This window comes from Miscanthus floridulus, chromosome 16 (genome assembly GCF_019320115.1).
Source record: "Miscanthus floridulus cultivar M001 chromosome 16, ASM1932011v1, whole genome shotgun sequence".
Lineage (NCBI taxonomy): Eukaryota > Viridiplantae > Streptophyta > Magnoliopsida > Poales > Poaceae > Miscanthus > Miscanthus floridulus.
In genome coordinates, this window is record NC_089595.1 from 483,351 (window position 1) to 555,439 (window position 72,089).

At 49.0% G+C, this 72,089-nt stretch overlaps 2 protein-coding genes and 1 pseudogene across 2 annotated transcripts; 2 read left to right on the top strand and 1 right to left on the bottom strand.

The window, feature by feature from the left end:
* Positions 1-22,330: 22,330 nt before the first annotated feature.
* On the bottom strand, positions 22,331-26,204 carry LOC136512455 (glyoxylase I 4-like). The gene is made up of 3 exons (XM_066506413.1): positions 25,687-26,204; positions 25,458-25,563; positions 22,331-23,158 (listed from the first exon to the last, which is right to left on the bottom strand). The coding sequence occupies exons 1-3, from the start codon at positions 25,905-25,907 to the stop codon at positions 22,751-22,753; spliced, it is 735 nt and encodes a 244-aa protein (XP_066362510.1). The 5' UTR covers positions 25,908-26,204; the 3' UTR covers positions 22,331-22,750.
* Positions 26,205-30,533: 4,329 nt separating this feature from the next.
* On the top strand, positions 30,534-53,363 carry LOC136513563 (uncharacterized; annotated as a pseudogene).
* An 8,836-nt stretch (positions 53,364-62,199) lies between these two features.
* Positions 62,200-63,505, top strand: LOC136513569 (uncharacterized). Its single transcript, XM_066507544.1, has 6 exons — positions 62,200-62,293; positions 62,384-62,494; positions 62,601-62,685; positions 62,767-62,859; positions 62,941-63,049; positions 63,453-63,505. The coding sequence occupies exons 2-6, from the start codon at positions 62,424-62,426 to the stop codon at positions 63,503-63,505; spliced, it is 411 nt and encodes a 136-aa protein (XP_066363641.1). The 5' UTR covers positions 62,200-62,293; positions 62,384-62,423.
* Positions 63,506-72,089: the final 8,584 nt, after the last annotated feature.

Below are 72,089 nucleotides of genomic sequence, written 5' to 3' on the forward strand. Positions count from 1 at the left end.
CGCTGGGGAGCGCGCACGCCGGCGAGGGGGCCGGAGACGGCGCCGGGGCTTGCTGATCTCTCTCGCCGTCGAAGCTCCTCGCTCGGTATCTGCTGCGGCGGGACTGAGTGGAGAGGAGAGAGCAGTGAGGGGCGAAGAGAGAGAGAGAGAGAGCGAAGCCGAATGACGCTAGGTCAAGGGAGCCACGGCGGTCGCTGGGGTTTTGATCCTGCGATGCGCGCGGGCAGCCATCGGATGGAGACGGACGGCCACGAGCGAGTGGGCCAGCGCCGCAGCCCAGGCGGGAAAGGGCGCGAGGCCGGATTCTCGGCCCAGGCCCAGGTTGCGGCCTGGGGGCGGGGGTGCGCTGGCGCGCGCAGCTAGGCTGGGTCAGCAGGTGCGCGCGGCTGGGCCGCGGGGTGCTGGGCCGGGTGCGCTGGCGCGCGCGCGCGAGAACAGGCCATGGGCCGCATTTTGCTGGGCCGCGCGTGTGCTGGTCGGGCTGAAATGGCCAAATAAAATAGTACAGTCACAGTTTTTGTTTTTCTTATTTTCCAGAAAACAGTTTGATCAATTTGAATTGAATTTTATGATAATTTTCTGTACAAAATTTATCCAACGATATTTTTTTGTTCAGTAAATAATAAAGTTGCTTCTGGAAAATAGGAAAATGATTATTAAATGTTAAAGTTTCCGCTGCATATTTAAAGATGTAATTTTCATTATTAAATTCGAACCAACGGGAGAATTTAATTTTGAAAATGGATATATTTTAAATTAATTATAATATTGTTGTTATTCTGACCAACGTTGATTAATGACAATATTATAATGTTTTTGTCATACATTAATTCTATTTCTGCCCAACGGTGATATAGAATTAGTGTAGAAAATAATTGTATGTTTTAATTTTGACCAACGTTAAACTAAGGCATGCAATTATTGTTGTTATTTCTGTTCTCACACTATTTGAATTGTATTTTCAGGAGGATACAACTTGATGAGTTGTATCAAAGAGATCCCCACTCTAAAAGGTGATAACTATAATGAGTGGAAGAAAAAGATAGACCTGGCTTTCATCCTCGCTGAGGTGGACTGGGTTGTTACCACACCGTGCCCCAGAGAACCTGTGGCACCGGTGAGGGAGGCTAATGAGACTGATGCTGCATGGCAGAATAGAGAGCGGGATTTTGCTCCCGTAAAGATGTCCTATGACCTTGAGTATAGGAAATGGGTCACTGCCAACAAGAAGTGTTTGGCAGTGATAAAGAACACCATTGAGCCTGCTATTGTGGGCTCAATTCTAGACTGTGACACGGTCACAGAGTACCTAGATAGAATAAAGAGTCAGTTCACTGGCTCTTCAAAGACATATGCAACCCAGCTGATCAAGCAGCTGGTTACAGAAAGGTACTCTGGTGACGGCAGTGGCATTAGAGAGCACATACTGAGAATGAGCAATCTGGCATCTAAGCTTAAACCAATGGATTTGGCACTCAATGATGAGTTCCTTATTCATTTAATTTTTGCTTCTTTGCCCAAAGAATTTGACACATTTGTTGTTAATTATAACATACAGCCTGAAAAATAGGATTTAGAAAAGCTCATAGCCATGTGTGTGCAGGAGGAGGAAAGAATAAAAGTTTCACAAGGTGGTTCTGTCAACTACCTAAAAGATAAGAAAAAGAACTATAATAACAGCTCTTCCTCCAAATCATCTGGAAAAGGTCCCATGCAACAGTCTCAGAACCAGCAATTCCCAGTGGCTAAAGACCAGTGTCTCCACTGCAAGAAGACGGGACATTATAAAAAGAATTGTCCTAATTTCTTAAAGATGATTATGAAGAATAAAGGTGAGAACATTATTATGTTCGTAAATGAATCCTTATATATAAAGTTTTCAAAATCTACTTGGTGGATTGATTCAGGTGCAACTATTCATGTTGCTAATTCATTACAGGGATTCCGTTCGATGAGAACTTTGCAAAGAAGCGAAAGTTTCATTAAAGTCGCAAATGGAGTACAAGCAGATGTTGAGGCCGTTGGAGATCTTCCTCTAGAGCTTCCAGATGGCTTCATAATTTTTCTTAGAGATGTTCTTTATGTACCTTCTTTGTAAAGAAACCTGATTAGTGTATCAAAGTTGGACCATGATGGTTATGATTGCCATTTTGGAAATGGCAAATGTCGGATATTGTTTAATAATAAATGTGTTGGTCTTGCCTTCCGACAAGACGAGCTTTATTTGTTATCACTTCGTGAAAATGTGAATTCCGTATGTGATGTGAATGAAAATGTATCCTCATCGAACAATGGAAACAGAAAATGAAAGAGAGCTCACGATGCGTTGTCGAAATTATGGCACTGTCGTTTAGGCCATATTTCGAGGGGGAGAATAGAAAGACTAGTTAAGAATGATATTCTTCCTCCATTAGAGCTCTCAGAGTTAGAACAATGTAGAGATTGCATAAAAGGAAAGTATGTAAAGAAAATTAAGAAAGATGTCAAACGAAGCGCAGGAATTCTACAGATTATTCACACAGACATATGTGGTCCTTTTCCTGTGAAAAGTGTGGATGGTTATGATTCATTCATAACATTCACAGACGATTACTCTCGGTTTGGCTACATTTATCCAATTAAAGAAAGAACAGAAGCGTTGGATAAATTTAAAATATTTAAAGCAGAAGTTGAAAATCAGCATGATTTAAAGATTAAGATAGTCAGGTCTGACCGTGGAGGAGACTACTACGGTCGGCATACCCCATATGGACAAGTTCCTGGACCTTTTGCAAGGTTCTTACAGGAGAATGGTATAGTCGCCCAGTATTCAACACCGAGCGAACCTCAGCAGAATGGAGTAGCTGAAAGGCGTAACCATACCCTGATGGATATGGTGCGTAGTATGATAAGTTACTCCACTTTACCCATGAGTCTATGGATGGAGGCATTAAAAACCGCCATTCATATTCTCAATAGAGTACCAAGTAAGTCGGTGCCCAAAACACCATATGAGTTGTGGACAGGAAGAGTACCCTCACTTAACCACTTGTGTGTGTGGGGGAGCCCTGCTGAGGCTAAAGTTTTTAACCCAAACATTGGGAAGCTAGATCCCAAAATAGTGAGTTGCCATTTCATTGGCTACCCAGAAAAGTCAAAAGGTTTTCATTTCTACTGTCCTAACAGACATACAAAGTTTATGGAAACGAGACACGCTGTCTTCTTAGAGGATGAAATGATTAGGGGAAGCATGGTAGCTCGAGAAATTGACCTTGAAGAGAAACGGGTGTATGCACCCACTCCGATCATTCATGAGCCATTTTTCTCACTACCTGTTGTTGCTGCACCAACAGTACAAGACACTATGGTGCCAGCACCTGTTGTTATCCCGCCTGTGGCAACAATGAATGATGATGAGGAACCTGTGCCTCAGGATCCTATAGAACCTATTGCCACACATGAGGGGGAGCAACAACAGCCTCAAACAGAAAATGTGCCAATTGAGGAGGCCCCTAGAAGGTCTCAAAGAGTTAGAAAATCAGCTATTCCTACTGATTATGAAGTGTACAACACTGAAGAATTTCAAATGGAGGATGATCCTACCTCATTTGAAGAAGCCATGAAAAGTGATCATTCATCAAAGTGGCTTGAGGCCATGGAAGATGAGATGAAATCAATGAATGCAAATAAAGTTTGGGATTTGGAGATAATTCCTAAAGGAGCCAAAACAGTAGGCTGTAAATGGGTCTACAAAACAAAACTTGACTCTCAAGGGAATATAGAAAGATATAAAGCCTGACTTGTGGCAAAAGGCTTTACACAAAGAGAAGGGATTTATTACAATGAGACCTTTTCTCCAGTCTCATGTAAGGATTCCTTCAGAATCATAATGGCATTAGTGGCACATTACGATTTGGAATTACATCAGATGGATGTAAAGACGGCATTTCTCAACGGAGACTTAGAGGAAAATGTTTACATGGCACAACCGAAAGGTTTTGTCATGGAAGGAAAAGAACGTTTAGGATGCCGCCTAAAGAAATCTATTTATGGATTAAAACAAGCTTCAAGACAGTGGTACTTGAAGTTTGATCAGACAATAAAGAATTTTGGGTTTAAAGATAATGTTGAGGACAATTGTGTCTACGCAAAGTTTAAGAATGGAAAGTTTATCTTCCTTGTCCTGTATGTGGATGATATCTTACTTGCTAGTAGTGATGTCAGTCTACTACTGGAGACAAAGAAGTTTTTATCCTCAAAATTTGATATGAAAGATCTTGGTGAAGCTTCGTTCGTTCTAGGGATCGAGATTCACCGAGATAGAAGTAAAGGGGTATTAGGACTGTCACAAAAGGCATACACAGAAAAAGTCTTAAAGAAATTCAGTATGCACAAATGTAGTCCCTCACTTGCTCCCATAGTCAAGGGCGACAGATATGGGGATTTTCAATGCCCCAGGAACCAATATGAGATCGATCAAATGAAAGTGGTTCCATATGCTTCAGCTGTCGGAAGCTTGCAATATGCTCAAGTGTGTACGCGTCCTGACTTGGCATTTGTTACCGGGTTACTTGGCAGATTCCAGAGCAATCCTGGAATAGAACACTGGAAATTGGTAAAGAAAGTCTTGCGTTATTTGCAAGGAACGAAAGGCCTCATGATGACGTATAGAAGATCTGATTCACTCCATATAGTGGGATATTCAGATTCTGATTATGCGGGAGATAATAGAAAATCCACGTCTGGATATGTGTTTACTCTCGCAGGGGGAGCTATTTCATGGAAAAGCTCAAAGCAAACCGTCACTACATCGTCCACAATGTATGCCGAGTTTGTAGCATGTTATGAGGCAACGGGGTAGGTGAACTGGCTAAAGAAGTTCATACCCGGTTTGAAGGTGGTTGACGACATCAATAGACCACTGAAGTTATACTACGATAATAATCCAGCAGTACAGTATGCTCACAACAATAGGTCAAGTGGTGCTGCCAAACACATTGACATAAACTATTATGTTGTGAAGGATAAAGTCCGGGATCAAATGATAAGTCTTGAGCATATAAGTACCGAAAAGATGCTCGCGGATCCGCTTACAAAAGGCTTACCACCCAACGTGTTCAGAGAACATGTAGCCGGCATGGGTTTAAGGGAAAGCCTATGATTCCTGGACTCTAAAGGGCCCAAAAGTTAAAGTAACTATTTCAGATCAGAGACGTGCATTGTAGCTGTTAAATCTATCGGTGATTGACCGTGACGATGAGACATGCTCTATGCATCATCTGTGAAGAAATGAGTAAGGATAAAAGGATTGAAGTTTTATAGTTTAAAGATAAAAGTAATAGTGAGATCAAAGGGGAGAATGTTAGATTGATCTCCTAACCAATAAGCCCAATGGCTTATTGGGCCTTGGTCTCGTGCCCTGATCGGGGGCGCCCAACCCTACATGGTTGGTGGGCCCCCGTCGCACTGCGCTATATAAAGAGGTGGGGGCCGGCGGCTCAAAGCACGAGGTTCGCCGTGAGCCGCAAACCCCACCGACAAACCCTAGACCGATCTAAGAGGGCGCGCAGCCAGCGACGGGAAGCTCCGCTGACCCTCGCCGTCGTCACTGCTACGCCCCGTCTGCTCTGCATCGACGTCCGTGCAACCTCTACTCCAACCATCGCTGCCCGTGAGCAGACTTCACCGACGAAGCTGATGGAGGCCTCTGGATCCACTCCCTCTGGGATCTCAGGTTCGACACCTTCTCCTTTCTCTAGATAGCTTTCTAGGTCTACATCGTTACCGTTGTCTACTGCACTTGATGTCTACCCTCTAGACCGACTGCTAGATGATTCAAGGTTTATAACACTTGCCTCACATGAATGCTCTAGTCTCAAATGCACAGAACCCATTCATCAAGAAGAGGTGCATACACGATAACTTCATTTATGCACAAAGGGTAATTCAACTTCTGCATAAAAAAGAAACGACCCACACTTTTTTTTGTTAAGCTCGACATTTTGAAGGCCTTCGATTTTATAGGATAGAGCTTCCTCCTTGAGGTACTACAGGCTTTGGGGTTTAGCACTAAATGTAGAGAGTGGATAGCAGTTTTGTTGGGCATGACATCATCAAAAGTGCTCCTCAATTGTGGGGGTATGGCCCTCAAGACATGGGCCGCACCATCAGAGGTGGCCCAGCTCACAAGATCAAGGCGTGCACAGCGCTGCTCGACGTGCACCGTAAGACATTGTATAGTACTAAATAGGCTATTTTTCTTGTAACCCTGCTCCTCCAGACTATATAAGGAGAGATAGGGGTCCCCTAGCGGACAAGATCTATCTACATATAGATCAATACAATACACTAAAGATACAGGACGTAGGGTATTACGTCGATCAGACGGCCCGAACTTGTCTAAATCGCTGTCTCTGCGCCTTGTGTCACCATTCGGTTCCTGATCACGCGCACCTCCACCGATCAATCTACCATTGCGGGATACCCCTCGGTGGACTGCCGAGCATATTCTGTCGACAGTTGGCGCGCCAGGTAGGGGTGTGCGCTTGATCCTATGGCGAGCCAGATGGACCTCAAATCAACAACGTGTTCTCGTCGTCAATCTCGTGGAGATCCATGTTGGTCCACGATGACAATTCATCGCTGGCTACACCAGCCCCCGCGATAGCAGATCCGATCTCAGAACCACATCTGAGGTCGTCTTCACCAACAACTCACCACCCGCCAGGTGCTCGCCGTCAACGCCGACCAGATAACGCCATACATCGCCAACCAGACTTTCTGTCTAAAGCTAAGTCACGCTTTAATATTTTCCTAAATATTCTCCAATCTCCGTATATCGCCATGATGTTTTTCCAAACTGTTTTCTCCATGTTTGCTCTCCAAATAATTTTCCGAAACCCTGAACAGTCGCGTTGATGCTCGGACGCCTCTAGAGACGACCCTGTCTCCGGCTCCTCCCTACACGTGCTACGGGCTCCACGCTCTGCGTTATGGGTGGTCGGAAGTGGCTCCTTGGTCACGCCTGTTCCTCCTACACGTGCACGGGCTCCGCGCTCGACGTTATGGTTAACAAGCTAGCTAGGGCTGGAGACTCAGCTATACACTAACTGGTCGGGTGGTTTATATTAAATATAAATACATCTTTGCTCCAACTGATCACCAAGCTACGTACGCTATTTTTTCTCTTAAGTTCATATATTTTTACATCATGTACTACCCGTTCTACATGTTTGTACTGCAGGATCATCGTCCAGGTGATTGGACCACCTGGTGCTCGGACTTCTCCACCGATCAACTGGTTGGACCGCTAGGTTCATGGGCTTCGTCGATGACCAGTTGATCAGACTGTTCGCCGGTCGCTTCTACACAATGCTTACTTTGCCACCGACCAGTTGACCAGACCATTCACCACTCGTGCTTCATCGCCAGCTACGTCGGTTATTCCTCAGTGCCCGGATTCTTCGTGCTCGAGGACTAAGTGGGCACACTTCACCGTACGAACGTAGCCAGCTACATTGGGGACTCCTTGGTGCTCGAACATCGCCGCCTATGCCCGGGACACCTCGGTGCTCGGTCATCGCCAGCGATGCCGGGGACTCCTCGCTCCTCGGTGCTCGGTCATCGCCAGCGACGCCGAGGACTCCTCGCTCCTCGGTGCTCGATCATCGCCAGCGACGCTGGGGACTCCTCGCTCCTCGGTGCTCAGACATCGCCGCCTACGCCAGGGACTCCTCGCTCCTCGGTGCTCGGACATCACCGGTGACGCCGGGGACTCCTCGCTCCTCGGTGCTCGGACATCGCCAGCGACGCTGGGGACTCCTCACTCCTCGGTGCTGGGTCATCGCCAGCGATGCCGGGGACTCCTCACTCCTCGGTGCTCGGTCATCGCCAGTGACGCCGGGGACTCCTCGCTCCTCGGTGCTCGGACATCACCCACGACGCCAGGGACTCCTCGCTCCTCAGTGCTCGGTCATCGCCAGAGACGCCGGGGACTCCTCGCTCCTTGGTGCTCGGTCATCGCCGGCGATGCCGGGAACTCCTCGCTCCTCGTTGCTCGGACATCACCAATGACGCTAGCGACACCGGGGACTCCTCGCCCCTCAGTGCTCGGTAATCGCCAGCGACGCCGGGGACTCCTTGCTCCTCAGTGCTCGGTCCTCGCCAGCGACGCCAGGGACTCCTCGCTCCTCGGTGCTCGGACATCGCCACCTACGCCGGGGACTCCTCGCTCCTCGGTGCTCAGACATCGCCAGCGACACCGGGGACTCCTCGCTCCTTGGTGCTCGGTCATCGCCAGCGACACCGAGGACTCCTCGCTCCTTGGTGCTCGGACATCACCAACGATGCCGGGGACTCCTCGCTCCTCGGTGCTCGAGGACTAAGTGGGCACACTTCACCGCACGAACATCGCCGCCTACGTCGGGGACTCCTCGCTCCTCGGTGCTCGGTCATCGCCAGCGATGCCGGGGACTCCTCGCTCCTCGGTGCTCGGTCATTGCCAGCGACGCCGAGGACTCCTCGCTCCTCGGTGCTTGGTCATCGCCAGCGACGCTAGGGACTCCTCGCTCCTTGGTGCTCGGACATTGCCAGTGACGCCGGGGACTCCTTGCTCCCGGTGCTCGGTCAACACCAGTGATGCCGGGAACCCCTCGCTCCCGGTGCTCGGTCATCGCCAGCGACGCAGAAATCCTCGCTCCTTGGTGCTCGGTCATCGCCAGCGACGCCGGGGACTCCTCGCTCCTCGGTGCTCGGACATCATCAGCGACGCCGGGGACTCTTCGCTCCTTGGTGCTCGATCATTGCCAGTGACGCCGGGGACTCATCGCTCCTCGGTGCTTAGTCATCGCCAGCGATGCCGGGTACTACTCGCTCCTCGGTGCTCGGTCATCACCAACAACGCCAGGGACTCCTCGCTCCTCAGTGCTCGGTCATCGCCAGCGACGCTGGGGACTCCTCCCTCCTCAGTGCTTGGTCATCGCCAGCTACGTCGGGGATTCCTTGCTCCTCGGTGCTTGGTCATCGCTAGTGACGCCGGGAACTCCTTGCTCCTCGGTGCTCGGTCATCGCCAGTGACGTTGGGGACTCCTCGCTCCTCGGTGCTCAGTCATTGCCAGCGATGCTTGGGATTCCTCGCTCCTCGGTGCTCGGTCATCGCCAACGATTCTAGGGACTCCTCCCTCCTCGGTGCTCGGTCATCGCCAGCTACGCCAGGGACTCCTCGCTCCTCGGTGCTCGGTCATCACCATCGAAGCTAGGAACATCTCGCTCCTCGGTGCTCAGTCATCACCAGCGACGCCGAGGACTCCTCGCTCCTCGGTGCTCGGTCATCACCAGCGATGTCGGGGACTCCTCGCTCCACCGTGCTCGGTCATCGCCAGCGACGCCGGGGACTCCTCGGTCCTCGGTCGTCGCCAGCGATGCCGGGGACTCCTCGCTCCTCGGTCCTCGGACATCGCTCGTGACACCGGGGACTCCTCGCTCCTCGGTGCTCGGTCATTGCTAGCAACGTCGGGGACTCCTCGCTCCTCGGTGCTCGAACATCACCAGCGACGCCGGGGACTGCTCGCTCCTCGGTGCTCGGTCATCGCCAGCGACATCGGGGACTCCTCGCTCCTCGGTGCTCGGACATCGCCAGCGACGCCGAGGACTCCTCGCTCCTCGGTGCTCGGTCATCGCCAGCGACATCGGGGACTCCTCGGTGCTCGGTCATCGCCAGCGACGCCGGGGACTCCTCGCTCCTCGGTGCTCGGTCATCGCCGTCATGCCAGTGACGCCGAGGATTCCTCACTCCTCAGTGCTCGGTCATCGCCAGCGACACCGGGGACTCCTCGCTCCTCAGTGTTCGATCATCGCCAGCGACGCCGGGGACTCCTCGTTGCTCGGTCATCGCCAGCGACGCCGGGGACTCATCGCTCCTCAGTGCTCGGTCATCACCAGCGACGCTGGGGACTCCTCGCTCCTCGGTGCTCGGTCATCACCAGCGACGCCGAGGACTCCTCGCTCCTCCATGCTCAGTCATCGCCAGCGATGCCGGGGTCTCCTCGCTCCTCAGTGCTCGGTCATCGCCAGTGACGCCGAGGACTCCTCAGTGCTCCTTGGTGGTCGGATCTTGTTATGTCTTGTCGGTGTGCTATCAAGCTGCTCCATGCTGTTCGGATCAGGGTGCTGATCTTGGGCAGCACGTCTGGGGTCTTGATGCGTACATGTCGGATGACATCGGTAAAGCTTTTAGACTTCTTTTTTTTGACCCTGCTACAAGATTCATTCTTCATCTTCCAGCAGGCTCGGGGACTAAGTGGGCACACTTCACCTTGCGGTGAATGTGCTTGTTCTCATCTCGAGGCTATGCCCAGGGACTAGCTGTCTGCTCGGCTGGTCTTCTACTTTATGACCCTGGCACCATGTGACTACGTCACCTACTGTCAGGCTTGGAGACTAGCTGTGGGGGTATGGCCCCCAAGACATGGGCCGCACCATCAGAGGTGGCCTAGCTCACAAGATCAAGGCGTGCACGGCGTTGCTCGGCGTACACCGCAAGATATTGTATAGTATCAAATAGGCTACTTTTCTTGTAACCCTGCTCCTCCAGACTATATAAGGAGAGGCAGGGGTCCCCTAGCGGACAAGATCTATCTACATACAGATCAATATAATACACCAAAGACATAGGACATAGCGTATTACGTCGATCAGACGGCCCGAACCTGTCTAAATCGCTGTCTCTGCGCCTTATGTCACCATCCGGTTCCTGATCACGCGCACCTCCACCGATCAATCTACCATCGTGGGATACCCCTCGGTAGACTGCCGAGCATATTATGTCGACATCAATGGTCAACTGACCCATGGAATCGGACACGCAAGGGGTCTCAGGCAAGGAGATCCCCTCTCTCCACTACTGTTCATTCTAGCAGTTGACCCCTTACAATGTATTATTGAGATGGCAGTTGGTTGGGGCCATTCATGTGAAATTCGTAGAAATATAAATGGCTAATTGTAAGGTCGAGACTGCGACTAGAGGGGGTGAATGATCGTTTCTAAAATTAATCATGTCAGCTAACCGAAACAAATGCGGAATTAAAATAATTTAGTCTAGCCATGACTACACCCCTCTTTCAAAGTTCACAAGCACCTTATAAAGATCCTAGTTAGGCAACAAAGGTGCCGGGCTAGCAAGAGCTCACATATTCAATTCTAGGAGTAAGGTCACATAAATCTATGCCACTAGTATTTCAAGCAACGAGGGAGCTAAGTAAAAGCACAAAGCCAACTAAGCTCACTAGCAATGCTCAATAACAAGACAACCAATGTCAATTTAGAGAGCGCAAATACTTAGCTACACAAACTAAGCAATGTGACTAACAAGATAACACAAACTAAATTAGCCACGCAAGGAAGCTACTTCTATGCTACACTAGCAAGAAGGTAACTAGTGAGCTACACAAGCTAACTAATTACAAGAGCAACTACACAAGCACAATGTATATGAAATGTAAACACAAGCTTGTGTAACGAGGATGCAAACCAACGGAAATACAATGATGACACGATGATTTTTCTCCTGAGGATCACATGCTTGCCAACACGCTAGTCCCCGTTGTGTCAACCGCTCACTTGGTGGTTCGGTGGTTAATTGGCATCACCCGCCAAGCCCGCACGTCGGGCACCACAAGAACCTACCCCGAAAGTGAGGGTAGCTCAATGACATGCTCAACTAGAGTTGCTCTTCATGGCTCCCACGGGGCGAACACAATGCCCCTCACAAAGCTCTTCTCCGTAGCACCGCACAAGCTTCTTACGGGCTTCGATGGAGACCACCACCAAGCCGTCTAGGAGGTGGCAACCTCCAAGAGTAACAAGCACCACTAGCTTGCAACTCGATCATCTAGTGCCACTCGATGCAACCTCACGATGCAATCGCACTAGAATTGCTCACTCACTCAATCGGATGATTACTATCAAGCTAGAGTGAGTTAGAGAGCTCTCAAGCACCACCACATATGCCACCAAGGCTCTAGTGTGCTCAGCTTCTAACCTAAGGCCGAGACCCCTTCTATTTATAGCCCCCACGAAAATAGAGCCGTTGTACCCCTTCACTAGGCACAACTCAGGGTGACTGGACGCTCCAGTCGTATCGACCGGACGCACCCTGCCAGCGTCCGGTCAACGGATGCATGCCACGTGTCTCCTCCGTTCAACCTCAGTCGCTTGATCTCAATGGTCAAGTGATGATCGGACATAGCACAGTGCCAAGACCGGACACAGGACCCCAGCGTCCGATCACTTCCAGTAAGGTTCCAGTCGCGTCCGGATGCGTCAATTTGATCATGACCGGACACATGACCCCAGCGTCCGGTCACTTCTAGAGAACTCCTAGAGCCGCTCAACTGCGACCGAACGTGTCCAGTCGGTCATGATCGGACGCAGCATCAGCGTTCGGTCCTTCTCCTCTTCTTCTGCGTTGCCACGTCAGCGGGACCGGATGCACCCACCCAGCGTCCGGTCGAAGATCGATGCCTACGCCTTCACTACTGCCACTGACCAGACGTAGGACCCCAGTGTCCGGTCACTGCATGACCAGCGTCCAGTGCACTCTGTGAAACCCTGTCTCTTCTGTACAGGGTACCGGTGGCACCGTCGGACTGTCCGCACTCTACGGGTGGACACTCCACCGGTGAAGTTTCGAACCGTTTTGTTTACCGAGTTGATCCACATAAACTCCAACTTCTTCTCCTTTGAAAATATGTCAACATCACCAAGTGTACTCCACCATGTGTATGTGTGTTAGCTTTTCACAAACATTTTTCAAAGGATTAGCCACTCAACTTTCCACGCCACTCGATCCTAGCGATGATGCAAAGTTAGATCACTCGAGTGGCACTAGATGACCGATATGCAAATAAGTTTACCCCTCTTGATAGTACGACCATCTATCCTAAACCCGGTCATCAACTTCTCTACACACCTATGACTGGTGAAATGAAATGCCCTAGGTTATACCTTTGCCTTGCGCATTCCATTCCTTCTCCTCCAATGTTGATGCAACACATGCACCAACCAATCACCAAATGATATGATCCACTTCATATCATCACATGACCGTATTGGTTCATCGATCTTGACTTTACTTGATTTTCATCGTTGCCTTCGTCCATCGGCGCCAAGTCTTGCTTAAGCTTCACCGCCACGCGGTCCATCGCTCCAAAGCCTTCGACTTGCCCTTCACGCTTGCAAACGGTCCATCAAGCCAAGTCTTGTCTTGATTTTCTCCACCTTGATCACATGACTCAATGTCATGTCTCATGTGCAATGAGCTCCTTCATCATCACACGTGTGAGCTTTGCAACATCTCCGAGACATTTCCACCTTCATGGCATATGTTGCTCACACACATGTACCTGTGGACTAATCACCTGTGTATCTCAGATAAACACAATTAGTCCACCTAGGTTGTCACTCAATTACCAAAACCACACAGGGACCTTTCACTAATAAAAAAGATCGATCGATTGCGAAGAAGCTTTCTTTGGAGGGGCGAAACGCCAGATAAAGTGTATGGGGTCATTCAATCATCGACTGGCCAACGACTTGCTGGCCCAAGACAAAGGGAGGACTAGGGGTTCTAGACCTTGAACGATTTGCAAGGGCGCTAAGACTGCGTTGGTTATGGTTTCAGTGGAAGTTTAGAAACAGAGTGGATCGGACTAGATTTGCAAGTTGAGAATTTTGCCGATTCGGAAGGCGAAGGCAGAACCAAAATGCAGATTTTTCGCTTGGACACTACTACATAAAAAAATTCTAACCGCCAACAATTTGATTAAGCGCAACGGGCTGAATGATCCGATATGCAAATTATGTGGTACTGACCTGGAAAGTCCAACACGTCTTTACAAGGATTGTGTATTCTCAAAGCAAGTTTGGTCCTTTCTAAAGCAATGGCTGGGCCTAACAATGATAGACAAAGTACCAATGGTGGGTTCAATCCACAAATACTGGCGTAAGTGCCGAACTAGGATTGACAAAGACTAGATAAAGATATTTGACGGCATAATAATCTACTTGTGGTGGAATGTGTGAAAGGAGCGAAACAGAAGAACCTTTCAAAATACACTGTTGCAGCCAAGACAAGTGGCCTTTCTTTGCATGCAAGGAAGAAATAGAGCCGTACCAGTTAGCAACAACAAATGATGGGAGAAACCAACAGTAGTCATAGTGTCTTTTGCTTCTTCCGGCAGGCAAGGCTTTTTTCTACATCGTTTTCTGTTGAGAGACCTCTCTTTTTTCAGGTTTGGGGTCAGGGGGTCCTTAAGTACAGGGGACGGTCATGAGGTCGTGTTAGTGGAGTCTTTTCCCTTCTGTAATCCTGTGATTTTTCTTTTCCCATCGTATAATAAAATTATGGCAAAACTCTTGCTGCTTTTAAAAAAAAAAGAAAATACAAGAGCTTCAAGAAACAAAGAAGAAGACAAAAAAAATGAGAAAAATTACACAAAGGCTTCTAGCCATTGGCTAATGAGAGGCTGATAAGTTGTTTTTGAATCCTACTCAAACGGCCGTGTCATTTCCTTTGCAAGTTCATAGTCGATCGGTGTGGCATATAACCATTGTTCATGTCAGGTTTTGTCACTTTTTTTTGGTGGTACAGTACAGGTCCAGGTCCGTATGCGGTGTCAGCTGTCAAAGTGTCGTCATCTCAATCTCAGGGCATGAATTGGACGATGTACCGGCTGAGTCCAGAGACGCTCGTGAACCAAATGAGCACGGCGATCGAAGCGGTTCCTTTGGTCTTATTCTAGATTAAATTTTCGTCTGCTCTTAGAGCACATTATAGGAGTATTGTTTAGCCTGTGCAGTTGAGCAGTCATCTCGCCTGGATATATATGCAGATCCTTGCGTTGCGTGTTCTCTTTCCCTATATTCTTTTTCCTTCATATATATGCCCTGCTGGTCGGCTGGTCCTGCTGTTTTCTTTCCTGCTGATATAACCGGCCGGACGGACGTATCTTGTTGTTGCAATGCGACGGAAACTTGAGCCTTCAGGTGAGGTCTGTGTCGCTGTTCCCCGGCCGGCCCCGGCCCGTTGGGGGTTGCAAGCATCCAATACACTGTCTATCTACGACAGAGACAGATAAAAAATCACACGAGTGTTATTAGTGTTACTTCCCTGCACGTCTCTCTTCTCCGACTCCGGGTAATGCTGAATGGTCTCCTCTCATTCCGCATTTGGGCGCCCGCGGAATGCCGCGTCGGCGCCGCGTCCAGTTGAACGGAAGACAGCGACTACTAGCGGTAATGCAGCCTAATGCGCGCAAGCTAGCTAGACATCCGTCACGTCTCATGTCCTTTATATTTTCTGTGGCTGTGGGCTGTGGCACATCTTCTCCACGTAGTAAATATCTCTGCATCCTCGCAGTGTTAAGTTTATGACCGTCCGTATCCATGGAATCCTGCGTGTTTCAACTGTTTGCTGTCCGCATGTTATGATGATGAAGATGAAGAGAGCAACAGATGAAACAATGACTGGGATGCTCGATCATCATCACCTGCTCATGTGCCAGGAACTCACATGCAGGGAGCAAGCTGGTCAGGCCTTCAGCTTTGCCGTACGTGCGTATACTTACGTCCTTGTTGACGACAAATTATACTACTGACTGCTTGTTCTGAAAAGCTGAAACAACGCCAATGGGAGCAAGCAGCAGCAAACGCAACTGCCTTCCACAACTCTGATGATGAATTGATGATATAGTAAGAACATCGAAATTCGAAACGTAAGGATTGGGGTTGTCTTTGTGTTGTGTTATTTTGTTGTTAGGAAAAGATTACGGGTTTGTGTCACCCATCATGCATCATCACTTCATCATTTTATACATCTGCAATAGATATCTATCGTATCAGAGTCGTCCTAGTTTGGTCATCTGATGACTCATCTCCTCCTCACTAGATCTTGTGGATGGATTTTCGCATCGCCTTGGCTTCGACCTCTCCGACGTTGCATCATCATCCAGCTTGACCAGGCGCGCTTGCTTCCTTGCTTGTCAACCATGACCCCTGATGCCCTACGCCATTGAGTTTGAGTGCCCCCACCAACTTGCATTGCCGTCGTCAGTCATGCTGGATTACCGTCACCAAAAGCAGCAGCTAGCATGCCATCCGCACCACTGAATAAGTGAATAGTCACATATCATCACTAAGTGGCGATCGACGGCGGTCTTGGTCGATCATGCCAAAAAAAACCATCCATGCCTGTATCTGTATATAGGTAATTAAGTAGTGGCTCCAGCAGGCTACTACAGCATGCCTGCCAACGGTGCTCATTCTTTATATATCGATTTGCATTGGGTGGGCACCATGATATCGAACCATGCACAGAGCACCGACTTCCTGGACTAACCTATGCGAGGTCACCACCACTAGTTGAGTGTTCGGTATTCCATCATCGGATTGAGCTGCTTTTGTTACGAGATGCAGCTGTGCGGTTGCGTTATTAACAACACATGTACTAGTTTCTATAACATCAAATCACATGCTGATCTGGCATGCCTAACTTTGAGAATCATCCAGTAGATTGGAGGTTATAGCGCGCTGCGTGTTTTCTAATCTCCATCATCGGGTCCATATATCGCCATGTTATTTGGTCCGTGCTCCTTTGCGCTAGCTCCCAATTATTCCCAAAGAGCGACGGACGGACAAGGGATTTCAGTGTACATGTCCGTTGAGAGTACTGTTGTTCCAGCTGAACCACATCTGTTTTCTTATGTGAACACATAGCAAGAGAAGGCGACGCCGAAAAGGACCCATGCTATGGTACTGTAGCCGCTGCAGAGGCAGGCGCTGAATGGCTCACCTGCCGCGCTGTAGCCACATGCAGGGACAGGCGCAGAAGTTAGTCTTGCTGTGTTATCTAGTTACTGTTGCAGCATGTGCGCTGTACTAGGACTAGATGGATAGAGTTGTATAAATAGACTACCACGACAACTCATTAAAGATAGTTCAGATTTGCCATCTCCTATATAGGGCTTCGGCCAACGCTGGTGTCTTATACTGTGTGTGTATGCTCTGTTCTCCCTTTTCTTCAACCTCTAGCCATAGTGTGTGGGAACGGACAACGCTTGTTCGTGGTCGGCTTAGCTAGTGGGTGCTCGGCAACACTAGCGGGTGCTCGGCAAGACTGGTGAGTGGTTCACTCACCTGAGCCGGTGATCCTGTGGGCTAACAAGTAGTATCAGAGCCGTACAAGCGTCGTCGCCAGACTAACCGCTGGCGATGACAGACGGTTCGGAAATGGGCGACAGCAGTGGCACTGTTGTGGCTGCCCAACCACGATCAGAGGTCGTTGTTCGCACGGTGTGGGAGGTCAGCAGCACTAGTTGGCCGACGCTGACTCGCACCAACTATGAAGAGTGGTCGGTGACTATGAAGGTCAAGCTCAGAGCCCGACGGCTCTGGAATGCTGTTGACAAGGGCACCGACAATGAGGAAGATGACATGTCAGCATTGGAGGCTATCCTCGCTGCTGTATCGGCGGAGTACAGGGAGCCGTTGGGGGCGAAGAGCTCGGCTAAGGAGGCGTGGGAGGTTATTGCGGCGATGCGCATCGGTTCCGACCACGCAAAGAAGACGACGACCTAGCTTCTGAAGCAGAAGTACGCTAACCTCAAATTCAAAGATGGTGAAATGGTGGAGGACTTCTCCCTCCGCCTGCAGACGCTCATCTGCAAGCTAAAGAGCCATGGCATCACCATTGACGAAGACGAGGCGGTCTCCAAGTACCTTCACTCTGTGCCGTCAAAGTGCATCTAGATCGCTCTCTCCATAGAGACGATGCTAGACTTGTCCACCCTCACCATTGAGGATGTGACAGGCTGTCTGCGGGCGGTGGACGAGCGCCTGGAGCAGGTGAAAGCAACGAAGGACAGCAACAAACTGCTGCTAACAGAAGAGGAGTGGGCTGCTCGGAGAAACTCTAGGAAGGCAGCCTCCTCCAGCCACGGTGGCGATGGCAAGCGCCGCGGCAAGGCTTCTACGGAGAAGAAGAAGCAGGCTGACCTCAACGCCTGCCGGTGCTGCGGAAGATGGGCCATTGGGCACGGGAGTACCCAAAACACAAGCAGGAGAAGAAGGCTGAGGCTCATCTGGCGCCAGCTGATGATGATGATAAGGCCACTATCCTGATGGCGACGTTCTGTGCACTGCACGACGTCGAGGCCGGGGAGAAGGAAGAGGTGACGACGGTGGAAGGACCTAGGAAGGCCCTGAAGGCTGTCAACCTCGATGGACCACGCGCCCAAGTCCACCTCAGACGTGTGGGCGCCAACCAGGAGCAGCGGTGGTATCTGGACTCTGGTGCCATCAACCACATGATGGGCTCCAATGCATCCTTCTCCGAGCTCGATGACGATGTTACCAGTACGGTGAAGTTTGGTGACAGCTCAAGGGTGGCTATCCAAGGGCGCGACACCATCATCTTCAGGTGCCAGAACGAAGAGCACCGCGGGCTAACGGATGTATATTACATTCCGCAACTGCATTCCAAGCATCATCAGCTTTGGTCAGCTGGATGAGCGTGGTAGCGAGGTACTGATCAAGGACGGAGTCCTTAGGATAAGGGACCAGGGACCAGGATCAGGGACCAAGAGATCCCTGAACCGGTATACCTGCTCGACCTAAAGGTAGAGCAGCCGGTGTGCTTGGCGGCAAGGCACACCGAGGAACCATGGATGTGGCATGCCTGGTTCAAACATCTCAGCTTTGACACGCTTGGTCGGTTGGAGAAGATGGTCCGAGGGCTACCCCACATCAAGCACGGAGGCGAGCTATGTGACAGCTGCCTGGCCGAGAAGCAGAGGAGGCTACCATTCCCAAAGGTGGCCAAGTATCGTGCGAAGGATGCTCTCGAGCTTGTCCACGGCGACCTCTACGGGACGATCACGCCAGCTACAAACGGTGGTCAGCAATACTTCCTCCTGCTCATGGATGATTGCAGTCGCTACATGTGGCTGCAACTCCTGACGAGCAAGGACGAAGCGACGGCGGCGATCAAGAAGTTCAAGATGCACGCGGAGGCTGAGAGCGGCAAGAAGCTCCATGTGCTGAGGACTGATCGTGGTGGTGAATTCACTTCGGTGGAGTTCACTGCGTACTGCACGGATCAGGGTGTGATGCGACACCACACCACGCCATACTCGCCACAACAGAATGGCGTGGTGGACCGACGGAACCAGACGGTGGTTAGCATGGCCCGATCCATGATGAAGGCCAAAGGCATGCCGACAAGGTTCTGGGGGGAGGCGGTGACCACAATGGTGTTCATCCTCAACCACGCTCTGACCAAAGCCCTAACGGGCAAGACACCGTTCAAAGCTTGGTATGGGCGCAAGCCAAGCGTGTCCTTCCTCCGGACATTCGGCTGCATCGGCCACGTCAGGAAGACGAAGCCGAACCTCACCAAACTAGAGGACAGGAGCACACCGATGGTGTTCCTAGGCTACGTGGAGGGTACCAAGGCATACCGGCTCTATGACCCACGCGGAGATAATGTGCTTGTCTAGCGCGATGTCGTGTTTGACGAGAAGGCGGCTTGGGACTGGACCTGTCCGAGCATGGGGGAAGCTGGCGTCTTCACCAGCACCTTTGTCGTCGAGCACCTAGTCATCCACGGTGGTGGAGATGCTGGGGAAGAGGTGCCGAGCACTCTAGGAGGAGTGTCGAGCACTCCAGCGACAGAGCCGAGCACTCCTGGGGCAGTGCCAAGCACTTCGGAGGGATGCCGAGCACTCCGAGAGAAGTGCCAAGCACTCCGGAAGAAGTGCCGAGCACGCTAGGAGTAGCGCTGGGAAGTTCTGCAATGGTGGCGACCACTCTAGGACGGGTGTCGAGCACTCCCATGGCGAAGCCAAGAGGTCTTGCAGTGGTGCCGACCACTCCAAGACTAAGGCTGAGCATTCCTACAGTGGCACCGAACACTGCAGGAGTAGTGATGAGCTATCCAGAAGTAGTGCCGAGCACTGCAACCAGGGTGCCGAGCACTCCGGTAGAACAGGGAACTCCATCAACACTGATTGAGTTTGCCTCACCTCCCGATGACATCACTGAGGCCTTCCACGAAGGTGAGGAGGTGCGGTTCCGCAGGCTGGACGACATCGTCGGCGGCACAGGGACCTCAAGACTGGCTGGTCGGCTGCTCAATGACCAAGAGCTACTGCTCGTCAGTGCAGAGGAACCACCCATGTTCGCGCTGGCCGAGCACAATGGAAACTGGTGATGGGCGATGCTGGAGGAGATGAAGGCAATCGAGGAAAACGAGACATGGCAGCTCATCGATCCACCTCTAGGATACCGTCCGATCAACCTGAAGTGGGTGTACAAGGTCAAGCGGGACGTGCTCGGCATCATTGTCAAGCACAAGGCCCGCCTCGTCGCCCGAGCCTTTGTTCAGCGCGAGGGCATCGACTTCGAGGAAGTCTTTGCGCCAGTAGCGCGCATGGAGTCGGTCCATTTGCTACTAACCTTGGCAGCAGCAAAGGACTGGTGCGTCCATCACTTGGACGTTAAATCGGCCTTCCTCAACGGCGACCTGGCGAAGACGGTCTTCATCAGGCAACCTCCAGGTTTCGCCGTCAAGGGAGAGGAGCACAGGGTGCTCCGACTGCGCAAGGCGCTCTATGGGCTGCGGCATTCTCCATGAGCATGGAACGCCAAGCTTGACGCCACGCTGGATGAGCTTGGGTTTCAGTGGTGTGCAACCGAGCACGCGCTCTACACATGGCGACGGGGGAAGGAGGAGCTCGTTGTTGGCGTGTATGTGGATGACTTGATTGTCATCGATGCGCGCACGGAGGACATTAATGGCTTCAAGCGCAAGATGGCGTCTTGTTTTCGAATGAGCGATCTTGGCGCACTCTCCTACTACCTCGGCATCGAGGTGAGACAGGAGAAGGAGGAACTCACGCTCGGTCAGAGCGCGTATGTCTCCAAGCTGTTGGAGCGGAGCGGCATGGCTGAGTGCAAGCCATGCATGACTCTGATGGAGGAGTGGCTGAAGCTGACGAAGGCCAGCACCGCGGTGAAGGTGGATGCAACACTTTATCGAAGCATCGTCGACGGTCTGCGCTACCTAGTCCACACGAGGCTAGACATTGCGTTCACTGTGGGCTACATCAGTCGCTTCATGGAGGATCCTAGAGAGGATCATTGGGCTGCGGTGAAGCGGCTACTATGCTACGTCAAGGGGACGGTAGATCATGGGATCATCTTCCCAAAGACCGTCGAGAGTACGCTGCAGCTCACTGTGTTTAGTGATGTAGACATGGCGGGGGACATCGACGGACGACGGAGCACCTCTGGCGTGCTCGTCTTCCTCGGGTCGGCCCCAATTTCATGGTTGTCGCTGAAACAGAAGGTGGTGGCGCTATCTACGTGTGAGACAGAGTACGTAGCGAAGGCCACAACGGCGTGCCAAGTTATGTGGCTGCGCCGACTGCTGGGTGAGCTGACAAGCGTGGAAGTTCACCCACCAGTACTGATGGTGGACAACCATCCCGCCATCACCCTCACGAAGAATCTGGTTCTACACGACCGGAGCAAACACATCGACGTGAAGTTCCACTTCCTCAGAGACTGTGTCGATGGAGGACAGATCGTCATCGAGTTCGTCGAAACTGGTCGGCAACTCACGGACATCCTCACTAAGCCGCTCAGACGCCTTCGACTCACGGAGCCGAAGGAGATGATCAGCATGGATGGGGTACAAGGGATAGCAGTAGGATTAGGGGAAGAATTGTTAGAATAATCTACTGCTTCCTTGTGTGAACACACAGCAAGGGAAGGCGACGCCGAAAGGCCCCCTGCTGTGGTACTGTAGCCGTTGCAGAGGCAAGCGCCGAACGCGACTCACGAGAGCTCTGAGATCGATCAGTAGATTGTTAATATAGTAACAATCTACTTATTCTGTAGCCACTTTGATTTACGATAATTACTATATTAATTTACGAGATTATAGTAACTCCATACTAAGTGGTTTACAATAACGTTATGGTAAATATCTCCATGTGTTATACTAACCCAACTATCGTAAATATGTATTGATATTATCGTAAATTAATATATAAAATTATCATAAATGGAGGTGGCTATGGAATAACTTATTTTTGTAGCTGGCATAATAATTATGTTAAATTATCGTAAATTAACATAGTAATTATCGTAACTCAAAGTGGCTACGGAGTAGTAGTTATATATATATATATATATATATATATATATATATATATATATATATATATATATATATATATATTAATTCTCCACGGATTTGTCTACTTTCTGAAAAACAAATTGTGCGTGTACTTCCTGAAAAGAACTGTGCGCCCTTTACTTTCTGAAGAAAATCTTGAAAGAAACATAGACAAAACAGATCGAAGACAGCACTTACTAGATCGATGGAGACGGATCGCCGGAGAAGAAGATATACAAAGGATAAACGCACTAGTCTCGTCTTCCATTCCCACCTTGGTTTATTCTTTACTAAAAACGGGCAGTTTGCTTGCACATCCAGCTACACCCACCCACGCACGCACGCGCATATACAGACTACGCTTGGCCGTGACGACTCGATCCATCGTGCCAGCTGCTTCGTCGTCACTACGACGCCGCTGCGCACATGCATACACACACCTCGATGACCATCCAATGAGTCACCGTCGAGTGCGGTGACGGCATCGATCCCGCACGACACTGACCGATGGATCGGATCCTCTTGGGTAGTCATCAATCACGCGCACGAAATGTGCGACGACGACGACTCCTCGGCGACGCGGATGGCCTGGGCCGCCGTTGACGACGGCACGCCACACTGCGCGGCTGCCGCCGTGACCGGAGGGGAAGAAGAAGGCACCACGCTGCTCTTCTGCTGCTGCTGCTTGGCGACGACCGCCGCCGCGGCCACGGCCCGCTTGCATGCCCCCAGCTGGACGGCGCCGGGCGCGCGCTGCTGCTGCTGCAGGTCGGCGGCGAGCGGGATGACGGGGAGGTTGTCGCAGTTGCAGATCTCGATCATGAAGCCGTCCGGGTCGTGGAAGAAGATCTGGTCCACGTTGATGCCGCCTTCCTCCACGCAGCGCTGCACGTACGGGATGCCCATCTCCATGAGCCGACGCTCCACCGCCACCATGCTCTCGCACTGCATGCAAACATATAAATTAAAATACGTCAATTGAATTAATGTCATCACCATGAAACTAGTAACATAGGATGTAATTAACATCAGATTTTTACTGTCCGGTAATAATTAAGAAATTTTTACTACTCCGCCCTAGCTAGGTGATCCATCTGTGACTTGTGAGCGAGGATCGGTGCATGCTGACTCAGATACACTACACTACACAAAGCGCGAGTGATCTTTTATTCCGAGCGACACATCACCAGCAGCTACAGTGCCTAGCTGCTGTCGTCCGATGGAGCTGAAAAATATCTTGTTGACAGCCACCGGACGATGCGTGCTAGCTGCAGCGCCACCACAAACAATCCACCGTACGGATGCAACAACGTGATAAACACTACGGCACCACAGGTTTTAAATCCGACACATCCAAAAAACTAAGCCAGCCGTGATGCATGGCCAGATCGAAAATGACGTGTCACTTGCTTCTCTCGTCTTTTTCCGTGGTACTATATGTACAAACAAATACATGCAATTATATATAATGTTGAGATTTTTGGACCCTAGTACATTGCAGGCAGGTGTCTCTTTCTTGATTGCCAGGAGTGATACTTGACACATACAGCACCACCATGAGATATATAGCGCGCGGCCGTTTGGCAGCGCTAATCAGGACAGTTTTAGGCTGGGAGCTACGAGCTTATGATGGCTCACGATTCAATTTTTACCAGAACAGATCGCTCTATAATCACTCCCCACATGCTTCCAGTGGTGGCCCCGGCCGGCTCATCTAGAATTAATCACATACGTACACTCTATTCTATCAAAGAATTAGGAAGCTGCATGCAGCTAAGAATCGAAGAGTAAAGGTGCGGTGTGTACCTAACAGGCCTAAATATGTGTCCGTGCATGTGGTTTGTGAAAGAGAGATGAGGGAAAAGCATCCAACACCTGGTCCGCATCATATCGACATGACATGGTGACCTAATTAACAGAAGATTGGCTGCCTACCTAGAGGACGGACGTGCATGCATGCATGTGAAGCTCTAGACACTTCTAAAAAGGTGCTACTCTACTCCAACCAATCACAAACAAAAAGTTAAATTAAACAGAGAGCTTCTGTAGTTTCAATGCTTGCCATGCACTTGGATAGATTTGGACTATATATATATTGGGGGAACTGCTGGACGTGGCCAGCCAAATTTTCGCCCTGTTCGTTTGGGCTGGTTTGGCTGATAAGCCATGGCTGAAAGCACTGTTGACTGATTTGGTGCGAGAGAAAAATATTGTTCGTTGTTTGAAAAATACGACTTATAAGCAAACAAGCCTAAACAAATATGGCGTTTAAAGTTGATATTACACAAGTACTATATTAGGACTATATTATTATACTTGGTCTGTATTTCTGGGACCCCTTCTGGCTACTGCTATGATTTCATAATACATAGTTTGAGTAACTGGGAACTACATTTTCAGACTCGGTTCGGCAGCTCTTTTCTGCGGCTACAGCTGCCTCTCACACTCACAGGTTGCAATGCAAACATCAGCTGCTACTGCATGCTACGGCGAGCGCAGACTCGGTAGGCTTGGAAGGTGTTCACTGTCAGATTGATTTATCTTACGCAGCGGATCGGAAAGATATTTGCACTGTGTTGTAAAACTGTCACTACCATGCATATTTGCTAGAGAGCATGCACGTCACAGTCGACTCGTATAGCTATAAAGCGTGCTATACAAGCCGCCAAGCTAACTTCCAGCTTGATTAGATTACCTAGCTCATTACATCCAAAGATCGATTGATGCAGCAAGCTAACCTGGAAGACGTACACGTACGTACAGGCACTACTGCCAGTGCCAGCTAGACTCGACTGATCATTCATTGTCGTATAGTCATACGGAACCATGCATGATCTTAACCTAATTATTAACCAGCAGGAGCCCACATCGGCGAATCCTAGGGGATCACCGGGGATCAGACATCAGAGGAGGGAACAGGGAAGGCTACCGGGTGCGTGTAGTGCTAGTAAGGAAAGGAAACACCGATTTCAACTTCTCCTTCTCCCGGTGTCCAATCTCCACGTACTGCTATATATATATGCATCGACCAGTTGAACTGAAAAATTAAAGAACCTAATAACCTGCAGATGTTTGGAAAAGACGTACACTTCACTACTTATACCTAATTAAACACGGTATCCCCGCTATACCATGCATCTTAATTAGATCGCCAATATATCACTTGTTGCGTACCGTATGGTCTAGGTGTAGTACGTGTTTGGAAAATAAGCCGAGAGGTGTTGCAGTGGCAGTGACTATTGACCTGGAAGGAGATATGGTTGTCCTTGGGGTTGATCTCGCCTTTCTCCGGGAGGCTGCCGGGGTCCTCCGACTGCAGCAGGTGGATGCCGATCCCGTAGTTGAACAGCCTGATGATATCATATACATACATATACATATATAATAAATCATATGTAAGCAGCAGATCAAATCAGCTGTGTTGTAAGATACTAAGATTGATTGAAGGTACAGCAGATAGCGTATGCATGTACCAGGCGCCGTTGAAGTCGAAAGAGCCGGGGCGGCGGATGGGGACGAAGCCGAGCACGTCCGTGTAGAAGCGCAGCGACGCCTCCACCGACCGGCACACGATGCTGATGTGGTTCAGCGACGCCAGCGGCAGCACGCCGGGCGCCCTCACGCCCCCGCCGCCAACGCCGACGCCGCAGCCCGCCGCCGCCGCCGCCGCCGCCATCGTCGTGCTGCTCACCATCCTGTTGGTTCCTCTCACCGATCAAGCTGCTGCTGCTGCTGCTCACTACCCGAAGGCCAGAGCAGGGGTGTGGTGGGTGGGTAAGTAACCTTGAAGGGAGATGGCAAGCAGCTAGCTAACAGAGCGAGTGCTCTGCTTTTTCAGCTCCTGGACTCCCTGCTACACCTATTACTATCAGTTGATGAGATGGAGATGGCCGATGATGGGCTGTGCTTTTGTGTACGTACGTTCGTACGCTGCAACAACAACCTACCACTATACGAGCAGTGCCTGCCGTGCCGAGTGATGAGGACCTGGGCGTTCCACGGGTTTTATAGACGCCGCGCCTCGCTGTGACTCCCGCCCGCGGCGTCGCAGCGAGACACACGTGGATCCACGTCATCCCCATCGGGATCTTTCTACTTCTACGGAGATGAAGCTAGCCATCCCTAAGCTAGTAGTAGTAAAGCTACCACCGTTCACTTGCACCCCGCTTCATTTCACTCCCCGGCCAGTCCCTAATAACCCGCAGGTGTATATATTGGCGGCCAAATTCGAGCGTCACTCGTTAGGTTTGTACCTTGGCAGCTTGCACATGCTCAGCCGGATACTTGCGTCTGGACCATGCATCTACCTGCTGCTACGCGCGCGGTAGAGTTCCAGAGGCTTCCATGGAGGCTGGAGCGGCCGGTTGGCCACGGTTGCCGCGGCCAGAGGATCGGATCAAATCGCCCGACCCGACCGGTGGGCATGGTCGTTCATGGTTGAGGGCAGATTGAAGAGGAGGAGCAGTTTCCACGCCCGCATTCCTGTCCCTGATCCCTGATTACGGTGCATGCATGCACGTGGAAGAACTAGCCTTCCAAGCTGTGTGAATTAAAAGCATAGTTATTAGGACCGGACCAAAAATCGAACCGGTGAGACCGTCGGTTCACTGGTCCAACCGTTAAGAACCGGTTGAGCCGCCGATTCGATAGTTTTGGACCGGATGAATTGAACCGCCTACAAATACTTCAAACCGGTGTAATATAATGAAATATAACCGATAATTAGCAACATATATTTGATCATATATACAAATAATCTAATAAAGAACACAATTATTTAACCATTTTTCAGCTAATCTAGCTACAATTATATATAAAAAATATGCATGAAAAGATAATATATAGAGAACTTACGAATTGGTTCCAAAAAGACTTAAATAGTAATTTAAATACTCACGGTTATCAAAATAATCTCAAATGATGAAATAGAGTGTACTATTGGGAAGAGCTCATCAAAATAATCAAGATGGATATATTATGTATTTAATTAAGAGAGCTCAATTTTTTTGGAAATTAAAAATGCGGCGTCCAAAGTCAAGAAGTGCATGAAGCGTGGCAGGCAATGTACACACGCACACGTCACTCTTCAAACGTTCACAGCCCACACACGTCCTCCAAACGTTCACAGGCGCAGGCGGCAGTAGCAGCCAGGTTGGGCCCAGCGGTAGATATGCATACGGGCAGCAGGAGACAACAGCGCGCGCGCTACGAGACCAGAGCTCCAGACCGGGACGGTCCAGACAGAATCGGCCGGTTCACCGGTTCCTTAAAAACCGGCCGGTTCAACCGGTTTTTAGTGGTCTGATTGCATGAACGGTCTTTTAAGTGAACCGAGCCGGTGTAGTCTCTGGTTCGGTCTTTTACCGGTCCGACCGCTGGTCCGGTCCGGTCCAAATAACTAGGATTAAAAGCCGCACAAGACGTGTCGCCATCTTTTGAATTGTATTAGTTATTCAATTACATAATCAGCACATGTGCTGTCACACCCGAAAAATATTCTATTTTAGATTGTGAACAGAAGACAGTAAATCAAGTAAATGGTTTAATGATTTCTCAAAGATTTTCTAATCTTTAGTTAGTTTGTTAGCAATCATGTTAAATAAAAATGGTATTATGGATTTTTTTTTCTAATTAAATTTGTTAGGAGTGTTGCATTCATGGTCGTTAGATAATTTTATTTGAGTAAAAAATGAATTTTATAAATTTGTTTAGGCCACGAATAGATTTTCTCTATTTTAAAACAAAGTTTAAATGTTAAGTTTTCGAAAAAACAGCTTTAGAAATAGTTCACTTATTCTTAATGGTTCAAAACAGTTTTGAAATATTTCCTAAAAAATAGTTTTAAAGTATTCCAAATAGAGTTCGAAACAAAATTACGAAAATGTGATTGGAAAGGTTTGAAAATAAATTGGTTCAAATATATATTAAAATGAGTTTGAAAATAGTTGATCTGTTTTCACAATTTAAAAGTTTCAAATGTTTGAAAACTGTTTTGCAATAAGTGTTAGATATGTGTCAATGTGTGTATAGATTTGGTTACGCTACAACTTGAGTTGTATTAGTGGCTAGGATAGAGTTTGAGTCGTCAAACTCTATATCCTAGGCAGCCCCTATTGTAACTGTGAGATGACTTGGCAAATGATTTGGGTGGCGGCAAGGCAGCATCCACAGACACCGGTGTAGATGCTCTTTTATGGGGCAGGCACCGTTAATTTGTGACAAGAGCTCAGGACATCAACAAAGGAATGGGAATTAATAAAATTTATTAATGTATAGTCTTCTCCTTTCGGAAACTGTAAGCACAATGTGCAGTCAATATTGAAATGCTTGTGAACAATTAACCATTGTGTATTCGAGCGCATAATGGCTAGATTCTTGTTGGCTCTATATATAAATAGAGTGCGTATTCACTACGCCAGATTTTTTACTGTAGCAACGGGGGGGGTTTTTTTTTTACTGTAGGGGCGGCTAGGGTTGGGGGCGCCCCTACAGTGGGCGTCCTCGGGCCCTAGCAGCCCAGCCGCCCCTACAGATGGAACTGTAGGGACGGCTAGTAACCTGAGCCGCCCCTACAGTTGGGACTGATCTGTAGAGGCAGCTCAATCACCAGCTGCCCCTGCAGTGCCCATTTGTAGGGGCGGCTGCCACCAGCCGCCCCTGCTGTTCGACTGTAGGGACGGCTGAATCACCAGCCGTCTCTACTGATGGCGCACGAATAAATAGTAGCCACCTCTTCTTCCACCTTGGGACACACTCTTCTAAAAAAAAGGTTGGAAGGCCTTGGGCTCCTCCTAAAAATTGCTCTAGTAAGGGGGAGGTTTTGATCTCAAATCCTTTGGTGGAGAGGCTCTAAAAGGTAAGGAAATGCTTCTCCAAGTCTTTATTTGAAGTTTAATTCCTTGGTTAGTGAGTAATTTGATTTTTGGTTTTCTCTCTCTTCCATGGAGCTTGAGCTAGTTATGAGTGAAATTGGACCCTAATTTTCACTATACTAGGGTAAATTAGGTAGGGAAGTAAGATTGCACCCTTTGTTAGTACATCTTTGTTGATTTTAGTATAGTATTAGTGAAGTTTGATGTATGTGTCATGAAACCCTATATCTAGATCTAGATCTAGGATTTTGTTTTTTTTTCTTTTTCAAATTTTTCTTTATGTGACTAGGGTTTGCATGTAGGTGAATGTGTAAGATTTTAATTGTTGCTAATGTGTAAAATATCCTCTACCATGGCTACTAATTATCATTTAATATTTATTTTGATTCCTTTCTATAATGTGTGTTTTAATTAGTTATGGATAAATAAGCCATTAATTAATTATCCTCTACCATGAAATTGGAATGGAGTTTGCATGAAAGGTAGTGGATGAAATATTAAATGTTGCTAATTGTTTTCTTTGAAATTGTTTGTTTGAACCAATTAATTTATATTTTAAAATATTTATGCATTAATAGTCAATTAATTAACTATCCTCTACTACCATGGTGCGTGTCTCAGGTATATACAATTATTCTCGAGTAATATTCTTTCTTTGATTGTTTTGTTTCTATAAGATGGACTACAGGAACTCTTGGATGTATGGTTCGTTAAGACATGATGCTCTTTTCCGTGATGAGGTGGACAAATTCATCAAAGCCATAGAGAAGCATGCAGCGATGTTGAAAGAGAATAGTGACACAATTATTTGTCCCTGCAAAGATTGCAAGAACTTTATTGCATTTCGAGATGTGAGTACCATCAAAGAACATCTGATTAGGTGAGGATTTGTTCCGGACTACACAGTGTGGATTCATCATGGTGAAACAGTGGTTGTTGATGACAGCGACGATGATCTAGCTGATGAAGCTGAAACCCAAGCATACTTGTCCCGATTCATAGACGATCTTGAGCAACAAATGGATCGTGACTATGGCAATCAACGAGGTGGTGGCTTTGGCAATCAACAAGGTGGTGATGATGCTGGTGGTGCCAGCAATGATGGCGAAGCACGTGAGGGGGATGCAGATGACGATGACAACTTGGACGAAATGTTTGGGGCCTTTGGACCAGAAATATTAGAAAAGAGCAAGAGAGGTCTAGAAAATCTTGAGAGGGTGACAAAAGCATCGAAGAAGACTGTGTATGATGCTGAGAAGGGATGTCCGACATACTTCACACTGCTACGTTTTGTGCTTGAGCTACTCATCCTAAAGGCTAAGTACAGCTGGTCAGACTACAGTTTCGATGATCTATTGTGCCTCATGTCACGGTTGCTCCCACGGCCGAACACAGTTCCCGCCAACACATACCAAGCGAAGAAGGTTATAAGTCCACTCACATTGGGGGTTGAAAAAATCCATGCATGCCCCAACCACTGTATCCTTTTTTGGCGTGGCACATCGTTCGAGACTTTAGATACATGTCCTAGGTGTGGGGCTAGTCGGTACAAGAACAATGACCTTCAAAGTGGGGTGGAAGCCTCCACGGGAAAGAGGAAGAAGGGTGGGAAGAAGGTGGTGCAAGAATCTCAGCCCCTAGAGGAAACTCCATTAGGCAACGATGCAAATAAGAGAAGAATTCCTGCCCTAGTTATGTGGTACTTGCCAGTGACCGACCGCTTGAGGCGTATGTTCCTAAATCCTAAGGAAGCCTCACTGATGACATGGTGGGATGATGAGTGCAAGGTGGATGATGATACGATCGCACACCTAGCCAATTGTAGCCAGTGGCAAGCGTTCGATGCAAAGTACAAAGCATAATTCAGTGATGACCCACAGAATGTACGGTTTAGCTTGAGCACCGATGGAATGAATCCCTTCAATGAGAGGATGACCGACCACAGCACATGGCCAGTCATCTTGACCATGTACAACCTCCCAACGTATTTGTGTCAGAAGAGGAAGTACCTTCTCCTCACCATTCTTATCTCCGGCCCCAAACAACCAGGCATTGATATAGACGTGTTCTTGGAGCCTCTGATGCAAGAAATGGAGAGGCTATGGAGGTATGGGGAGCCGATGTACGATGCGTTCCGGCGGGAGGACTTCATATGCAAAGCAATAATATTTGTTAATACCAATGATTACCCTGCGCTGTTTGCCCTGTCTGGATAGTTCAAAGGCAAGACTAGATGCTTAGTCTGTTTGGATGGTACTAAATGGGTGTTCCTAGATGGATCCAGGAAGATAGTTTACATAAGGAACCAGCGCTTCTTAAAGACAGGTCACAAGTACCGCGGCAAATTGTACCTAAGATACTATGGCAACATCCCAGAGGATGAACCCCCTCCAGAGAGATGTCGTAATGGAGAACATGTGTTCAGAATGGTCCAAAACATACACGTCGTCTATGGAAAGAAGAATCCGGATGGAACGATCAGAGATAGAAGCACACCTCCCATCAAAGGCATACCATTCAAGAAGCAATCGATCTTCTTTCAGTACCTGCCTTATTGGCCAGACTTGGAGGTCCCCCATGCCATTGATGCGATGCATGTGCAGAAGAATGTCTTTGAGAGTCTCATGGCTACCTTGATGGACATGGGCAAGTCAAAGGATGGTCTCAGATCATGGAAAGACATGGTGCAGCTAAACGTGATGCGGGAGCTTTGGCCGGTACAGCAGGATAATGGCAAGTACAGTCTTCCTGTGGCTAACTTCAACCTAACCCTAGAGGAGAGGAGAGCTATATGCAATTTTCTTAGGGGGGTCAGAGTGCCGACTGGGTTTTCGGCAAACCCAAAGAAGCTAGTGTCGATGAAGGACCTATCATTAACATACTGCAAGGCTCACGATTGTCATGTGATGCTGACAGTGTTCCTACCAATTGCAATTAGGGCTATAAAGCCAGAGTTCCTAAAGATGGCCATCACCTGCATGTGCTACTTCTTTTCGAAGATCTCACAGAAGACGCAGGCAAGAGCTGAGTGACCTACATGAATTCATGGTGGAGACCCAGAACTAGCTAGAGATGTGTTTACCTCCTGCTTTTTTTTATATAATGGTACATCTCATGATTCACCTGGTTCATCAGATCGAGGCGCTGGGCCCTAGCTTCTTGCATGAAATGTGGTCCTACGAGCGGTTCATGTCGGTTCTAAGCCGATACGTGCATAACCGAACACACCCAGAGGGCTCCATGATAGAGGGTTACAATTCCAAAGAAGTCGTCGAGTGCTGCCAAGAGTGGCTAAAAGTACAGAGAGGGATTGGTAATCCTAATTCTCGTCATAAGGGAAGGCTAGCTGGGAAGGGCACAAGTGGTAGGAAAAGTGTTCCTCGACAATGATTATAGAGAGGTGAGTCGGGCGCATTACAATGTCTTGTAGAGTATGGCAGTGATGCTGTCGATACGGGACCCATGGGGTTTCACACGGAGAAGAGAGAAAAAGATCTAGTCCAACTAGGATTCCCTACATGTAATCCTATTAGAACTAGTTACACGTAATCCTACTAGGATCTCTACTTTGTAACCGACTAGGACTCCCGCCTCTCCTGGACTATATAAAGGAGGGCAGGGGTCCCTAGATCGAGACACACATAACTGACAGAACTCACAACCGCAACATACCTCGCAACACAACAAATAGCGCAGGGCGCAATATACTATCCACACCAGACTGGACGTAGGGCGCCGTGACTTTCCGGCGTGCCGAACCTGTATAAATCATTGTCTCCCTGCGTTTACCATCGAGTTCCTGCAAACGTCGATACCCCTCCGAACAAATCACCGTCCTGGGTACCCCGAGACGGGTTGCCGGTGGTAAAACATCGACAGCTGGCGCGCCAGGTAGGGGATCTCGGCGCTTCGCGTTCGAGAGCTCGGTGGACCTTAAGATCAAGACATGCCGCGGCTTTCATCAGCTCCCGTCGACAACTCGCCGCAACTCTAGTCGATCTTGTCAACAACTCGCCGTGTTCACACTCATCATCACCATCGTTCGAAGAAGAAAGTCAACCGGTCCTACTCCGATCAACACCAGATGTAGGGTTCTCGGCCTCAAACGACCACAGATAGATGTGGCACCCGCACGGGAACCTGTCAAGGAACGCAAGCACTGTAAGGCTACGAACAGCAAGCTTGCAACACGCAGAAACAAGGATTTCCTGCAAAAGTCAACCAAGTCACCGTACAAACCAAAAGGGATTAGCAAGCGTCAATTATGGAAATAGTTTTTGAGCCGCACTCGGATACGACCACCAAGAGTCCAAGACCGTATACAACCGCGTATACGTATACGTTTCAAATTACTTTGAAGCCACGAGCAAGAGAAGGAAGGAAGCATGCAAGCAAGAAAGCACCACACAGCAAACAAGTATTCTACCAAAGGAATTACATCACACGTCACCATCCATACGACATGCACATATACAGCTCATCTTCACGCGGATTCAAGTCCAACCTAGAAACAAGTCCTACTCCTACTCGAACAAGCAACAGAAGTTCGTACAAGTCCAGAGCCAATTCTATCCAAGACAAGTACCGAATCAGTGCAGAACAGAGGAATATCAGGTTACGACGTCGTACCAAAAGAACTCGACTACATCAAGCGCGGAAGTAGTCCAAGCCTGAAGCGAGCGATCCGTCCGATGACTCTGATCCAGAAACAAATTGTACTACTACATCAAGCTCCACCGTGTTGTTCGGCTACATACACACGACAACAACGCAGCCACGAACCAAGCTAAGTCATGTCTCATTTTTTATATATTCCGGATATTATTCGTATGCCTCTGTGGCCATATCATCTTCCCTTAACGGCTAGTTATTTTTCTCAGATAGTAAGCCTTAATTCATGAAGCTTGTTTTCTTGAATGGATGGTCACGTTAATGAACCTCTGAACCATACGGATGGTCACGTCAAAGAACCTCTAAACCATACGGGTGGTCACGTCAATGGACCTCTGAACCATACGCGAGATTCAAGTGCTTAAACGTAACAGGCTACTACCCAGAGAATTAACCGACCTAGCAAGAGAAGACACAAAGAATCATCATGCGAGCAAACATAGTGCTCTAAAGTCAAATCATCATGCGAGCAAACATAGTGCTCTAGGTCTTCTCTTAACGGTCGCCGAATTCCTCAGGTAGAACATGCCTTAATACGTGAAGCTTGTCTACTCACATGGACGGTCACGAACCGAGTGCCAGGCTCACATGGTCACGTCATGAACCTCTGAACCATACGCCAGAGATTCAAGTGCTTAAACGTAACAGGACACTACCTGAGGAATTTGCATGGCCTAGCAAGAGCAAGACGCAAAAAGTTTATATGCATTTCATAATGCCAGGGCCCGCCCCTGATTGATTTTTCAAATATGGGTCATGCTCCCCACTTTATATCCGGAATGTCATTTACAACATATTTTTATGTTTAACATGCAGGAGAGCTACATCCGTACCATGAGATCAGGAAAAACATGCTCCTAAGAGCTAGTCCAGGAACAACCTGGTTTGATAAAAAAAAAGAACCCCGACAAGGTGCGGCAAGAACCAAGACAAGATCATAAAGAACCCGAATTGATCAAAAAAGAACCCCGACAAGGTGCGGCAAGAACCAAGACAAGATCAGAAAGAACCCGGATTGATCAAAAAAGAACCCCGACAAGATGTGGCAAGAACCAAGACAAGATCAGAAAGAACCCGGATTGATCAAAAAAGAACCCCGACAAGGTGCGACAAGAACCAAGACAAGATCAGAAAGAACCCGGATTGAAGAAAAACAACCCAGATAAGTTGGGAACAGAAATCAAGACAAAAAAGAACTTGGATTGATCAGAAAACAACTCGGATGAGGTACATACAAGTTTAGAAAGAACCTAGACAAAGTGTAAACAACCTGAAAGAGGTACATCAAGAACCAGAGAAGTCTAGAAATGACCTGGATGAATAAAAACAACTCGGAAGAGCATCACGGCTCAATCAAATCAGAAAACAACCTGGATAAGGTACATACAAGTTCAGAAAGAACCTGGACGAAGTGCAAACAACCTGGAAGAGGTACATCAAGAACCAGAGAAGTCTAGAAATGACCTGGATGAATAAAAACAACTCGGAAGAGCGTCACAACTTAGTCAAACACTAAGCTTGGGGGCTCGGCATTCGCTTCAACTACGCCCGGGGGCTCGAATTCAAGGATGAAAGACCAAGAATACAAGTACTCAAGACTACAACAAAGACAACACATCAAGACCCTTCATCCGATTTCTATTCTAAGGAAAAGTACTCGGAGAAGGCTCGGGGGCTACGGGATACATAACCTCCCAAAATTTTTTGAAGACAAGAATCTAGACCCTCCAACTTTTGCAAGCAAAAGCAAGAGGCTCGGGGGCTACACTCAGTGAGTGCAATTTTTACAAAAAATTGCACCCACCGAAAAAGAACTCAGAGCAACCAAGAAGACTAAAGGGACCCTCTGGCTTCTTGTTCCAACAAGCAAGAGGCTCGGGGGCTACACTCACTGAGTGCACTTTTGTCCAAAAGTGCACATCAGCCGAAGAAAAGACAAAGAAGACCATCTCAAGGTTTCACTTCAAGAAGAACCTGGAACGGATTTACAACAACTCAACGAAGACCAAGAAGAACAAGAAGGCTTCTGAAGCTCATCCATGAGATGCTCGGGGGCTTGTCGATACGGGACCCATGGGGTTTCACACGGAGAAGAGAGAAGAAGATCTAGTCCAACTAGGATTCCCTACATGTAATCCTACTAGAACTAGTTACACGTAATCCTACTAGGATCTCTACTTTGTAACCGACTAGGACTCCCGCCTCTCCTAGACTATATAAAGGAGGGCAGGGGTCCCTAGATCGAGACACACATAATCGACAGAACTCACAACCGCAACATACCTCGCAACACAACAAATAGCGTAGGGCGCAATATACTATCCACACCAGACTGGACGTAGGGCACCGTGACTTTCCGGTGTGCCGAACCAGTATAAATCATTGTCTCCCTGCGTTTACCATCGAGTTCCTGCAAACGCCGATACCCCTCCGAACAAATCACCGTCTCGGGTACCCCGAGACGAGTTGTCGGTGGTAAAACATCGACAGATGCAACCGTACATTGATGAACACATGGCTATCATTATGGCCGAGAGGAATGGCCGTTCAGATGATTGGGTCATGAAACAGCATAAGCAATGCCTGACATCATGGTTGAAGGACCAGAACATACAGCTTAGAGAAACTATAGATTCTATTACCATCAGTCGGTTGGCGGCCGGGCCATCGAAATAAGTGACGTCTTGGAATGCTTATGATATCAATGGGTATACATACTATACCGACACAAAGGACATAAAATCTGTGAATCAGAACAGCGACGTTCGAATAGAGGCTCTCGACGGAGTGGGGCGAAAGGTCTTGTACTTTGGCATAATTGAAGATATATGGGAACTTGACTATGGAAGGGATATAAAGGTGGTCCTGTTTCGATGCCGCTGGATCAAGCAACATCTATTCAATGAGATCGGACAGAGAGTCGTCGACCTCCAGAATGTAGGCTACCAGGATGACCCTTGGGTGCTCGCTGAACGTGTCGCGCAAGTCTTCTATATGCCTGACCCGCAAAGTAACCTTCCCCCAAAGAAGAAGACAAAGCACATGGTGGCCTCCGGGAAACAACATATCATCGGAGTTGATGGCGTGGACGATGTTGAAGCTTACAATAAGTGCGATGAGATGCCGCTATTCATAGACTTTTGTAAGAAGATTGAGGCTGTGGAAAAGAACCTGCCCAAAGATGTATTGCCATGGAAACGAAAAGGTGTCAAGGGGAAAGTTGTCATGATGGGCTAGCTAGTTTATGTAAGTGTGTCAGTGTTTGTAAGACTACATTCATGTATGTATGTGAGACTACATTTATGTATGTGTGTGTGAGACTACATTCATGTATGTATGTGTGAGACTACATTCATGTATGTGAGACTACATTTATGTATGTGTGTTTGAAACTACATTTATGTGTGTGTGTTTGAGACTACATTCATGTATGTTTGTGTGAACAATGTGTACTAAGAATTTATTAAATTATGAAATTACCAAAATAAAAGTTGTAGATTTCCATGAGTTATTCAACTTTGCTATTCATTACTTTTTCAGTTGAAATAATTTGGGGGTCCAAATTATGGTTTCAACTTGTCTTTTTTCAAATTTCAAAATTTGAAAGGTTCAAATTTAGTCAAATGACAAGATAACCAAAATAAAAGTTGTAGATCTTGATGAGTTGAACAACTTTTGTATTCATCACTTTTACATCTAAAATCATTTAGGGTTTGAAAATTTAGTTTGAACTTGTCAAATTTTAAATTTCAAATTTTAAAATGTGTAAAACATTGTCACATCCAAGTTTGATCAAACTTAAATGCTGAAGCATGATTTTAGAAATTTTTCAAAAAAAAAACCATCATATTTGGAGTTAGTATGAGGGAGAACAACTAGTTACAAAGTTTACCCACAGATTAAAAAGAGAAATCACACTGTTCTAGATGATCCTTACATGATCATAGTGAACAGTGTGATTTTTTTTTAATCTATGGGTCAACTTTGTAACTAGTTTTTCTTCCTCATACTAACTCCAAATCTGATGATTTTTTTTCTAAAATTTTCTAAAATCATTCTCTATCAATTTATTTTGTTGGTTTTGTCAATATATACATATGAAAAGTTTGAGCAATTTAAATTTTGAATTTAAAAAAATGCAACTTCAGACAAGATTTTGGTACCCCAAATGATTTCAGCTGAAAAACTGATAAATACCAAAGTTGAATAACTCATCAAGATCTACAACTTTTGTATTGGTCATTTCTTCATATGACAAAGTGGTAATGACATTGTTCACAAATGTGACACATCTCTTATAAGGTTTTATAAACTATATGAGACATGTGTATGATTAGTGAACAATGTGTGCTAAGAATTTGTCAAATGAAGAAATGACCAAAATAAAAGTTGTAGATATTCATGAGTTGAACAACTTTGGTATTCATAACTTTTTATGTTGAAATCAATTTGGGTCTCAAATTTTGGTTCGAACTTGTCGTTTTTTCAAAATTTCAAATTTGAAAGGTTCAAATTTTGTCAAATGACAAGATGACTAAAATAAAAGTTGTAGATATTAATGAGTTGAACAACTTTTGTATTCAACACTTTTTATGTTGAAATCATTTTGGGTCTCAAATTTTGGTTTGAACTTGTTATTTTTTAAAATTTCAAATTTGAAAGGTTCAAATTTTGTCAAATGACAAGATGACCAAAATAAAAGTTGTAGATCTTCATGATCTCTACAACTTTGATGTTTATAAAATTTTCATTTGATATCATTTGTTGTCTCAAAATTATTTTAGTAGTTTTGATTTTAATTTTTTAAATTTTAATTTTTTCCCATTTTAAAGGTTCAATTTTGCAATTTTAAACTGTTGTAGTTGTATTAGTTATTGTATATGTAAATATATCTATAAAGAAATAATTATAAAATTTTGTACCGTATTATTTATTATTTACATGTGAATAATTAATTTTGATTTAGAATTTTGAAAAAAAAAATCAACTGTAGGGGCGGCTGATAACCTCAGCCGCCCCTACAACGGCTCTGAGGTATTTTGAAAAAAAAATTCAACTGTAGGAGCGGCTTATAACCTCAGCCGCCCCTACATCGTCTCTGTAGGAGCGGCTTATAACCTCAGCCGCCCCTACATCGGCTCTGAGGTATTTAAATGTGACCGTCGCTTTGGACGAAATCGCTTTGGGCGAAATCATACACTTACCGTCAGGCTGCCCGATTTCACCGCCGGCGCCGCTGCACCGCCACACCTGCACCGCCGTTGCCAGCCCCTCCCTGACCCCTCCACCGCCTCCTCCATTGTCTCTCCTGACCCCAACCGCCGCCCCTGCCCCATCCACCGCCGTTCCCCAGGCCGCGACGGCGGCTAGGGTTAGGGAGCGCTCCTCGGCGCGGCCCATCCGTCTGCTCCCATGGCGTGCGGGTAGGGTTCGCCGGTCCGCCGTACCCTGCTGCCGTCAAGAGAAGCGTCGCCGCCCCTGCCCTCTCCGCCGGCATGGTGCGTCGGCGTCTGGCGAGGCGACCGAAATCACTGGTGGGGAGGTGACGTCTCCCCCCCCCCCCCCCCCGCTGCACTAGTCCAACGGCCGCGTCCTCCTCCTCGTGGCTCCGATCCTCCGTCCCCCCTGAGCGGCGCGCGTGCCAGCGACAACCTGCCGTCAGCCGGCTGGAAGGGGGGACAGTACGTCTGCTCTTGCCGGGAGCCGTCCAGCAGGCAAGTTCCCCCCACTCTCTTCTTTCCGTTCCATTGTAAACGTGTATGCTTGCCCTTTTAGAATGTTGAAATTTTTTGATTGAATTTCATGCTTTCTGATGATTGCTCAGGTCATCTAAGAACTTCCATTTGTTAGCAGTTAACTTGTCTATATTTGATTTAGCAAATTGCTTTTGATGCTATTAAGATGTGCTCATATTTGTTTCTAGTAAGAAAAAAAAACCAATATTATATTATTCCAATAATACTGTGTGCTATTCATATCTGACACTCTGCTACATCGGTCCAAGCATTAGCGTAACATTTGCAGTAATGTCTTTTGCATTTCTTTGCCTTATGCTAATTAATTGGGGGTAGTTAGAATAGATACCAAATCACATCTACTGCATAACTGCAGCTACTTTCAGCTAATTGGGGTATAGTTGCCCACATTTGGTTCACAAAGAAACAATGTCAAATAACTATTCAGATATAGCGAAACACATTTGGTTCACAAAGAAACAATAGCGAATTATGGCAAATCAGGCTAAGCTAAGCATAAACACATCTAAGCAGTTAATATAAAACTTCCTTCCTGACATTTGCAACATGGAGTAGTAGAGTATACTACTGTCATGCTGATGCCTGAGCTAGCTGTGCAATGGAAAGAAATTTAATGGCGTTGGAAAATGTGACTTTTTTCCCTGCAGAAGCAAAAGGAGGCCTTGGCTGGCAAGCTCGCGCTGCGGCCCAGGCAAGTGGAGGTCTGGTTCCAGAACCGCAGGGCTAGGTACGTAGTACAGTATGCTCTTCCTTCCTGATGCTTTGCATATGTATACGTACATCGATCTGAAATATACATCTCAAATAATTTACCATCCATTGGTAAACGGCTGCCTAGCTACGTAGTATGTTTTACCTTTGGTAAACTATTGTATGCATGTCCCGTTGCTCAGTTATCATTAACTGTTTGGTACTGTTTCTTTTATCAGATTAGCTATTGCTAGTACTGGTAGCTGCAATACTTTTTTCGTTTTGACTAAGCATATGTGCAATCCTGGCAATACTATTAATCTTATGTAATCACCTGACAATACTATTAATTTTTTGTGACCTTCAACTTGTGACCATCAAGCCCCCTCTAGGCTGCTCAGTGTTTGTTGAATTGCTGGCCTACCAAGCAGACAAGGCAGAAGCTCTGATATTACACCGAACCAAGATCACATAGGCTAGAACTAGAGCTACCATGTTTATAAAAAATAATATGAATATTTATATTTTCAAATAGGTTTACTCCTGCATCAAATGTTTGATTACACCTGCATCAATAGTAATCAATGTTTTCCATCAAATGACATCAAGTTGGTTTATGCCCTTTGTACGACATATTAGCCGATCTGTTATACCATGTTTTACTATCTTGGGTATTTTTCTAAATCTGTTATCTTTAGTCGTGATTCTATTCTCAATATCTATTTATTGTATGGCCCCACCGACAAATATTAAAAATTTGATATACATTTATTCATTTTGTAATTGTTGAGCCAAAGCAGGAGTACCTCTCACGCATAAATTCCAAATTCACCCCGTCTGCAATCTTTCAAAACACATCAGTAATTTGACCAAGATCGGTGCAGCCGCCAAGGCACTAGGGGAGTCGGCTTCAACCTGATTACGTACGTGAATCAACAAGCGCGACTGCAGTGAGCCTGGTACACTGAAAAACATGGTTTAAACATTATTGCTGTGTCAGAGAGAGGTGCTACTGATTTGCTTCTTGTTTGTTACACTTTATAAGTGTATAGATAGGTGGATGCTTGTTTCAGACCATCTTTCAGATACCACTGAATTAATGTCAGTTAACTGAATGTCCAATATACACTTGTCAATCAGCTTCTCGGTCTCCAGTACTGCCTGTATTGCAGCATTATTAGCACTTGGACCACACCGAGTTTGCTTGACCTGTTTAGGGAAATTGTTTATGTGCCATTTGATTTTGGTTGCTGCGACAACATAGTTGGTCTTTGCTCATCCTTTAGATAGTTCTGAGTTTATATACATATATCAATCGGCCAATCACATGAACTTGTCACAAAGTACTGTTCATGATCTGGCAATCCCCAGTGATTATTTTTGCATAGGAGATATAAATTTACAGTTGCTGTAAATGATGCTATTAGATAGCACACTCATGCTTATTAATTAATTAATTAATTAATTAATTAATTAATTAATTAATAATATACACGCATCATACGTTTTGGTATTTTTCTCTTTTATTTCATTCAGATTACCAGTTATCATCCATATACGATGAGTATACTTTTCCCTGCTGGCTTTTAATTTGGATGCTTGCATTGCCTCCCCCTTGCTTGATCATACATATGTATATATGCATGGATGATGCATTGTACAACGAAAAGTTTGCACCGATCAGATGAGGAGCGGTGGAGACAGAGGGAACAATCGATCATATGTCTTGGCTTGGTCTGTGTTGTGATCAGCTGTAGAGAGAGAGAGAGAGAGAGAGAGAGAGAGAGAGAGAGAGAGAGAGAGGTGCTGCAACCGCAAAGCAGCGTCATCGCTTGAGCTGCTGCCGAGTTCGTCGCCTTCGCTGTTGTCGAGTTCGTGGCCTGCGCCGTTGATTAGCTCGTCTGCACTCTGCACTACATTCAATGTTTCGGTTCTAGATCCTAGTGTAGTACATGTTGCTGCTTCTGAAATCTTGTTTAGTATTGGAACTTTCGTCCGTACAAGATCCTAGTGCAGTACTCTTGTTGGTAGTTCTGAATCTAGTGTAGTACTCTTGTTCAGTTCTTCCCAATTTATTTCATGCCACTGAGTCTAAGCACTTCTGAATATTCTACCGCCAAGGTGCATCTGTGCTCTTCTGGTAGGCAGCTTTTGCCACTCTTTTTTTAGTGTGCTGTTTCCTGAATTACTTTTCTTTGTTGCTCCTTCATTACAATTTCAGTTTGAGCTGCATCTAGTGAGAGCTCAACCTGAATTACTTTTTCTTTTCTCCAGGAATGCCGATCAGTTTGTAATATGAAACTGCTATCTAGAGCTTGAGTGAATGCTGTCATTTTTAAGTGTGAAAGCCTTCCCTTTTCCACGAGATGTCATTCTGTATGGTGATCATTGTTCTGCTAAGTATGATAAAACCATGTTTATTTGCCAATTTTATTGTTCTCAAATGACTGCAAAGTTCACATGACACATTTGATCACAACACAATACAAGAATTAAATGATAAAGCTAGCATATGAAACAGTGATCACAACACAATACAAGCATCTCTGTCTCTTCACCAAGTGCACATATATATGATGCTGGGGCCGACCTTCCTGATGAGGATGTTGTTAGGGGCTCAAGACTACTACTACAAGTACTACTACTACTACAAGTACTACAAGTACTACTACTACTTCTACAAGTACTACTACTACTACTACTAGTACTACTACAAGTACTACTACTACTAGTACTACTATTAGTACTAGTACTACTATTAGTACTAGTACTACTATTAGTACTACTAGTACTACTACTTCTACCACTAGTACTACTACTTCTACTACTTATACTACTTTTTTTCTTGCATCTCTTAGAACAAGGCACGAAATGTCGCGAACATCAAAGAGTGCATCCCGATGCCCCGTGAATGATGAGCAGCCATCCCATGGAGAGCAAGAACTAGATGACCAGCTTACTCAGGAGCAGTTCGATAACGAGTTAGAAAAGGGTCTAGAAGTGATGCTTACTCAGGAGGACCTTGTCGATGATGAGGATCCGGTGGGGGGAGCCCAGGGAAGAGAAGGCGGAGAGGATGCCCAAGGCAAAGAAGGGGATGATGATGAGGATGACGACACCTCATCAGGGGGATATGTAAGTCCCGAGGATCCTATCGCACGAGAACCCAGACGGAGGCCAACGGAGGACAAGTTGGACAAGGATTTTGATCCGAACGACGAGGTACGGATAAAGCCTTAGTAGCTTGTAAATTTGGCTAATGCTATGGCTATATGTTACCTCTGCTAACACTTTTGACCTTCCGTATACACAGGTCGTCCCTACTCAACCTCTGAAAAGACGACGTCAGCCTCCGGCTCGTCTTGCCGGACAATACGTAGCGGGGCAAAGGAGATCAGAGAAAGGAGCCATAGATACTCACAATGAGTCCTCCGCTCCACAACCTCAGGACACAACCACGACTGAGACTGCCCAGCCAAAGAGGAAACGAGGGGGGATTAGAAAGCCAAACCAATATCACGACAAGGCATGCTATGTGATAACGGAGGTCGGGCCAAACGGGCAGATCCTTGAGTCATATACATACAGGGCGAAATTCCGTAATCACATCGGGTTTGTAGTTAGAGATAAGTTGAACCCAGCTATCCGTGGCTGTAATCTTGTACCTATGAGCCAAAAGGTAGACCTATGGGAGAAGCTGAAGCAGAACTTCAGGTTTCCAGAGGGAACGCACGAGTTGGTACAACAAAATGCTTTTAAGATAATGGGGCAGAGCTTCCGACGTTGGCGGTCGGATCTGAACAAGAACTTTATCCAACAGAAGTTAACTCCTTTCCACGAGTATGGCAACATAACTCCTAGTCAATGGGAGGAGCTCATGGCTAAGAAGACTTCAGAGGCATCATTGGCCCTTAGTGCCCGTAACAGCGAGCAGGCGAAGAAGAATCAACACTACCCTCGTCTAGGCCCCGGTGGCTACACTGGCAAGCAAGAGGTCTTTAGGAAGATGGACGCAGAGGCCGAAGCTACCGGGAATATGGAAGTGCCAAAGTTGAAGCCACGCCTCAAACAGTGGATATACGCAAGGAGTGTGGATTCATCCTGTCGGGGACCTAATACCAGGGTACCCCAGGAGGTGGAACCGATAACCGTCAAATATAAAAAACTTCTGGACGTATAAGGGCGCCATGTCATCCCTTGTTTGAGTGACAGGAGTTCGGTTCCGCCTCGCCCAACGCCTTTGGGACGGGCTCGGTCTCGCCCGAGGGCCAAGGGATAAACTCCGTCTCGCCCGACGCCTTGAGGACGGGCTCGGTCTAGCCCGAGGGCTGAGGGATGAGTTCCGTCTCGCCCGATCCCGGAGGGGTAGGGTCAGCCTCACCCGACGCCTTTGTAGGATAACCCTGCCTCGCCCCAAAGGCTCAAGGCTAATCTCCGTCTCGCCCGACGCCTATAGGGCGGGCTCGGTCTCGCCCGAAGGCTAAGGGATAGATTCCGCCTCGCCCGATCCCGGAGGGATAGGGTTAGTCTCGCCCAAGAGATAGGGATTGGCCTCCGTCTCACCCGACGGCCTAGAACGAGCCTCGCCCTAATCGATATCTATCCCTCATAACGATGGGTACAAGACGAGACAAGACGTTCGGGTCAACCATGGCTCCAACGACCATACCCTGCGCCCTGACAGGAAAAGAACTGCCAGGGAACGATAGGACTGATGCTTTAGACCCTTCCGGGTGCCGCAGAGCCCAAAAGGTATTACAGGTGCGTGCACCTCACTCTGTAGAGTTGTAGGCGCCGCCTTCAGCTCTGGGACACGGAACCCAACGAAGATATACGACAACCGCTACGCTCCAAGAACGGATTTGCTATCTCCATGAACGACGGATACTCTGTCACCGCGCTGTGGACCCGAGGGAGCGGGGGGCCCTCTTCCCGACCCCTCAGGTCCTCCCAGTCAGAGAGCCTTGGCCACGGCGCTACACCGGACCCCGACCCTGAATTCTCCCAACAAGAATCATGGGAACCAGAAGGTGTGTGGAGCAAGGCTGGGGGGAGGCTCCTAAGTCAAAACCACTGTACTACAACCCATACCCTGGGGGCAGCATGCTGTGACTAATCTGACATCCTACAGAGATATCGACAACATCGTAAGCACTTATCTTCCTTCGCACTCATCAGAATGGGGGACCTGATCAGGTAGACATGAGCCACAAGGCTAAGTAGAGTACGCATCCTGGAGCCCTCACCCTTGTAAAGCCAGCCCCTTCATCTATAAAAGGGGAGGTGCATCCTCCATCAAAGGGACAGGAAAAAAGAGGACCGAACAATAGAACGCACTCACACACATTCAAGCAGCTACGAAGCTCTTGACCACCTTTCAATCCTTCGATCAGAGACTTGGGACCAGTCCCTCTCTCGGCAGTTTGTATCCCTTACTACAGATCGTTACAGTGCTAATAACACAAGCAGCAACAAACTGGACGTAGGGACGTTCCGCCCGAACCAGTATAAATCCTGTGTCCTTTAGCGCACCATCCGAGCCTAACGCGCATTACTATAAATTTACTTGCCGGTGCTTGTACGAAACACCGACAGTTGGCGCGCCAGGTAGGGGCTTTGCGCGTTCCAAATTAGGTCTCGGATGGCCACCCACGCAATCACCTGGGCCCCGGGCGCACCCGTGCGTTTCGGCGACCTGGATTTCATCATCACACTAGGAGGAGAGCTGGCGCTGACTCACTCAGCCGCCCCATCTCCCCCTTCGATCAACCTCAGCCGTCTCAGGCTTAGGGGCCCACCGGGCAACTCCTGGGGAGTCCCGTCGCCCAAAGAGGCCTCTCACAACGCCACCATGTGTCCGGAAGGGTCCGTATGGAGCGCCCCGACAGCATTTCCGTTCGGTCTCCGCAACGTTGCGGCAACCGCTGGCCTCCTTCTGGCGCTACGTGTGGTTCAACCACCCACGGACATCGAGTTCGTGGGGGCGATTGAGCGGGATACGGAGACCCTCTACGAGCTTCTCAACGAGGAACCTGTATCGCTCTCTAGCTCAGATTCCAGTAAGGGGAGCCACCACCCTTCCCGGGAATGCTACGTGACGCAGACCCCCGAGGGTCACGTCAAAAGCGTCTCCAAGGAAGAGGCCACCCCTACAAACAACCCTGACAGCAGATCCGGGGAAGAAGGGACAGCCCCATCTCGCCTGAGGATGGAGCAGCTAAGGGCTCGTCAGCAAGAGATCGATAAGGCCGGGCAAGGGCTCGCACGGGAATACACGGACATCAATCGCGAGATTGAACGCCGCAAAGACGGGGGGTGCGCGCGCGCCACAGCCCGCACCGTACATCAAAGGATCCTCACCGACGATGGGGCCTTTCCTCACTTTGTTCGAGCCAGCCAGAACATCGCCGCAGCAACCGCCTTGCTGCATGGCCTCCCGGAGGCCACGACGTCCGAGGATCGACGCGCTTATCGGGAGATTCGCACGTTGCTCGAACGTGCAGCCGCGCAGCAGGCGGAAAGTTCGTTGTCTCGACGACGCGAACCCGACACCAGCCAGCGCGCACCCTCAGTGCGTCCCACCAAGGACGCATCCGTACACCAAACACCACCAGCCGGCGGGCAGCCCTCCGTCGTCCCCGTACATCAACGCCTTGGTCGTGGCCGCGACGTACGCAGCATCATCAACGCCCGGAGACGTGCCCACGACGACGAGGGAGAAGCAGCGCGTCGCGGCTATCATCCCCGACGTGGCGGGCGCTACGACAGCAACGAGGACCGAAGCCCGAGCCCCGTCCTGCCAGGCCCTCAGGCCTTTGGCCGGCACATCCTCAACGCTGCGTTCCCTCTAAGGTATCGACCACCTACGAACATTCCTAAATATTCCGGCGAAACAAATCCCGGGCTTTGGCTCGAAGACTATCGGCTTGCATGTCAGGCCGGTGGTGCGAGTGATGATGACTTCATTATTCGCAATCTCCCGCTGTTCTTGGCCGACTCGGCACGAGCATGGCTGGAGCACCTACCGTCCAATGCTATTCAGAGCTAGGCGGATCTGACTGAGATCTTCGTGGGTAATTTCCAGGGCACGTACAAACGCCCTGGAAACCCATGGGACCTCAAGAACTGCCGTTAGAAGGCCGATGAAACCCTCCGCGGGTACATCCGGCGCTTTTCCCGACAGTGCAATGAGCTCCCGAACGTCGCCGACGCTGACGTAATAGGAGCCTTTCTGTCCGGGACGACCTGCGAATCCCTGGTCCACAAGCTGGGACACAGGGGCCCACGAACTACCAAGGAACTCCTGGACATCGCCACCAGTCACGCCTCTGGAGAGGAGGCGGTCGGAGCCATCTTTGATCGCTCCGACGGAAAGACAAGGCGGGATGAGGACGCCAGCGAAGGCGCCTCCAACCGTCCCGCCAAAGGGAAAAATAAGAAGCAACGGCGCGACAACTCACTCGCGGCCACTGCCGACCGCAAAGGTGGCCGGAAGCCCACGGAGGGCCCTCCGAACCACTTCGAGAAAATGCTCGAGGGGCCATGCCCAAACCACGCCTTCCCGGCCAAGCACCTATATAAGGAATGCGGCCTTATGCGCAAATACTTGGCTGGGGGCCTGAATAAGGAGGAGCAGGGGAAGGAGCCTGTTCCCACCACTAATGACACGGAGGAGAAGGACGACACCTTCCCAACTCCAACCGGTGCCCTCATGATCTTCGGAGGATCAACGGCCTATGACTCCAGGCGCCACCAGAAGGTCGCACGTCGAGAGGTCTATACCGCTGGACCGGCTGTGCCAGCTTATCTCCGGTGGTCGGAATCCGCCATAACCTTCGACCGGACCGACCATCCGGATGCCATCCCACACCCAGGAAGGTATCCGCTTGTCGTCGACCCGATCGTCGGTCCAAAGTGGCTCACCAAGGTACTGATGGATGGAGGCAGCGGCCTCAACATCATGTACGCCAAGACGCTCGACGAGATGGGCGTCGACCGAACGCACCTCCGTCCCATTCGAGCACCTTTCCATGGCGTCGTACCTGGAAGGCAAGCCGTGCCACTGGGGCAGATTGACCTGCCCGTCACTTTTGGGGATCGATCCAATTACCGAACCGAGACCCTCACCTTCGATGTAGTGGGGTTCCCAGGGACTTTCCACGCCATTCTGGGGCGACCATGTTACGCGAAGTTCATGGCCGTACCCAATTACACATATCTGAAGCTGAAGATGCCGGGCCCCCGTGGGATCATCACCATCGGCACCTCCTTCCAGCGCGCTTACGAGTGCGAGGTCGAATGCTGCGGACACGCATCCGCGGTCATCGCATCCGAAGAGCTCGTCACCCTCAGGGAGGAGGTCAGTGAGGGGACACCCGACGCAAAGAAGTCGTCCGGATCGTTCGAATCGGCAGAGGGTTCCAGGGACGTCCTCTTGGATCCCAGTAGCTCCGAGGGCAAAAAAGTCCGAATCGGGACCGCGCTCTCCTCTGCATAGGAAAGCGCGCTCGTCGACTTCCTCCGCGCCAACAAGGACATCTTTGCGTGGAAACCCTCGGATATGCCGGGCATCCCGAGGGAGGTCGCCGAGCATACTCTCCAAATCCTTCCTGGCTCCAAGCCGGTGAAACAACGCCTGCGCCGCTTCGACGAGGAGAAACGCAGGGCCATCGGCGAGGAGATAGCCAAACTACTGGCCGCAGGATTCATTAAGGAAGTGTACCACCCAGAGTGGTTAGCAAATCCTGTTCTTGTTCGGAAAAAGAGCGGGAAATGGAGAATGTGTGTTGATTATACTGGCCTCAACAAAGCGTGTCCAAAGGATCCATTTCCTTTGCCACGAATAGACCAAATAGTCGATTCCACCTCGGGGTGCGAAACCCTCTGTTTCCTAGACGCATACTCAGGCTACCATCAGATCGCGATGAAAGAGTCTGACCAGCTCGCGACATCTTTTATCACGCCCTTCGGATCATTTTGCTACGTTTCAATGCCATTTGGTTTGAAGAACGCTGGGGCAACGTACCAGCGCTGTATGCTTAGTTGCTTCGGAGATCTCATCGGGCGAACCGTTGAGGCCTATGTCGACGACATCGTAGTCAAATCCAAGCGGGCTGACCACCTTGTCGCCGACCTTGAACGCACCTTTGCAAAACTCCGGGCGAACGGCATCAAGCTCAATCCCGAAAAATGTGTTTTCGGGGTCCCGAGGGGCATGCTGCTCAGCTTTATCGTCTCCGAGCGTGGCATCGAAGCCAACCCAGAGAAGATATCAGCCATCACGAGGATGGGCCCGATCCAAAACATAAAGGGGGTTCAGCGGATCACCGGGTGCCTTGCCGCCCTCAGTCGATTCATTTCATGCCTCGGCGAACGAGGACTCCCCCTTTATCGACTCCTGAAGAAAAATGACCGCTTCGAGTGGACAGCCGAGGCTCAGGAAGCACTTGACATGGTTAAACAATTTTTAACTAAGCCGCCGGTCCTAGTTCCTCCATGCGATGGAGAATCTCTCCTACTATATATCTCGGCCACCACCCAAGTGGTTAGCTCCGCCTTAATAGTAGAGCGAGAAGAAGAGGGGCACGCCTTCAAGGTGCAGCGCCCTGTATATTTCATCAGCGAGGTGTTATCCGACTCCAAAACCCGCTACTCCCAGATCCAGAAACTCCTCTACACCGTCCTCATCACCAAAAGGAAGCTACGCCACTACTTCGAGTCACACCCCGTGACAGTAGTGACGTCGTTCCCCCTCGGCGAGGTCGTTCGTAGCCATGACGCTACGGGAAGAACCGCAAAGTGGGCACTCGAGCTGATGGATCAGGGCATCTCTTATGTCCCCCGAACGGCGATCAAATCTCAGGCACTGGCTGACTTCATCGCGGAGTGGACCGAGGTCCAGATGCCACCAGCAGCTGTCGATCAAGAGTACTGGATAATGTACTTTGACGGATCGCTGATGAAGAAGGGCGCCGGAGTAGGACTAGTCTTTGTATCCCCCCTCGGGGTCCACATGAGGTACATGGTTCGGCTTCATTTTCCCTCATCAAACAATACTGCAGAATATGAAGCGCTCATCAACGGCCTACAAATCGCCATCGAGCTGGACATCCGACGCCTTGACGTCAGGGGCGACTCTCAGCTGGTCGTCAACCAGGTCATGAAAGAGTCAGGCTGCCTCGATACCAAGATGGAGGCATACTATCAAGAGGTCCGACGTCTGGAGGACAAATTCGACGGCCTCGAACTCAATCATATCCCCAGGTGCCTCAACGAAGCGGCCGATACACTCACAAAAGCAGCATCCAGCCGAGAGCCAGTTCCAACAGGCATCTTCGCCAGTGACCAACACAAACCCTCGGTATGCTACGCGGGGTCGGAACAAGCCGACGATGGCCCTTCTAGTCCGACCCCCAAGGCCGATCCGCCAACTGTTCCTCCCGACCCCGAGGTCATGGAGCTTGAAGAAGACCCAGCAATGGAGTCCGATCCTCCCAATGACTGGAGAACGCTTTACATCGACTATCTCCTCCACGACGTACTACCAACCGACAAGACAGAAGCCCGACGGCTCGCGCGACGCGCCAAATCCTTCGTTCTTGTAGAGGGCGAACTCTACAAGCGAAGTCGCATCGAAATTCTGCAACTTTGTATCCCTGACGAACAGGGAAAACTCCTACTGAGCGACATCCACGGAGGGGCATGCGGACACCATGCCACACCAAGAACCTTGGTTGGGAAGGCATTCCGACATGGTTTCTATTGGCCCACCGCAGTAGCCGATGCCGAGCAAATTGTACGCACCTGCGAAGGGTGCCAATACTATGCTCGGCAAACGCACCTCCCGGCCCAGGCTCTCCAGATGATCCCCATCACGTGGCCCTTCGCGGTCTGGGGGCTTGACCTGGTTTGGCCACTTAAAAAAGCGCTCGGAGGCTTTACCCACCTGCTTGTCGCCATAGACAAGTTCACAAAATGGATTGAAGCTCGGCCAATATCCACAATCAAATCCGAGCAAGCTGTTTTGTTCTTTCTCGACATCATCCATCGCTTTGGAGTACCGAACTCCATCATCACAGACAACGGCACGCAGTTCACCGGTAGGAAATTCGTTCGTTTCTGTGATGAACAACACATCCGAATCGATTGGGCAGCCGTCGCGCACCCCCGGACGAACGGACAGGTCGAGCGCGCAAACGGCATGCTCCTTCAAGGCCTCAAACCCAGAATTTTCAACCGGTTGAACAAGTTCAGCGCGTGTTGGCTCGCTGAGCTCCCGGCTGTGCTCTGGAGCCTAAGGACGACTCCTAGCCGGGCCACCGGCTACACACCCTTTTTCATGATCTACGGCTCCGAGGCCGTTCTCCCGACGGACCTCGACTATGGAGCGCCAAGAATCAGAGCATATGACGAACAGGGAGCCGAGGCATCTCACCAAGACGCCATGGACCAGCTGGATGAGGCACGCGACATCGCCCTCCTCCGTTCAGCCAAGTACCAGCAAGCGTTACGGCGGTACCACAGCCGACGGGTGCGGGGTCGAGCCTTCAACGTCGGAGACCTCGTCCTCCACCTTGTGCAGAGCAACAAGGATTGCCACAAACTCTCCCCGCCCTGGGAAGGGCCCTACATCGTCGCGGAAATACTTCGCCCAGGCGCCTACCGGTTGAAAACCATCAAAGGCGAGAACCCCGATCCTTAATGACTACCGACCCCTGCAAATCATGAGGGGTCAGACCTCACTCGGGGGCTGACATGTGATCGTAACATATGTCATGTGTAATACAAGTATTACACTTGTAAAAAATCCCTCTGTTATACTTGCAAACATTTTCTAAGTTTTCCATTCGCCTCGTAAATGAGTTTCGAGGGCTAAGATCTTGGGAACCAATTCTGAATACAACTGGTAGGACTGCAAGGCACCCACGCCCCAGCGGCTGCAACCTCTTTGCTCACCAGTTCAATCAGAATTAGTTCGCCCACGTTCCTAGTTTCCTATGACTTAGACCATGAGAAGAGTTGGAAAGCGTTAAAATGACTTGCCATAAGCAAAGGATGCAATTTTGTTCATTTTTTGCACAAATTCACCACTTACAAAGCGATGTCATTACAAAAAAGGAACAATATACTCCGAGGACTATTTACCCGGGGGCTTCCCCACAACATTATTTCATTACAGTCTCGGCTCAGCTCTACCACAAGTGTTACTGCGGTCGCCGCGCCACGCACTCCATCGGTGACATCTTCGCTGGATCCTCGAAGGCGCCACCATCTACGACGACTCCGCCGGAACGTCTGGGGACTACGCCATCATCGTCAGCCGCGACCCCGGCAATGACGCCTCCGCCGGAACGTCCGGGGACTACGCCATCGTCGTCAGCCACGACCCCGGCAACGACGCCTCCGCCGGAACGTCCGGGGACTACGCCATCGTCGTCAGCCGCGACCCCGGCAGCGACGCCACCGCCATGACGTCTGGAGACTACGCCATCATCCCCAGCCATAACCCTGATAACGGCATATGGGCAGGAAATGCCTCCCGCCAAGGGAGGGGCACAGCGAACGACGGCGCAGTCAACGACGTACGACGCCCACCGACGCCTCCTTTCCTTCGGCAGCAGCGACTCCTCAGCAAGGGCCGCGTGCACCATCTCATCTACGTTGGATAACCTCCGGCTCGACATCACGCACCAGAATCACGAGCAAGTTTGTAAGTTCTCTATCTCTCTCTGGCATTACTCTGCCTCACTCAGGAACCACCGCGACGCACGGACGCGTTTGGCGGAAAGGAAGAAGAAGGAGAGATAGCGGCTCGGAGGCAGAAGGGGAGGTGGGCTGAGAACTCCTCTCCCCCTCCCTATTTAAAGAGGAGGCGCAGTAACTAAGGAAAGGCGAAAGGTCGGACGAAAAACCCTCTCCCTTCCCCTTTTTAAATACGCAATCAATGCTGATTGATATCTGAGGGGACGCACCAGAGGTGACGGGACGATCCCCGGTCTACGAAGCGTCCCTCTTTGGTCAAACTGAACACTGCCTGGGTATGGCCCACCACTGACCCGCTCCGGACGCGGCGATTAAGGCACCCGCATAGGCAGACAAATTTTTCGCCTTCCCATGCAGGACCACGGACGACCCGATGACGGGACCCTTCAGTTCTCCTAGGTCGACCGTTCGGCCCAAAAGACACGACGAACGAATGACCAAAGAAAGATAAGCCTCTCATCTTTCACATTTTATGCGTTAGAATTTGTTCGCAAGATTCCGACCCCGTCGAATAGCAGGGACGCGAACATCACTCGGGGGCTGTCGAGGATGACTACCAATCTAGACGTCCTCTTCACCCGACCCCTCCGTACGCTTGAAACTAAGGGCGCGACATATAGGCACAAAGCTTTGAGTAAAACTGGACGAACTAGCAAACCCTACGCCCCGATAGCTACAATGTTTCTATTCACCAGAAAAATCATGCTCAAACGCCTCTCGCGTCTCTAGTTTCGACGTCCGCCTTTCTCAAAGAAGGGATCGAAGGGGTCCGCCTACAGCTGTCAGGTTGCCCAAGTTAATCGAACAGCTCGGATCGTCACCGAGACACAAAACAAAGAATGGCAATTCTTACGCAGGTTTTTCCAACCTCGTCACAAACGTCAGGACCCGAACCCATCTGGTAGGAGCTTTTCCGCCACTCATACCACCAAGGTAACATCACCACCTTTATTTTCAATTAAATCTTGCATTCAAAACATTTCATATGCAAAAAATTGCATCCCAATGATTCGTGTCGCACCACGAAACGACTGTCGCCTTATCCGATATAGGCAACCACAGGCTGAGGTTCGAAGGTCGGCCCGCGAAGGGCTCGAGGCCGCCTCATGCCGAACAGAGCCAGGGAGAGATAACCGAGACGAGCCCCAGCGGCCCTGCCCGACCCCGCTCAGAAGCGAACCGGGACGTCTCGACCTTCTCTCGTTCGATTCTAACCTCGAGCCAAACCCACAGAATCTCCATCGAGGAGAGGCCATCGGGCCCCCTGAGCTTATCGAACGACTCAGGCATCTGCCGGGAGGCGGGTTAAGAAGTTGTGGAGTGCCACCAGAGGGCTCTGCCGACCCCATCAGCAAATGATGGACCCAGATTCCGCACGAACGTACCCGTTAGCGAGCTCGTTGAGCGCGGCACTCAAGCCGTCGAGGCAAGTGTCGTTCACTCAGCCCCTCCGATTGCGAAAACCGAGGACGGGGTAACACGCAAATAACGCCCGACCCCTATCAGACCCTAACAAGGCTCGGGGGCTCGGGCCAAACAATGCAGGGACAAAGGCCCCACCTTGCCGAGCCCATAGAGTTCCCAGTTGGGATTTCTGTTGGAAGACAGGGCGGGGATTATTGCGATGGCATCCATTATCACCAGAACCACGATTCCGGTCTCCAGTAACACCCGACCCCAGCAGGTGCGGGGGTCGGACCTTACTCGGGGGCTGTTAAGGTACGGCCACCTCCTTTCCTTCTTTCGGAACAATCTCCTCGCATTATAATCAGTGGCATAATTCAGGGGAACATATTGGTAAGACCGTAAAAAATGAAATCGCAAAAATCAAACAAAACGAAATTAAGATGCAAAAGCACGAAAGGCGTCCAGACTCGAAAAGTACCGACACTTGTTCACATATTACATATAAGCTATTCTCAAAATTGTTCGATTAATTACTCCCGCGAAGGGAGAACCATTTCTTTCAGACTGTCTGCCAGGTTCTTCGCAAGGGGAGCGACCATCTGCTCCATTTCCTCCAGCTCTTCATCCTCGTAGGTGGACGGAAAGCCTTCGCTCATCACTTTCAGGTTTATTTCCTTCTCATAGTGGGCGTGGGCGACGGTGAAGGCCTGGGTAATCCCGGCGTGAAAGGCACTCTCCTCAAGCTGGCCCACCCGAGCCGTGATACCTCCGACACGAGCCGCGAGCGGGCTGGTCTCCACCGGCTCCGTCACACTCAGGGCATTAAGGACCACCCCGACCGTAGCTTGTAGAAGATCGTGCTCATCGCTCTCAGCCTGAAGGGCTCTGCGCGTGTAGGCAGCCTCTTTCTCCAGCTTGGTGGCGGCGTTCTCATCACTCGACTTTCCTTTCACCGCGTCATCAAGCTCCGCCCGGAGAGAGCGGACCACCTCGACGTCCTCGTCCACCTTCTGCTGGAGGGCTGTGGCCCTACTCTCGGCCTTCCGCCGGAGGTCCCGCTCCATCTCCAGCTCCTTTAGGACTTCGCCGGCCTTCTCATTGGCCGCGGCATTCCTCTGCAGCAGCTCGTCTCGCTCTTTTTTGAGTCTGGCAATCTCCTCTCCATCCAGCTTAGACCTCGCCGATAGGTCCTCGAACATTCCGTGCGCCTCCTCCGCATCCTGACGTGCCTGGGCCTCCCGCTCTCGGACAGTAGCAAGCTGGGCGGCCAAGTCTGCTCGCAGCCGGGCCTCCTCGGAAAGGCGATCCCTCTCCGCCTTCTGTTCGCGGAGGAATTGGGATTTATCCCGGCTACGAGCAACAAGAATCTGAGGAGGAAGAAGACTGATATCAGGAATACGAGAACACAAAAACACATGAAGAAAGAAGAAAGTCCAGAAAATACCTGAGTGGTAGGGATAACGATCTCACGGAGGGCTCCTCTGGCCTGGTCCAGGGCGTTCAGCATGGTCGAGATCCCGATGTCAAGACCCTCCCGCTCCATGCTCTCGAAATGATCATCGAGCGAGAAAAGAGCCGACGTCGGGTCCTGAGCATCCATCCACTGGAGCGGTGGCTCTCCCCGCGCAGGGGAGCGGTTTCCTCCCGACAAAGGGGCTGATGGCGGCTCCCTCCTGACCCTGTGCGGCACCACCGCCGCACTCGAGGACCCTCCGACTGGACCCTCCTCCGTTTGGGCCGCTTCGAGCACCACGGGTGGATCCACATGGGTGCCTGGCGACGCGGATTGCACCACGCCCTCGGGTGCCACCACGACCGCGTCCGGCTGATCCTGGCTTGGCGCAGTCACGACCACCGTCACCGGCGATATGCGGTCCTCGGCCGGCTGTTCCACGCCCGCCACGGAAGAGACCGCTCGCTCAGTAACCTCTGCGGGTGTGGGAGCCACCTTGGACGCCGTCGGTTCGGCCAACGCGGCCCCGACATCGGCACCACTCCTGCCCGAAACAGGGGTGGCTCCAGGCGACGCCGTCTATCCCACTTGAAGGGCGAGACTCTTCTTGGGCGCCAGCCCCAGGGGGTGACCCGTCCGCAAGAACCTACGCAAAGGTAATAACCATTAAGTCAAAATAAAAATGGAAAAAGGATGAAAATAGAGGAATCAACAGCTTACGTTGACGTCCTCGGCCGGCGGAAGCGTTTTGGGGATGGATCCCCAGACCCCTGCCCTGACTCATCTGGGTGGGACCGTTTCATGCCTGCCCCCTGCTCCAGGGCAGGGGGGTTCATCTCGTCGGGCGTGGCCCCGGGGTCGCTCCTCTCCATCGTCTCGTCGGGCGCGGCACCGGAGCCGTCCCCCTCCATCGTCTCACGGGGTGCAGCACCGGAGCTGCTCCCCTCCATCGTCGCCTCGGGGATGGCAGCGACAGGTTCGCCCTCCCCCATCCACCGGTCCTCGGCCGGCACGCCGTGCGAAGAGGCGGACTCGCCGGCCTCCACTGACCTCATCGATTCACTTCCCTCCGCGTGAAAAGCGAAGGGCCCCTGCACGGGTGGGTGGCCACTTGTCAGCGTCTCCTCATCCTCCAGGACGGCCCAATCCACGTCGACGGCTACCTCGTCGTCGCCGTCGTCATCATCATCATCATCGTCATCCTCACTGCTCATGTCCTCTCCCCGATCCCATGCCTCCTGCTTCAGTCGTTTCGCCTTCTTCATCTCCTCCTTTGCCTTCTTGTCCCGCTCGGCCGCGAGTCGATTCGCCGCCGCCACAGCCCTGTCCTTCGGCAGTGGAGCTGGGCTATCCTTGAAGACTAGCCCCCTCGGCTAAGCCCCAACATCACAAAAGCAAGTATTAAAAAAGGGAGATTCAGGAGAAAGAAAAGAGTGCGGGGGAAGAGGGCTTACGAATTCGAAGAACCCAGGCTCCGGGCGCATTGGAGGATGCCCGGGCACCGGATACACGATGTCGAGGACCATGCCGGTAGAATCCTTCGTCGGCTCCGTCGCCTCCTTGACACGCTGCGCCACTTCCGAATAAGGGAGCGCCTCATCAACGAGCACCGTCCCCTCGAACGATATCCCTGGCATCATCCGATGTAGGGGAAGCACACGCGCCATCAGTGGCGCCACCCTCCTCGCGTGGTAGGCACCGATAATCCCCGACCCCTTTACACCCCGACCCTTCAGGGCATGGAGGGCGGAGAGAAGGTCGGAGATGTGCTTCTTGTCTTTAGTCTGGACGCCCCAGCCCCACGATGCCGGAGCATCCACAATAAGACGTCCGGTGTACTTCGGTAGGGTGGCACTCACATCATCCCTAACATAAAACCACTGCGAATGCCATCCCTTGTTGGATGTAGCCAGACGCATGTACGGGTAACCCTTCGACCGGGTATGGCGCAGGTGAATGCTGGCACACCCCATCGGCGCGTCCACTTCTTTCCCCCCAATCTTCCTCTTCGACAGACTAACGCTAAAGAAATACCGCCACAGATCAAAATGGGGATCGATCCCCAGGAAACCCTCGCACAGGGCAACAAACGCTGCCATATGCTGTATCCCATTGGGAGTTAGATGCTGCAGCTCTACCTCATAGTAATCTAATAGCCCCCGAAGAAATCTATGCGCGGGTACCCCGAATCCCCGCTCATGGAAGAGGGCAAAAGAGACGACATACCCTTCAGGCGGCACCGGCTCACCCTCGTCGCCAGGAAGCAACCACTCCTGGACGGCAGATTGTGGGCGAAGAAGGCCACGGCGGACGAGGCCCTCCAGACGCCGGGAAGTGATGCTTGATCTGCCCCACAACTCCATTGAAGTAGTAGGGGGGAAGGGCAGGTGCGAGCTTAAACGGTGGCTGGAACACGAACGTAGGCCGGTCGACGGTGGCGATGCGGGCGTGAGAGGCTGGGAAGATTGGCGGCGGATGTCTCAGAACGCAAAGGAAGGGGAGCGAAATACGGGACCCTGGGGGCGAACCCTGCGGTTTTATAGGTGGCGATGGACACGAGAAGGGCAACCGTCCACCTCGATCTCCGGGCCTGCCACGCGCACCACCGCGTCACATCGCGGGACACGCGCCCGCAGTCCCTATCCTCTCACCCCAAAAAATCTCGACGGACGGTTCGCCTTCCCCAAACAAATCCGAACTCTCTACCCACCGGGGAAGCGCAAGCCACAAAGGCCTGTTCTTTTCTCTTTGGCCCACCTAGGGCCCAGAAACTCGCCGGCCGGCCCAACTAAGAAGGAATCCGCGAACGATCCGCCATCAAGGGCAGAAGCACCAGTTAGGACAGCTCCGAATCGGTCCCTAGCGAACGGGACGCCACGACCCACTCGGAAAAACACCCAGTTGATGTAAAACTAAGTCCTTCAGCCTTACCCGCGAAGGGGCCGGTACAAACCCCCGGGCGACTCAACTCGAGTCACCCGGGGGCTCGGGGGCTACACCCATCGGGTGCGCTCACGCGCACCCTCCGGCAAATTAAGCTTCAACGAAATCAAAAAACACCCTCCAGGCGGTTCTACCCGAATCACCTAGAGTCTCGGGGGCTACTGTCGGGGACCTAATACCAGGGTACCCCAGGTGGTGGAACCGATAACCGTCAAATATAAAAAACTTCTGGACGCATAAGGGCGCCATGTCATCCCTTGTTCGAGTGACAGGAGTTCGGTTCTGCCTCGCCCAACGCCTTTGGGACGGGCTCGGTCTCGCCCGAGGGCCAAGGGATAAACTCTGTCTCGCCCGACGCCTTGAGGACGAGCTCGGTCTCGCCCGAGGGCTGAGGGATGAGTTCCGTCTCGCCCGATCCCGGAGGGGTGGGGTCAGCCTCACCCGACGCCTTTGTAGGATAACCCTGCCTCGCCCCAAAGGCTCAAGGCTAATCTCCGTCTCGCCCGACGCCTATAGGGCGGGCTCGGTCTCGCCCGAAGGCTAAGGGATAGATTCCGCCTCGCCCGATCCCGGAGGGATAGGGTTAGTCTTGCCCAAGAGATAGGGATTGGCCTCCGTCTCACCCGACGGCCCAGAACGAGCCTCGCCCTGATCGATATCTATCCCTCATAACGATGGGTATAGGACGAGACAAGACGTTCGGGTCAACCATGGCTCCAACGACCATACCCTGCACCCTGATAGGAAAAGAACTGCCAGGGAACGACAGGACTGATGCTTTAGACCCTTCCGGGTGCCGCAGAGCCCAAAAGGTATTACAGGTGCGTGCACCTCACTCTGTAGAGTTGTAGGCGCCGCCTTCAGCTCTGGGACACGGAACCCAACGAAGATATACGACAACCGCTACGCTCCAAGAACGGATTTGCTATCTCCACGAACGACGGATACTCCGTCACCGCGCTGTGGACCCGAGGGAGCGGGGGGCCCTCTTCCCGACCCCTCAGGTCCTCCCAGTCAGAGAGCCTTGGCCACGGCGCTACACCGGACCCCGACCCCGAATTCTCCCAACAAGAATCATGGGAACCAGAAGGCGTGTGGAGCAAGGCTGGGGGGAGGCTCCTAAGTCAAAACCACTGTACTACAACCCATACCCTGGGGGCAGCATGCTGTGACTAATCTGACATCCTACAGAGATATCGACAACATCGTAAGCACTTATCTTCCTTCGCACTCATCAGAATGGGGGACCTGATCAGGTAGACATGAGCCACAAGGCTAAGTAGAGTACGCATCCTGGAGCCCTCACCCTTGTAAAGCCAGCCCCTTCATCTATAAAAGGGGAGGCGCATCCTCCATCAAAGGGACGGGAAAAAAGAGGACCGAACAATAGAACGCACTCACACACATTCAAGCAGCTATGAAGCTCTTGACCACCTTTCAATCCTTCGATCAGAGACTTGGGACCAGTCCCTCTCTTGGCAGTTTGTATCCCTTACTATAGATCATTGCGGTGCTAATAACACAAGCAGCAACAAACTGGACGTAGGGACGTTCCGCCCGAACAAGTATAAATCCTGTGTCCTTTAGCGCACCATCCGAGCCTAACGCGCATTACTATAAATTTACTTGCCGGTGCTTGTACGAAACACCGACACATCCGGTAGTAGCCTCAAGTGTGCTAAGCCGGAGATCGGAGAGGTAGTATCAAAGATACTGAAACTTGCTGAAGACAAGGAGAAGGGCGCATTCAACCCTTCTAGAGAGAGGGACGAACTTACCGTTGCCTTGGGAAACCCCGAGCACACAGGACGCACTAGGGGGCTAGGGAAGAGGATGTCCTGTAAGCACGGATTCGTAGAGGAGAGGCACATGTACAAGAAACATGGCAGAGACCATGCGTCTAATCTTGAGCGCCAAGTGAAGGCTCTAGGTGAAAAGATGTTGGTGGAGAAAGGACTATCTATGACGGAGCCACAGACACCAATGGGGCTGCCCGGACAACTGGCGGTAGTTGGCAGCCCTCCGGATGTTCCCAGCAGTCAAGGTTCCAATGCAACCGGAACCCCCGTCGATCGCATACGGGCGCCAACCAGTTGCAAATTGGTGGTTCCAATGGGCAGGCAAAATGTGATCATTGAGGTGGCAACAGGCGTGGCACATCCTCCGGGCAGCACGTGGCACAATAGGGACATCCCGTAGGACTACACTAGGGTCGAGGTGCATACCGTGAAGCCCAAGTTCATGACTTGGAAGATAGAACACCCTACTCCCGAGGGGCTCGTGTTACTCGGAGACGTCATGAACCAGTTCATCCTCTGGCACAGACGGGACATTGTATTGACCGAGTTTCGCCAACTTCGACTGAAGTTCATCCTCTGGAGCAACCCGTCGAGGACGGGGAGGTATACTCACCGGCCCATGACCATGACCACCACACGCTAGAGACTTCTCCACCTCGTACCGAGCAAGGGCATGATGACATGCCACATCCTTCTCCACCTCGTATCGAGCATGGGCATGATGACATGCCACGTCCTTCTCCAGCTCGTACCGAGCAAAGGCACGATGAGATGCAACATCCTTCTCAACAAGCGCAACCGATACATGAACAACAAGTGTCTCATGAACAACAATTGCATCGTGAACAGCAGATACGTGAAGAACAAGTGGCCCCTAGAGCAGGTGATGCACAAGTTGACAAGGACGTGCCCGAATGGGAAGCTCAAAACAAAATCCCAATCAAGATAAGGTCATCGTATGTGGGAATTAATGACGTCTCATCGGTGCACAAGTGGATGGCCCATGACCAGTTCAAGGCTAAGAACCAAGTAAAAGAATTCAGAGCACCAGCTTCTGAGGAGGGCACCACTAGCAAACTGCACAAAGGGTTTAACAAGTATCCAACTGTTGATAACCTCAAATGGTCAAATGATTGCCTGGATAAATATGAAAAAGGCAAGAACTTCCTACCAAACCGAGTCATAGAGTGCTTGCCATGTGGAATGAGAAAGTTCCACGATTGGTACTTGCGTGCTCAGATAACAGAACTAGAAATCTTACAAGCATGGATCCCTGCCGGCACATTTGGAGCCCCAGGTGGGCAAATTGCCGTTGAGTTTAAGGATATCCAGGCATGCTTCCACCTTGGACGAATGGAAATGAATCTAATTCGCATATGGTGCCTGTAAGTCCTTGCCCTCTCGATATGATACGAATGTAATCTTTTAATTTTGTTGTAACTAACCCACGCCGTGATTTGTAGAATGCAAGCGGACTTTGTGAAAAAGAGGCCAGCTCTAAAACACGGATATATAGACCCTTCACCTATAGCATCAACAAATTTTAATTACCCTAAAGAGTGGAAACTAGATTGCAAAGAACTAAGAGCTGGAAAGACACTTAAGGAGAAAGAGGACATTGGGAACAAGAAAATATTGGAAGAGTCCCTCAAGGTTGCGGCATACATTGCCCTATGCTTTAAAAATCTTCAACAACACGATAATATATGGATACCATACCACTTCAAGTAAGTTTGACTGTATACTTAGCTTTGTTCAATATACTTTGTTCGATGCAAAAGAGCTTATGTGTTCCTTCTATGACTAAATTCATGCAGCGATCACTGGATTTGCATAGGCGTCTGGCTCTCACATAGCATGGCATGGGTCTTTGATTCAGCGGATTTCCCAGTCGAGACATACAAAGACTTCATAGCGATTGTCAAGACGTATACATATTGACAATCCTTATTTTAGCTACTATGTTTGTATACATACTTGTAAGGTTTAATGTGGGATACTAACAAGTTGCATTTGCTAAAACCATTGGAACAGGGCATTCAGGCACTATGTCCAGGAACATAAGGGGAGGCATCATCCAAAAAGGAAGGAAAAGTTGTATGTCAAAACTCTATGTGCGGTAAGTGTCATTTACTTTGGTACTCCATATATTACGTGTCTGTCAATAGCATTACTTAACATCTCCATATGCAAAACACAGTGCCCCAAGCAGAAGCCTGGGAGTCTACATTGTGGATACTACACATGTATTATGATGAGTACCATCGGTGGCTACAATAGAAACCCCAATCTCGTAAGTTTGAACCTCTTCGCTGGTAGTATGAAAAGTTCGCATATGTTGTGATATAGTAAACCTAAACTTGTTCTCTTGTAGTTGGAGAAAGATAAAGACACGAGAAGGAACCCATACAAGGATGACAAGCTCTTAGAGATGGTCGGCGACCTTTGCAACTTTATAATGGACCAGATTGTGTATCATAAAGGCACTTACCATCATCTCCTTTCTGACTTAGGTAGTAATCCTCTATACCAACACCTTCGGGAGACTAATAGGCTAGCCCTAGGCCGTTGATGACAATGTGGACTTGTGGTATGGTTTGGATCAGACTTTGGAACGGTTTGGACTTTGTTTTGCATGTGGACTTGTGGATTTCTTAATGGACTATGTTATAATGATGGACTTCATAATGGACTATGTTGTAATGATAGACTTTTGTGAATTATGATTTGTGATGATGTTCTAAATAATGGTCTTGTGTTTGTGGATGTATATATATATATTTGTGGTGGTCAGATTCGAATTTGAATTATTTATTTATTTTTTGCTAGAAAATCCACTGTAGGGGCGGTTCTTGATTGAACTGCCCTTACAAATACACACAGCAGGGGCGGCTGGTGATACAGTCGCCCTTACAGAAGTCCACTATAGGGGCGGCTGATATTACCAGCCATCCTTACAGAGGGAACTGTAGGGGCGGCTAAAAACACCAGCCGCCTCTACAAAGGGAACTGCAGGGGTGGTCAGGAAACCGTCCCTATAGAGGCACCCTCTGTAGGAACACCCTAGGAAGGGCGGCTGGCGCAGCCGCCCCTATAGAGGCTCTAGAGCCACCCCTACAGTTAACTTTTGTAGTAGTGATTGGAACATTTTAGCTCTCTTGCCAAATTCTACTGGTGACTATACACATTAGAGCTCAAGAACACACTCCACTCACATATGCACACGTGAAGTTACGATTTGGTCAGACTATGAGTGATCTAGTGCATTTACATTGGGAGTTTGCATCTAGTGGCACTAGAGAATCGTTATTGTTGCAGATCTTTAGTTACTCTTGATGGTTGCCACCATCTAAACGGCTTGGAGGCAACAAGACTGTTGAGCACCGCTTGATGATTGTGCGGGGGATCCAGTGGAGAAGATTTGCGAGGGGCTCTTATGCTCGTCCCCATGGGAGATCATGAAGAGCAATAACTCTTGTTGAATTGAGGCTTGTTGGAGTGTCAAGTTGATCGACCTGTTCATAGGGGAGCGCTCACATCGTGGCCAAGCTTGAGGGCTTGTTAGGCTTGCAGAGGAGTGGCGATCCATGGACTCACCTCAATAGGGATGCAGGTTGCTCGCAAGCAACCGAATTTCGGGAGAAAAATTACCGTGTCAACTTGTCACCCAATTTGTATTACTACACTTGCTCTTTGCTTGTGCAATCTTTTGCTTGTGTAGTTCCTAGAGGAGTCGATAGTTGAGTAGCTTATCACGTGTATTTGTTTGCCTTGTGTAGCTTGACTAGTTGATTAGAGTAATTCGAGTAGCTTGAGTGTTGTAGCTTGTAGTGGTTCTTTTGCTATTCACAACCCATAATATAATATAATATAATACAATGAATTTCTATTCACAATCTTTCCATATTCACAAAGCCACTTCTCCCAGCTCATTTTTTATTTCAAGCTACGCGCTGTCACCAAGGCACTCGAGAGTTGGAGAACAAAGCACATTAGTACTTGGTAGTATCCAGTTGCAACTAGTTGTAGCTAGCGCGTGCGGTCATCTATGAGCTCGACGTCACTCATGAGTCCAGGCAGCTATCACCAGGCAAAATTGATCTTCGACGCAATCTCAACATCAATATCCTTGGCCTGGCATCTCTTGCCAAATCCATGGCTAGGTAGCGAGACAGAATGCAATACCTACAAGAAGGCGATGCCAACATGAGTTTTTTTCACCATCAAGCTTGTCACCACAAACGAAAGAACTACCTACCCATGATCCAGCACGAGGGGCAGACGTTCAGTGTGGAAGAAGCCAAGGCGGACCTTGTGTTCTCTACTTGTCGGCGCGAAAATGCGTTGACACACGGCAAACCGGAAGGATCTGCTCGATGGAGCCAGAGATCCGCTTGGCTTCAATGCAGAGATAACCGATCCTACGTATTCCTCCTGAGGTGTGCCAGTCAATTTAACCCTGTAATTGACAAGGAGAGAAAGTTTATCAGTAATTTAAGGTGGAACATGCCGGTCTGTGCCCAGACAGTTCCAAGTGTGCTGCTTCAGGAGCAGCCAGACGTGAAAAATGACCAAATAGCCAATACGCACAGAAAATCGACTGTTACGGACTGTAAAGCTTGTGGGTTAGGTACAGTACACGTAGATGTAAATGAGATCATCAGCTAGACATATATTACCAATATAAAGCATTGAGCCAATGAATCTAACGAGAAAGGTTATAGCATGTGAAGAAATCGACTATCTGATACGAATGGACCTACAAACGCTCTGAATCTAATATATTACCACCAACCATGAGGTTCGACCGGATCGATGGCATCTATGATGATAGTAACAAACTAAAACCGAAGAATCCATAAAAACATCCACACTTCGACAGGCTTTCCGAAAGACATGCTATACGTGAAGGCTCGATGAATCGGCTGAAATAGCCGATTCAGGTGAAGAGAACTACAGCGTGTGAACAATCGACTATTTCACATGGACAAACCTATGGACTCATCAGACCTAACCTGCTATCTCTAACAGTGGGGTTCGATCGGATCAATGCAGCCATGATAAAGACGATAAATCAAACCTTTTAAAGTAAACAGATCTATTCACGCTTAACAGAATCATGTAAACACGCTGTAGGCGTTAACGCATAGGCGATCGGCTATTTAGCTGATGCAGGCATAGCAAACAGTTAAAATCACGCCTAATCAAGAATAGATCTACTAATCAACATCCTCCAATCTACAGTGCTATCAGTGGAGATCGACCAGATCGTTACAACCATAATAGTGAACCATAGACAAGATTTAACTAACCAGCAAACCTCTTCAAGATCATTCATGCCTTAACCACATACTATGCACGATCAAGATCGAAGTAAAACAACCGATGAAACATAAACCGTCGCTCAAGGTAAATGATATCATGTTGTAATAAAGCAAACAACGGACTAAAAAGATATGAAGCCAATCTAAATCGATCTCGACCGGGCGAGTTGATGTTGCTGCAAACTAATAACAATGAAAACATCAGCACGATCGGTAACTTAATGAATCTACCCGAAGGACGCCACCCTTAGATAGAGCCGATAACTTGACCTTAATCTAGTTCTAGCAGTGGAGGTCGACCGGATCAATGCAGCCATACTTGAACTAGACAAGAGTCGATAACTAGCTTATACTAAAGTTCACAATGGAGGTCGACCGGATCGATGCAGCCGTACAAACCAAAGTATAAACCATGATGGTACTTACAAACAAACTAGAGGTCGGCCGGACCGATGCAGCCCTGCTTGCTGAAGAACTCGCCGAGATATACTCTACTCCTACTCCTAAGGATTGACCGGAGCCAAAAAAGTAAATAACTTGTATTTGATTGATTGGATGTCCTTTAACAATAGCCGGGGTCCGATATTTATACCCGGAGCTTAAACATGAATCCTACTCAAGTACGATTCATTACAATCTTTGGTATAAAAGAGAACATTCCTAACTTAGATAACTTGGACCCTAATCTTTCCCTTTTTGCAATGTTTTCCTAAACGGTAAACGGTCTTTACACGGTCGCCCTTCATTTAGTGTTTAGACTGTTTACACGGTGTTTAAACAAAGTTAAACAGTCTAAACGGTTTTGTACTTTAAAAAAATACATATAATTATATATGTGCATGTAAAAAATCAAGTATTCTAGCATTTATACATATTTATCCGAGTAAACATCAATTATTTTGGTATGTATATATATTTATGCATGTGAAAAGAACCAAATATAGATATTTATGCATGTAACATATCAAGTGTACACATTTATAAATATAATAAACTTAAGTATACAAATTTATCCATACAAAACTAAACTAGATTTACCTCGTGTTCGCCTAAACGGCCGTTTAAACAGCTGTTTAGCCCATTTAATGTTGTTTATCTCTGTTCCGTTTAGGCCGTTTTTCCTGTTTTTTGATCGTTTAAACGGTCAACCGTTTAATTTCCGTTTACCCCCTAAACAAAATAGTTTACCACCGTTTACCGTTTACTGGCCGTTTAATCCGTTTAGGCGAACACTGCCTTTTTGTAGAGTCTGATATGTATTTTCTGACGCCAATCGTAGCCCATTATCGTTATCTGCTTACGTCATTTAAAGAGAGCCAATTCCAGTGCCTTCTCTGAATCAGCTGATATCGATCTTCATGCAATCGAGTCCTTGGTCGACACAATTTTGGAAGCTTCGAGTTCCCGCGTTCTTCTCCCCGAATTTTGATCTCTACTACAACAACATCCTTGGAAAAGTGCTTCACTCACCTTCACTGTTTTGATCTCGAACATCTATGCCTTCCGAGGCTAGACCTGTGCCACCAAATTCGGCCATTCTTAGAGGTTGAGATTGCTATGATCGTCAAGGAGTCACCTTCTGGCTATGCACAGGGCGCTGATGGGTTCAACGGCATGTTCTTCAAGACAGCATGGGAGATCATCATGTGGGATGTCATCAACATCTTCAACTCCTTGTGGGTGTTGGACTCGTGGAGTTTTTTCGTGCTCAATGATGCAGTCATGGTATCACCGTGCAAGACACGGAGCCCCTCTAGACTCAAGGACTATAGACCAATCAGTTTGATCCACAGCGTTGGGATGTTATTATCCAAGGGCATGGCAATGAGGTTGGCCTCAAGGATGTCTAGCATCATCCAGGTGAACCATTTGGTCTTCATCAAGCAAAGGCAAATTTACGACAACTTTCTTGCGGTGCAGCTAACCTGTAGATGGCTATACACTCGCCAATGCCCATCCACTACGTCAAAAAGGGTTTTTAGGGGCGGTTGTAGACCATTTGTAGGGGCGGTTTGCCCAGCCGTCCCTACGCAAGGGTCTCTACAAATCATGCATTTGTAGGGGTGGTTCCTAGGCCGCCCCTACAGATCGATTTGTAGGGACGGCTGGTGTTTCCAGCCGCCCCTACAAATCGATTTATAGGGGCGGGTCGTATTACCAGCCACCCCTACAAATAGATTTGTAGGGGTGTCTCGTATTACCAGCCGCCCCTACAAACAGGTATTTGTAGGGACGGTTCAATCTAGAACCGCCCCTACAGTATGTTTTCCCGCAAAAAAAATCAAATTTACAATTCGAAATCGCGTTGCCGAACGTGCCACGACCAACGTTCCGAACCGTGTTCGCATTGCCGAACGCCCCGTGACCAACATTTCAATCCACGTTCGCGTTGCCGAACGCCCCACGACCAGCATTCCGAACCACGTTCGCGTTGCCGAACGCCTCGCGACCACGACTACAAGCACAAGAGTATTCTATAAACTACAATTACAAGTCCAATTCACAAGAATATATACAATCCATCATTAAATATATAAATTCCATACACATTGTTATCAACGTCCTAGAGCTAGTCTTTCAGTCTCACGAAGGTGTTGGTACTGAGGATTTGTACCTAACTTAGACTCTCGGTCATGGTAGGCGCCTCTGACGTGTACAATCTGGTCCAATATGAAGTTGCAAAGGTCACCGACGAGCTCTAAGAGTTGGTCATCCTTGTATGGGTCTCTTTTCATTCCTTTCTCTTCTCTCCACTACAAGAAAACAAGTTTCGTTTTAGTATTTCATACCATTTACGAAGTTTTTATACTATGGGTGAAGAGGTTCAAACTTACCCTTAAGGAGTGTCTCCTGTAGGCACCGGTGTTACTCATTATAGAACATATATAGTATCCACAATGTACACTCCTAGGTTTCTGCTTGGGGCACTGTGTGTTTTGCATATGAAAATGTTAAGTAATGCTTTTGACAGCCATGTAATGGAGTACTGAAGAAGTAAGTTACACTTACCGTACATAGTGTTTTTATAGCCAGCTTTTCCTTCCTTGCTGGATCATGCCTTCCATGATGATTAGTGACATAGAACCTAAATGCCCTGTTCGAATTATTTTAGCAAATACAACTTGTTAGTATCCAAAAGTGAACGTTACAAGTATGTATACAAACATATAAGCTAATGAGGATTGTCGATATGTATACGTCTTGAGAATCGATATGAAGTCTTTGTATGTCGCCGGGTCCTTATCTAATGAATCAAAGACCCATGCCATGCTCCTCCTGACATCGACGGCTATACAAATCCAGTGGTTGCTGCATGGATTTAATCATAGAACTAGATAAGCTCTTTTGCATCGAATAAAATATATCGAACAAAGCTTTAAGTATAGAGTTGAGCTTACTCGAAGTTGTATGGTAGCCATATAGTAGAGTGTTGTTGGAGATTTTTGAAAGCCAGGGCAATGTATGCCATAACCTTAAGGGACTCTTCCCTTAGTTTCGCCATACGGATGTGCTCTTTCTCCCGAAGAGTCTTTGCAGCAGCTAGCTCTATGGCATCAAGTGTCCACCATTTAGGGTAATTGAAATTTGTTTGGGTTATAGCTTGAGGGTCCACATACCCGACTTTTACACTTGACATTTGTTTGACAATGTGCACTTGCATTCTACAAATCACGGCGTGGGTTAGTTACAACAAAATTCAAAGATTACATTCATATCATATCGAGAGGACAAGGACTTACAGGCACCATGTGCGAATTAGATTCATCTCCATTTCTCCTAGGTGAAAGCATGTTTCCATGTCATTGAAGTCAAAGACAATTTTCTCGGCTGGGCTTCCAAATGTGCCGGTGGGAAAGCATGTTTGTATGATATCTATGCTCATTGGGAGAACATGCAAGTACCAATCATGGAACCTTCTCATTCCAAGTGGTAGGCGCTGGATGTCCCGGTTTGGTAGGAAGGGCTTGCCTCTTTCATATATTTTTGGGCAATCCTTTGACCATTTGATGGCATCAACATTTGGATACTGCTTTGCAATTTGGTGGAGTTTGCTAGTGACGGCCTCCTCAGAACCCCGTGATGGGACTTTTTTAACTTGGTTCTCAGGCTTGAACTGGTCATGGGAATACCACTTGGACACCGACGAGACGTCTTTGATCAGAACATAAACTGGCTCTATGGTGATTGGATGCTTCTTTCAAAGTTCCCATTTAGGCACATCCTCATGTTCTTACGCTGCAGCTTCTTTAGGAGGCACTCGTTGTTCATGTATCGGCTGTGCTGGTTGAGAAGACTGTGGTATCTCATGATGCACTTGCTCGGTATGAGCTGGAGAAGGTTGTGGCATCTCATCAGGCACATGCTCGCTAGGAGGAGGGGAAGAATGTGGCATCTCAGGAATGTGGGGGTCACAAGATGGTGAAAATATCTCCCCGACCTCAACAACTTGCTCCAAATTTGGGAGAGGGGGAGGCGGCGAAGAAGCAGTCAATATAATGTCCCATTTGTGCCAAAGGATGAACTTCCCTATAACGTCTCCAAGTAACACCAGCTCCTCGGGAGTTGCGTAGTCTATCCTCCACTGCATGAACTCAGGCTTCACTATATGCACCTCGACCCTAGTGTAGTCTGGAGGTATCTTATTATTGTGGTGTAAGCCACCAAGAGGATGTGCCACACCCGTTGCCACCTCCATCACAGTGTTCTGCCGGCCACTGAGAAACACCAAGGTGCAACTACTTGGTTCCCATATGCGATCGACTAGGGTTGTGGCCGCAGTGGAACCTTGGCTGCTAGGAACTTTCGGAGGGCTGCTAACTAATGCCAGTTCTCCCGGTGGTGTCTCTAATATCCATGGCTCCATAGACAGTCCTTGCTCCTCCAGCGCCTTCGCAACTAGAGCCTTCACTTGGAGCTCAGGACTAGTCTCCTGGTCTTAGCCATGTTTCTTGTACATATGCCTGTCCTCTTCGAATCCTTGCTTCTAGGTCATCCTTTTCCCTAGCCCCCTAGTGCGGCCCATGTGCTCCTTGTTTCCCAAGCCAAGGCTAAGCTCGTCCCTCTCTCTAGAAGGATTGAATGAGCCCTTCTCCTTGTCTTCCACATATTTTAGTATCCTTGATACCACCTCTTGGGTCTCTGGCTTATCAAACTTAAGATTACTGCTGGATGATTCTGTACTCCTCGCATATATCTAGTTCCTTGAGCGTACCTTCAAATTCATCACATCGATATTCCCAGCAGCTGCGGCCTCTTCGTCCATCTTCCTAAACTGTTCTTCCTTGGCATAGTAGCCACCGGGGCCTAGATGATGGTGGTGTTTGTTCCTCTTCGCCAGCTCAGTGTTACGGGCACTGAGCTCCAATGCCTTCGGTGAAGTCTTCTGAGCCACGAGCTCCTCCCATTGACTAGGAGTTATTTTGCCAAACTCATTAAAGGGAGTTAACCCCTTTTGGATATACTTCATGTTGAGCTCCGACCTCTAATGTCGGAATGACTCTCCCATCATCCTGATAGCATTTTTTTTACCAATTCGTGCTTACCCTCCAGAAATCTAAAATTGACCTTCAGCTGCCTATCTCATAGTGCATTCTTTGTGTTCTTTGGTACCTCTTTCTAGTTAGGGATTGCTAGGTTCAATTTATCTCTTACTAGGGCCCTGATCGCATTATGGAATTTTCCTCTTAATTCCTTCGGCTCAAGGATCTCCCCTGCTGGCCTGACCTCTGTTATCACATAGCATGCCTTATCTGGATATAGATTTCCTTTTCTATCCCCTTGTTTCCTCTTAGGCTTGGTAGTCATGGTTGTGTCTTGAGTTTGTGGAGCAGAGGCATCATGATCCGTCTCTGTGGCTGTTGCCTCTGCTCTCCTTTCCTCTACTCTGTCTTGTCCAGCGAGATGTCACGGACGTCAACGTCGTCTTTTCCGAGTTTCAGGAGGGACCTATATATACGACAGGTCAAAGTGTTAGCAGAGGTAACACAACCAAAGCTTTAGCAAAATTTACAAGCTAAGTCTTTTTCCCTACCTCCTCGTTTGGGTCAAAATCCTTGTCCAAATCTTCCTCCATTGGCCTCCTTCTGGCTTCACATGGGAAAGGATCCTCAGGACTTTCATATCCCTCTTTTGAGTCATCTTCTTCTTCTTCGCCTTCAGTAGCCTCTCCTGCTTGTCCTTCTGCTTCCCCTTCCTCCTC

Excerpts from the sequence above, each read along its gene's own strand:
- LOC136512455 (XM_066506413.1), bottom strand. The coding sequence starts at position 25,907 with ATGGTGAGCAGCACGACGATGGCGGCGGCGGCGGCGGCGGCGGGCTGC. Across the intron at positions 25,564-25,686 it reads TTCGACTTCAACGGCGCCTG|GCTGTTCAACTACGGGATCG; the intron begins GTACATGCATAC and ends TGATATCATCAG. Across the intron at positions 23,159-25,457 it reads ACAACCATATCTCCTTCCAG|TGCGAGAGCATGGTGGCGGT; the intron begins GTCAATAGTCAC and ends GTTTGCATGCAG.
- LOC136513569 (XM_066507544.1), top strand. The coding sequence starts at position 62,424 with ATGGCATGGGTCTTTGATTCAGCGGATTTCCCAGTCGAGACATACAAA. Across the intron at positions 62,495-62,600 it reads TTCATAGCGATTGTCAAGAC|GGCATTCAGGCACTATGTCC; the intron begins GTATACATATTG and ends CCATTGGAACAG. Across the intron at positions 62,686-62,766 it reads ATGTCAAAACTCTATGTGCG|TGCCCCAAGCAGAAGCCTGG; the intron begins GTAAGTGTCATT and ends TGCAAAACACAG.